A 72,089-nucleotide genomic window follows, 5' to 3' on the forward strand; every position below is an offset into this window, starting at 1 on the left:
ATTTTAAAATCGTTCTCTTTAATCAACGTTTTGATCATCCATGAAGCACCTTAGGAGGTTTGCCATTGTGAAAGATTCCATACAATGCAAATGGTTGTTATTGCTGTACATTAGGAGAAACAGGAATGATGCATTCAAAATTCTAACAAGAAAGTCACTGACAGGTGTAGTGTGCAGGCCACCAAATAATATCACATTGGGATGGGCAATAAACAAAGAAATAACTATTGCCTGTAAAAATGGTACGGCTATTACCATGGGTGATTTTAATCTACATGTAGATTGATCAAACCAGCTCAGTCAGGGTAGCCTTGAGTTTATTAAGTGTATCCATGATAGTTTTCTTAAACAGTATGAAATGGAACTGACAAGAGAGCAATCTATCCAGGATCTGGCCCTGTGCAATGAGACAGGAATAATTAATGACCTCAGAGTTAGGGATCCTCTGGAAAGAAGTGATCACTGTATGGTTGAATTTAGAATACATATGGAGAGTGTGAAGATAAAATCTTCTACCTGGGTCCTGTGCTTCAACACAGGGAACTACAATAGAATGAGGGAGAACCTGGGTAAAGTAGACTGGAAACAAAGATTTTATGGTGGGACAATTGATGAGCAGTGGAAAATTTTCAAAGGCACTTTACAAAGTGCTCAGCAATGCTATATTCCAGTGAAAAGGAAGGACTGTAAGAAAAGGCATACTCTGCGAAGGGTATCGAAGGAAAGCGATCAAATTGAAAGAGAAGGCATGCAAAGTGGCCAAAACCAGCCTGACACTAGAACTGGGAAAACTTTAAAGGTCAACAGAAAGCCACAGAAGAGCTATAAAGAAACGTAAGATAGAACATGAGAAAAATAAACTAGCACAGACTATAAAGACAGATAGCAACATTTTATATTGAATGAGAAAAGAGTGGCTAAAGTAAATGTTGATCCTTTGGAAAATGAGAAGGAACATTTAATTATGGGATATCACAGTGGAGGAAACAAATGTCTTGCCAATAATTAGCAAAGAGACAAAGATAGGTGAGGATTTGGAAACTATCATTATTACGGAACAGCTAGTGTTGGACTGTTGGAGTTGATTGAGCTAATGACAGAAAAGTCTTCTGACCCTGATGGAATGCATCCCAGGGTACTAAAGGAGATGCCAGGAGAAATAGCAAATGCACTGGCAGTAATTTTCCGAAATTCACTGGACTCTGTGGCAGTCCCAGCAGATTGGAAAGCAGCAAAAGTGATGCCACGTTTTTAAAAAGGAGGTGGACAAAAGGTGGGGAATTATACACAAGTTATCTTATTCTCTGTAGTGGGAAAGATGCTTGGGTCTATTATCAAGGAAGAAATAGCAGGGAATCTTAATAGAAATTGTCCCATTGGACAGACAGAGCATGGGTTCATGTAGGGCAGGTCATGCTTCACAAATCTTTTGGAATTCTATGAAGACATTTCGAGCAAGGTGGACAACGGGGACCCAGTGTACCCGGATTTCCAAAAGGCCTTCAACAATTGCTGTGCAAGAGGCTGTTGCATAATATAAAGGTGCATGGCATTAGGAGTAGAGTATTAGCATGGATAGAAGATTGGTTGACTAACGGGAAGCAAAGTGTGGGGATAAGTGAGTACTATTCTGTCTGGCAATCAGTGACTAATAGTGTACCTCAGGGATCAGTGTTGGGACTGCGATTATTTAGAATTGATACAGATGATTTGGAGTTGGTGACCACATGTAGGGTGTCAAAGTTTGCATATGACACTAAGATGAGTAGCAGAACAAAGTGTGCGGAGGACTGTGAAACTTTGCAGAGGAACATAAATATATTGAGTGAGTAGGCAATGGTCTGGCATTTGGAATAGAATGTTCATAAATGTAAAGTCCTACTGTTTGGTTGGTTGGATTATTACATGATTTTTAAAAAGTTGCATCATTTGCTATGCAGGGGCATCTGAGTAACCTTCTGCATGAAGGTTGGTCACCAGGTACAACAATCAATTCAGAAAGCAAATGGAATTTTGGCCTTCATTGCTGAAGGGATTGTGTTTAAAAGCAGAGGTTATGTTCCAGCTGTATTGGGTGCTGGTGAGGCCACACCTAGAGTACTGCATGCAGTTTCTGTCTCCTTACTTGCTCAAGGATGTACCGGCACTAGAGGGGGTGCAGAGGAGGTTAACTAGGTTGATTCCAGAGTTGAGGGGGTTGGCTTAACAGAGACTGAGTAGATTGGGATTATATTCATTGGAAATCAGAAGAATGGGAAACATACAAAATAATGAATGGAATGGATAAAATAGAAGTAGAGAGAATGTTTCCACTGGCAGATGAAGCCAGGACAAGAGGGCATCACCTCAAGATTACAGGCAGCAAATTTAGGACTGAATTGAGAAGGAACTTCTTGACCTCGATGGAATTCATTGCCCAGGGAAGTAGTTGATGCTAGTTCAGTAAACGTTTTTGAAGCTAAGGTAACTTTTTTTTTAAAGAAATAACTAATTAATTAAGGGATATGGTGAGAACGTTGGTAAATAGTTCTGCGCCCACGAAATGATCAGCCATGATCTTAATGAATGGCAGAGCAGGCTCAAAGGGCAGGACGGCCTTCTCCTGTTCCTAGGTCTTTTGTTGTTATATTTTGCATTCCTCCCACACTCTTGACTTTCAGGTACTGGTGTTGGATTAGGATGGACAAAATTAAAATTCACAGAACACCAGGTTATAGTCCAACAGGTTTATTTGGAAGCACTCGCTTTGCAGCTTCTTCATCAGGTGGTTGTGTGATTTTTAACTTTGTGTCTCACTCTTGTAACTGATAAACAGCAACAAAAGCCACGAAGCAGTGCGCATGCTCCAGGCAACAATGGGCCCCTGGTGGTTGATGTCAGCGGAAGACCAATGGAAAGGCAGGGGCACAGCTGGAGGACCTGGCGGGGCATTTGGTCCTCCGACCAATCAGAGTAAATGAGGGACGGGACTGGACTATACCACGTGATCATCCTCACGGTGGGCGCGGATGTGCGGGACGTGTGGATGGAGAGCTGTTGGTAAGGAAAGAAATAAACAGCAGGAAGTTGGACGGAAATGGTGTTGGTATGGGCTGAGAGGTTTTACAAACATTTGGTGCACATCGGAAAATACAAATTTGAAACTTACAGTCCCGTTTTTGCAGTAAACTGGAAAATAACCTCATCGTGTGATCGCCGCCATCTTTATTCGGGGCAAAGATTCACTGGACACGTGCGCGGCCGCCAGCTTTGTTGGGGGCAAAGTTCAGAGGTGTGTATGTGCAGCCCTCCCTGGTAGAGAGTCATAGGGCAGGATTTACCCAGAGCACATTCAAACCCAGAGAAATTGATTTTTTTTTCTGGATTTGTTTCTTCATCCATTTAAATGATTTGGATGTGAATAGAGCCAGTATGGTTCGTAAGTTTGCAGATGACACCAAAATTGGAGGTATTTTGGACAGTGATAAAGGTTGTCTCAGAATACAATGGGATATTGAACAGATGGGCCAATGGGCTGCGGAGTGGCAGATAGGGTTTAATTTAGATAAATGTGAGGTGCTGCATTTTAGAAAAGCAAATCAGAGCAGGACTCACACTGAATTGTAAGGTCTTGGAGAGTCTTGATGAACAAAGAGACCTTGGAATGCAGGTTCATAGCTCCTTGAAAGTAGAGTCACAGGTAGATAGGATAGTGAAGAAATTGTTTGGGATTCTTCCCTTCGTTGGTTAGAGCATTGAGTAAAGGAGCTGTACAGGACATTGGTTAGGCCACTTTTGGAATATTTTGTGCAATTCTGGTCTCCCTCTTATCAGAAAGAGGCACTGAAACATGGAAGGTTTGAGAATTGTTGCCTGGAGCATTTTAGGGATGTTGCCAGGGTTGGAGGATTTGTGTTGCAGGGTGAGGTATAATAGGCTGGGGCCATTTTCCCTGGAGTGTCATAGGCTGAGTGTGATGTTGAAGAGGTTTATAAAATTGTGAGGGGCATGGATAGCGTAAATAGACAAGGTGTTTACCCTGGGGTTGTGGAGCCCAGAACTAGAGGATATAGGTTTAGGGTGAGAGGGGAAAATTCAAAAGGAGCCTAAAGGGCAACTAACATTTAAAAGGCATTTGAATAGGAAGGGTTCAGAGGGATGTCGGTCAAAGTGCTGGCAAATGGGAATAGTTTAGGTTAGAATATCTGGTTTGCATAGATGGGCTGGACTGAAGAGTCTGTTTTTGTGCTAGACATCTCTGACTGTGGGATCATAAAAGTGAACACTGCTCTGATTCACCTCTGGGCTCCTTGATGTCCACTTGTTCGTTATCTAGCTTCCTCAGTCTCACATGAGTGTATTTTTGCCATGTTTAGTATTTTACTACCATGTTCACAGACCTTTTTGTAAATGGATTGTCCACTGCTGCCTGACTCCTGACCGTATTCTGCTCCATTATCAGGTTATTTTTTCCACAATATCTTTGACAGTCAAGAATTCTTTTTTCCAATAGTGAGTGGATTTTTCTTCCATTTCTGACAGTCAAATTCTGCACCATTTTCATTCCCTATAATTCATATTGCACTCCCTGAAACATCATGTGTATTTCTCCTTCCACAGATACCAGTGATCATTGTCAAAGCCGTTTTGCCTGTGGAGAGGGTGATGTTTGACTTCCTTGTACATCTGCAGTTTGAATGGTGAAGGCGGTCCCACAATGTGGTTGGGTAAGAGACATTACAGATTATTCACTCAGCAGTCGTGAAAAGTAGAAGATATCTGTACAAATCAACATGTTTTTAGTTTCACAAAAATATTGAGAACTTTTGACATAAGGCCACAGCTGGAGAATATTATGTCCGGTGACCAAAACCATTGCCAAATAAGCAATTTTTTCAGGAATGTCTTAAAGGAAGAAAACAGATCTTGGAGGGTGGGAATTCCAAACCGTGTTGCCTTGGAATCTATAGAAACAGTCACACAGCTGAACTAAAAAATAAACACATCATTGGGAGTCGAAACTAAAATGAGTTATTGAGATATTAAAGGGTGTGTAGTGCAGGAAGATAGGAATGATTACAGCCAGGAATTAAGTCAAGGGTGTGAAAGTAAATTATTGTTGCTTATAAATGGGAGCCTTTTGATGGATCAGCAAGTTCTGGTACAAGTGAGCACTTGGGCGGTAGAGTTTTCAATATTCTGGAGATTATAGGGAGGGTGATTGTGGGATGCTGGCCAGGAGTGGGTTTAGATAACGAAATCTAGAGTTAACAAAATGAATGAATGAGAGTTTCAGTAAATGAGCTGAGACTGTGGTGAGGTCAGGTGATATCACTGAGGTCGAAATAGTGGTCTTGGAGTGGGACTGGGCTCTGGAATTCAGCTGTTTGTCAGTTTGTGAATCAAGTCTGTAACAAGATCAGGAACTGAGTGGCCCTGGCAGAACCCAAACTGGGTGTCACAGAAGGTTATTGCTGAGCAGCTGCGTGACAGCACTGTTGATGACACCTTCCATCACTTCACCGCTGAGCGAGTGTCAGCTGATGGAGGGAAATTGGCTGGGTTGGCTCTGTCCTGCGTTTTTGTGTTGAACATCCCTGGGAAATGTTCCACAATGTCAGTAGGTGCCAGTGCTGGACTTGTCTTGGTGGGCAGCAATTTCTGGCGCACAGCCATCAGTATTATTGCCACAATGTTGGTAGAGCCGACAGCCTTTACACTACTTCTCCATTTCTTGATCTGATTTGAAATAAGTTTTCAACCAACTTGATTCACATCTGTGATATCATGGACCAATGTAGAAGGCTCCTCCACTTGGCACTGCTGGCTGTAGATTGCTGCAAATGCTGTCCTCTTATCTGTTGCATGGATGTGTGAGACCCCTCCATCAGTAAGGGTGGGGATATCTGTGATGCTTCCTGCAGTGAGTTGTTTAATTGTCCATCACCATTCCTGACTAGGTGTGGCAGAACTGCAGAAGTCCGATCTGATTCATTGGTTGTTGGATCACATAGTTCTATTTGGTGTTGCTTGCGCTGTTTGGCATGCAGGTTGGGTAACTTCACCAGGTTGGCACCACATTTTTAGGTCTGCCTGGTATTGCTCCTGGCATGCCCTGCGGAACTCTCCATTGAACTAGGGTTGATCCCCTGGCTTGATGTTAATTATTGAATGGGGAATTTCCCAGGCCATGAGATTTCAGATTGGGCTGGAGTACAGTTCTGCTGCTGTTTTGGCCCACAGTGAGACAGAAGTTGCAGGGTCAAGAGGGCTGATTGAGTTGTTGTATTTTCCAGTGCATTGGCAGATGTAATGTGGTCCATCCAGTTTCATTCCTTTGTTGAGACTGTGCAGTGATTAATACAATAAGTGATTTGATGGGCCACTGTCAGGAATGCAACTTTTAAAAAAAGGTTTTGTGATTTACACATGAAAGATGTGAAACTATCATGGTATTCGAACAGATGAAAGACTCAACAGACAATTGAGATATTTTTCAATGGATAATTTCAGTTACATCACACTAAATTTTTGCTATAAATTCCGTGCCTTAGAATTATGCCCTCCACAATCACCTGATGAAGGAGCGGTGCTCTGAAAGCTAGTGTGCTTCCAATGAAACCTGTTGGACTATAACCTGGTGTTGTGTGATTAGTAACTGAGAATATTACAGCACTACTAACAGGGCTGCATGTAAACAGTCTCAGTCCAGTTAATCAATACATTCGGAAGGATTTCCTCCAAGTTTGATGACGCAATATTCGTCAAAACCGTCAACTTCAACCTGCAATGTTGTTGTTAACAAAAACTTCAGGCTGACACAAAGTTCCCCACCCCACTGCAATGTGGTAACTGGGCCCTGCCCAGGAATTGGAACTGGGACATTTGTGGACTGTGATCTCAAAGGAAGGGAGCAAACACAATTCTGACAGATTAGTCCTCAAAGATGAGTAGCAAGTTTGAGACAAGGCAGGTGGTATGCCATCTTGCACTTAGCTTAATTGCATTTCTTATTTACAGTCGTGTTTTGCAAAGTGTAAAGAACTATGTGTTTTTTTTCATGGTTGGGGAGTTTTATTCTAGTTGATCACAGTTGCCCCCTCTCGCTCCCCAAGTCAAATCATAGGATTGATAACAAAACAATAAACTGCAGGTGCTGGAGATCTGAACCCCAGAAACAAAGTGCTGGAGAAACTCAGCAGTTCTGAGGGCATCGGTGAAGAGAAAAATAATGTTACATTTCAATTTCAGTGACTCTTCGTCTGAACGGACAAATGGTCATGAGACTTGGAGCTTACAATGTTTTATTTCCCTCAGAGATGCTGCTGGACCTGCGGTTCTCCAGCACTGTGCTTTCTATATTGAACTTTAGTATTTTTCCGATCTGTTTTGTAAATAATCTCCAAAAGTGAAAGGTAAACATGAGCATAGTTTCCACACTTGAGTTACACAGCACGTCTCAGTTAAAAACAAGATTTAACTCAAAATAATATTCCATTTCAAAATTAGAGGAGAAAGTGAGGACTGCAGATGCTGGAGATCAGAGCTGAAAATGTGTTGCTGAAAAAGCGCAGCAGGTCAGGCAGCATCCAAGGAACAGGAGAATCGACGTTTCGGGCAGCGAAAAATTCATTTACAAAGGGTCTATAAAAGTAATAATACAGTAATAAACAGACCAAAAATACACCCATGGTTCGAGACTGAGGAAGCTAGATCTTGACAAAGTGGTATTTTCCTTCCATTTCTGACTCTCAAATTCTGCACCATTTTCATTCCCTCTAATCCATTTTGCACTCCCTGAAACATCAACTGTGTTTCTCCTTCCACAGATACCAGTGATTAATGCCAAAGCCCTGTTGCCCGGGGAGAGGGCGATGTTTGACTTTCTTGTACAGCTGCAGTTTGTGTGGTGAAGGTGCTCTCAATGTGGTTGGGTAAGAGACATTACAGAGTATTCATTACAGCAACAGTAAAGATCTGAAGATAATGTCCAAATCAAGAACAGTTTGTAGTTTTATTGTCCTGCTTATAATTTCACAAAAATACTATTGAGAACTTTAGACATAAGGCCAGAGATGGAGATATTAGGTCAGGTGACCAAAAGCATTGCCAAAAAGCAGGTTTTGAGGGATGTCTTAAAGGTGGAAAGCAGACCTGTGAGGTTTTGGCTGCGAATTTCAGACCATGCTGCTTCAGCAACTGGAGAAACAGCCACAAAGGTGAAGTAATGAATTAATAAATGGTTGGGAGTCTTGAAGAAAATGGATTGTCGAGGTCTCAAAGTGTGTGTGGTGCAGGGAGCTAGGGATTATCACAACCAGGAATTAAATCAAGTGTGAGAATTTTAAATTGAGGGATATTGGCCAGGTGCTGGCAGGTGAGACTAGATTGGGTTGGGGTATCTGGTCGGCATGGACGGGTTGGACCGAGGGTTTCTTTCCTTGCTGACATCCCTATGGCTGTATGCTGTTGATTATAATTAGGAGCCTTTTGATGAATCAACAAGCAGAGATTCAGACTTTCTTGAGATTACAGGGAGGTTGAATGTGCGAAGCTAGCCCTGAGTGTGTTTGGAAAATGAAGTCTGGAGATAACACAAGGTGGATGAAAGTATATGAGCTGAGACTAGAGTGGAATCAGCTAGAAATAGTGGTCTTGGAGTGGGACTGAGTTATCACACTCACCTCACCTCTGGGATTCAGCTGGTTGCCAGATTGTGAATCAGGGCGGTAACACAATCGGGAACTGAGTTGCCCTGGTGGTGCCTAAAATGAGTGTCACTCAGCTGACTGTTGCTGAGCAGCTGCTGCTTGGTAGCCCTTTTGATGACATCTTCCATCACTTTACTGCTGATCGAGTGTGGACTGATAGATGGAAATTGCTTGGGTTGGATTGCCCTGTGTTTTTGTGTTGAACATCCCTGGGCAATGTTCCACATTGTCGGTAGATGCCAGTGCTGGAGCAGTACGTGGCTTGGTGGGTGGCAAGTTCTGGAGCACAAGCCATCAGTTTTATTGCCAGAATATTGGCAGGGCCCGTAGCCTTTGCACTACTTAACCATTTCTTGATGTTATTCAAACTCAACTGAACTGGCTTAAAACTCGCTTCTGTGATGTTAGAGACCACTGGAGAAGGCTGAGATGGATCATCCCACTTTGCACTTCTGGCTGAAGATTGCTGCAAATGCTGTCATCTTGTCTGGTGCATGGGTGTGTGAGGCCCCTCCATCTGTAAGGGTGGGGTTATCTGTGATGCTTCCTCCGGTGAGTTGTTTCATTGTCCATCACCGTTCAAAACCGGGTGTGGCAGAACTGCAGAGCTCCGATCTGTTCCATTGGATGTAGGATCACTTAGCTCTGTTGCTTGCTGCTGATGCTGTTTGATGCAGGTAGTTCTGTTTGATAGCTTCACCAGGTTGGCACTTCATTTTTAAGTCTGCCTGGTGCTGCTCATGGCATGCCCTCCTTTACTGTCCATTGTGATGGGTGAGTGCGGGATGTACAAACCCATGAGATTACAGATTGTGCTGGAGTACAGTTCTGTTGCTGTTGATGTCCCACAGTGCCTCAGAGATACCCAGTTTGAGATCCTACATCTCTTCGAAGTCTGTCCCATTTAGAATGGTGATAATGGAGGTTTTTCTCAACTTTAACTTTTCTCAACTTTGTCTCCAAAAGGAATGTTTGATGGTCGCTCATACTGATACTGTCATGGCCAGATGTATCTGCAGCTGGTCAATTCATAACAATGAGATCAAGTATGTTTTTACACTCTTGTTGGTTCCCTCACCACCCGCTGCAGACTCAGTTGAGCAGCTATATCCTTTTAGGATCTGGCCAGCTCAGTCAGTAATTCTGTTGCAGAGTTAGTCTCGATTGTGGACATTGAAATCCTGTACCCAGAGTATGTTTGACACCATTTTATTGCCTCAGTGCTTCCTCCAAATGTTGTTGAACGTGAAGGAGAAGTGATTCATCAGCCAAGGGAGGATGGGACGTGGTAATCAGCAGGAGCCATGAGACTTCCTGGTCTCCGGAGCCAATGCTGTGTACTCCCAGGGCAAATCCTCCCTGTCTGTACACCACTGTGCCACCACCTCTGCCTGGTCTGTCCTGCCGGTGGGACAGGACATATCCAGAGATTTCAGGAGAAAGTGAAGACTGCAGATGCTGGAGATCAGAGTCTGGTGCTGGAAAAGCACAGCAGGTCAGGCTGATGAAGGGCTTAGGCTCGAAACATCGATTCTCCTGCTCCTCGGATACTGCCTGATTTTGTGCTTTTCCAGCACCACACTCTCGATATCTAGGGATGGTGATGGTAGTGTCTGGTCATTGTCTGTAAGGGATGATTCTGTGAGTATGACTATGTCAGGCTGTTCCTTGACTAGTCTGTGAGACAGCTCTCCACATTTTGGCACCAAAAACCATATGTTAGTGAGGAGGACGTTGCACCATCGAGAGGGCTGATTCTGTGGTTGTAATTTCTGGTGTCTTGTTAGTTGCCAACTGGTCCATCCAGTTTCATTCCTTTGTTGAGACTTTGCAGTGATTAATACAGTGAGTAGCTGGCTGGGCCGCTGTCAAGTTGGCAGGATTTTTTTCGCCATTGACAATGGTTTCATGGAGATCAGAAGATTCCTAATACGTTATTTTTTTCTTGAATTCAGATTCCACCATCTGCCAAGATGGGATTCGAACCAGGACTTCAGTCTTTTTTTTAAATATTCTGGATAAAAGCTAAATACATCAGGTTTGTTCACCCTTTTTAAATATCACTAACCCTGGTTTTGTTTCTTTGTAAAACGCTGTCCATCATCCTGTCTCCTCCATCCTCCCCTCCAACAACGAGTGAGGAGCAATGGAGTTTCTCTGTCACTAAGACTGAGATAATCCAATCAGCTGCCTCTGCTGCTTCTCTCCCTCCCACTAGCCCACTGAGCCAAACTACCTCACATGGTGTTCCTGGTTTTTGTCCTAAACTTACATCTTTCTCCAGTCTCTTGTCAAGCCTTATCAGAGCTCACCTTGACCCTTTACCCTAATCTCACTAAACTCACTTTCCAACTCTCTTTCCTCCGCTGCCGCCTCATTCCCCCCCCCCCTCGCCAATTTATAGATATTGTTCCTTGTTTTGTCTGTTGGTCTTTTTTGGTTATGTCCTTCTCTCCCATTCTGTGAAAAACTAATATTTGACCTCACCGTTGTTGGAAAATCCTGCTCCATCTCCACTCTCCCTTTCCTTTCTGAATTCCTTGCATTTGGTGTCCCTCAACGACCTATCCTTGGTCTCTCCTGTATCTCACGTACATCGTGCCAGGAGGTGATATCATCCAAAAACACTGTTAGGTTTGACATGTACACTGACGATGCCCAGCTCTCCCTCCCCATCATCCCTCTCCATTGCTCCACTGTTACTCAGTTATCAAACAGCTTATCACATTCCCACTACTCGATTAGCTGCAATTTCCTCCAATGAAACATTGTCACGGTTAAACCCATTGCCTTACCTTTACCTTTGCTGAGCCCCTCCCTCCCCCTGGGAACTGTCTGAGGCAGAACAACACTCTTCACAATATTGCTGTTATTATCTGACCCCAAGGTGACCTTCTTATCAGACATCCACACAATCACAACACCAGGAATTCCAATCTCTTAAACGTTGCTTTTCTCCACCTCACCCCAGCTCCATTGCCACTGAAACCCCTTACCCGCGTCTGTGTCACCGTAAACTTGAATCCAAAACAGAAACCTTGATTCCGTGACTCAGAATCTGGTTTCAGACTCCCCTCTCAGTATTTACCCTCAGACACATCCTCTCAGTATTTATCCTGTCAAACCCCTTAAGAATCCCATCTGTCTCAATGAGATCACCTCTCTTTCTCCAAAATCCAGTGAGTAGAGTCCCAACCTTTTCAGCCTTCATTTAAAAGATAATCCCTCCAAACCAGGGATCATCTCATTGAATCTTCCCTGAAATGTCTCCAATAAAGTGACACATTTCCTTATCTAAAGGGACCAAAACTGCACTCATTACTGCAGATATGGTGGTCTCACCAGCACTTCCACACGTTACTCTCAGGTATATACTCCAAACTCTAATACTGAAAACTTTTGAAACAAAACATTCAATTCCCCTTCCTGGTTCCCTGTTGTAACTGTGTGGTAGCTTTCTGTGTTTCCTGAACAATTACCCCTGGTCCCTTTGTTGTGCAGCTTTCTACAGTGTCCACCATTTAAATAGCACTTTGTTCTTTTATTATCTCTTCCAAAATGAGCAACTTCCCACTTTTCCAAGTTACGCCCCATCTGGCAACTTGTTGCCCCCTTCTCCTGTGCATCTCTCTCTTTTCATAATCCTCTTAGACCTTTACAGTTATGCCTTTTCTAGGAGCTATCCCCCCTTCCCATTCTTCCAAACATTTACTGGGAGCACTGGGCAGTGGGAAGCAGGCAGAGTTGCTATCTTTTTAGGGATACGCTTTGGAGTGATTGAGAGGATCTTCCTACCCATTGGTCAGGGTGGAGACAACTTGCCCGTCGTTAGGCATTAGCCTTTCACACCCATGTCTTATTGATGAGGCAGAGCAACAGCACGGAATGAAAGAAAAGAAAGTAATTCTTGTTCCCCATATCTCACTGACACTTGGATCATTTTCTCCAATGTGTCAAAGAACTGCTGTGTTCAGTCACATGAGATCTCAAGTTGGAATCTCCTAGACACCCACAGATTTCCCCCTGAGTTGACTGCTGATGTCCTCGAGGGTAATATGTACAGTCATCCTGGGCCACGAGGAGGGGATGGTGTGAGTTTCTAACTTGAACTGATAGTGACAGATTTTATAAACTTGTATTACAGGATATTACAGGTGGACATTCAGATGGTAATCTCAGTAAATATTCTGCTAAACTCTGATTGAATTACTCAGTATATCAGGATCTGGATATTCACATTGTGTGTGAGAGTATTGTGTTCCAGATCAATCCCATTTGCTGCTTAAAAATTCTCCTTTGAATCATCGCATTCTCTCAAAAGGTCTCCCCAAACCTTCAATGTGTCATGTAATCCTTTTATGATGACCTGATGAGTGTAAGGTTTATTATTCAAATGTGTAATTTTTGTATAAGGATGTCTCAGAGAGGGAGCAGAATATTCTTAAAGGGGAGAATAACCATTTTGAGGGGAGGCTGTTGTTTATTGGTATCAATGACATAGGAATAGAAGAGTTCACATTATTGGATCATTGGAATCTCTTGTAGGGTAGAATTGACCTCCATCAGAAGGATGGATTGTATTGGCACAGGAAGGGAACAGTTGCTAATGCTATTCAGGAGGCATTAAACCAGTGAAGGAATGTGGGTAAACCCAGAGAGAGAGTGAGGGAAGAGCTAAGTCTGACGCTGGTACAGTTCAGACATCAAACAGTCAAGGCAGACAAGGGCAAGGCACAGAATGAGCAGTTACACTGCATTTATTTCAATGCAGGAGGCCCGATAGGTCAGGCAGAGGAGCTCAAGGTATGGTTTTGAACATCACACTGGGATATTATAGCAATTACAGAGGCATGACTTAATGATGGATAGGACCAGCAGCTTAATGTTCCAGTGTATAGATGCTGTAGCAAAGATAGAAAGGGGGCAACAGAGCAGGGGGAGAGGTATTTTTGATTAGGGATAACATTACAGCTGGGCTTCAAGAGGGTATTCCTGGGAGTACATCCAGGCAGGCTATACAGGTGGAACTGAGAAATAAGAAAGGGGTGGCACAGTGGTTAGCACTGCTGCCTCACAGCGCCAGAGACCCGGGTTCAATTCCCGCCTCAGGCGACTGACTGTGTGGAGTTTGCACGTTCTCCCCGTGTCTGCGTGGGTTTCCTCTGGGTGCTCCGGTTTCCTCCCACAGTCACAAAGATGTGCAGGGTCAGGTGAATTGGCCAAACTAAATTGCCCGTAGTGTTAGATAAGGGGTAAATGTAGGGGTATGGGTGGGTTTCGCTTCGGCGGGTCGGTGTGGACTTGTTGGGCCGAAGGGCCTGTTTCCACACTGTAATGTAATCTAATGTAATCTAATCTAATCTAATCTAAATGGATGATCTCCTTATTGGGATGGTATTATTGACCCCCCCCTTCCCCAATAGTCAGCAGGGAGTTGAGAAGCAAATTTACTAAGAGATGACTTCTCTGTAAGAACAGTATGGTTGTGTACAAGACTTGACTTTCTTTGTTATTCATTCACAGGATGAGGGTGTCACTGGCTGGGCCCAAAGGGCAGTAAAGAGTCAACCACATTGCTGTGGGTCTGGAGTCACATGTAGGCCAGACCAGGTAAGGATGGCAGATTCCTTCCCTGAAGGATATTAGCGAACCTGATGAGGTTTTTTTTTCGCAATAATCAACAATGATTCATGGTCTTTAATAGATTCTTAATTCCAAATTTTTATTGAATTCACATTCCACTGTCTGCCGTGACGGGATCCAGACCCTGGGCCCAGAACGTTATCTGGGTGTCTGGATTATCCATCTAGTGATAATCTCACTAGGCCATTTGGCAGGGTGAGTGACTGAGGTATCCGTGGGGCAGCAAATTAGTACCAAAGATCCCATGGTCTCTGCGGAAGATAGAAAGGGCTGGGGAGGGAGATATATCCCTGGTGGTGGGGTCTGACTGTAGGTAGCGGACATAGCAGAGGTTAATGGAGATTAGTGGGTGGCAGGTGAGGACTGGGAGATTATATTCTTATTGTGGTTGGAGGGGTGGGGGGAAGGCGGAGGTACAGGAAGTGGAGGATATGCGTTGGAGTGCATTGTTGATCAAGTGGGAGGGAAATGCGGTCCTTGAAAGAGGAAACCTTTCTGGGATGTCCTGGAGTGGAATTGCTTCTCCTGGGAACAGATATGGCAGAGGCGGAGGAATTGGGAGTACAGGATCACGTTTTTACAGGAATATACTCGAGGGTAATCAGGAGAGCAAAAAGGGGACTTGAACTATCTCTAGGAAATAGTTTAAGGAGAATCGAATGAGGTTCTACACATACCTTAAGGATAAAATAATAACCAGACAGAGAATAGTACCTCTTAAAGATCAACAAGGCCATCTATGGAACAACAGGAGGTGGGAGAAATACTGTGCTATTCTATTCTAGAGAGTTTGGAGAAATAAATAGTGATAACTTGTGTGTATATTACAGAGGATGTCTTAAACAGTAGCAAGGTGGATAAATCCCTGGGACCTGATCAGGTGTATCGCAGAAATTTGTGGAAAGCTAAGAAGGTGATGGCAGTGCCCCTCCCTGAGGTATTTATATAATTGTTTGTGACAGGTGAGATGCTGGAAGATGGGTGCCATTATTTAAAAAAGGTGGTAAGGAAAGGCCAGGGAACAAGAGAACAGTCAACCTAACGTCAGTGGTAGGTAAGTTGTTGGAAGGAATTCTGAGGGACAGGATTTACATGTATTTGGAAAGACGAGGATTCATTAGGGATAGTTAACATGGCTTTGTGTGTGGGAAATTCTCTCTCTCTAACTTGATTGAGTTTTTTTGAAGATGTGACAAAGATGACTGATGAAGGTAGACTGTGGACGTTGTCTATATGGACACTGAACGATGTTCCACAAAGCAGACTGGTTAGCAAGGTTAGATAACATGAAATGTTGGGAGAACCAGCCATTTGGATACAAAACTGGCTTGAAGGTAGGAGGCAGAGGGTGGTGATGGAGGGTTGCTTTGCGGACTGGAGGCCTGTGAGCAGCATTGTCCTGCAGGAATGGATATTGGGTCCTTAAATAAATGACTTGGATGTGAATATATGAGATATGGTCAGTGGGTTTACAGAAGACACCAAAATTGGAGGTGTAGTGGACAATGAAGAAGGTTAGTTCAGAATGCAACAGTATCTTGACCAGATGGGCCATTGGAGCGAGGAATGGCAGACTGGGTTCAATTTAGATAAATGCGAGCTGTTGTATTTTGGAAAGGCAAATCAGGGCAGGACTTGTACACTTAATGGTAAAGTCCTTGGGAATGTTGCTGAACATAGAGACCATGGAGTGCAGGTTCATTGTTCCTTGAAAGTAGAGTCACAGGTAGGCAGACTAGTGAAGGTGGTGTTTGGTATGCTTATATTTATTGGTCAAAGCATTGAGTACAGAAGCTGGGACGTCAAATTGTGGTTGGACAGGATATTGATTAAGCCATTTCAGGAATTATGTTTTAAGTTCGAAATTCCCTGTTTTGGAAAGGATGTTGTGAATCTTGAAAGAGTTCAGACAAGATTTACAAAGACTTTGCTAGGGTTGGAGGATTTGGGCTACAGGGAGAGGCTGAATAGGCCAGGGTTAATTTCCCTGGAGAGTCAAAGACTGAGAGGTGACTTCATGGAGATTTATAAAATCATGAAGGGCATGGATAAGGTGAACAGCCAGGGTCTTTTCCCCCCAGTTAGGTGGGTTCAAAATAAGATCACATGGGCTTAAGTTGAGAGGGCAAAGATTAAAAACGGATCTAAGGGGCAAAGTTTTCAAGCTGTGTGTGGTGTATGTGTGGAATGAGCTGCCAGGTGAAGTAGTGGAGGCTGATACAATTACAACATTTGAAAGGCATCCGATTGGGTACATGAATAGGAAGAGTTTCCAATGATATGGACCAATAGCTGGCAAATGGGGCTCCATTTGTTGAGGATTCCTAGTTGGCATGGACAAATTGGACCAAAGGTCTGTTTCTGTGCTGTACATCTCAATGACACTAATAAATGAAAATAAGATGTGTTCCTCTTTTGTGGAGAGCTAGCAGAAGCACAGATAATTGCCCTTGGAGCTGAGAAGGTTAAGCAGTGATTTTGACCAGGTGCAAATTTGTTTCTAGGATATTTAATCTGCAGAGAGAGTGGAATTGTTAACAATGTCACAATTTTAGTAACTATTTTCAGGTAATTGGCAAATAATGTGAATATGTGAACATTATTGTATTCAGTAAGTTCTGAGTATCTGGAACAGTCTGAAAGGCAGCTGGACACAGACTCAGCAGTTATTCATAAACAGATTTGGAATTTTACTTTTTAAGGGAAGATTTGGGGGGGCTATGGGCAAATGGGAAGGGTATTGGGACAGATTTGCAGCATCTCCAGAGGGAGAGTGTACATCCCAAATGGGCTGAATAGCCCCAGACCCTGTGCTCTGTGATACTGCCCCATTGACTGTGAATATTGTAGCTCATCCCAGGGCAGAGAGAGGGAGGATCCCACCACTCACCTCACAATGGGCCCTGATGATCCATGTCAGCGCAGGCCAATAGGGGGCAGAGGGCAGTACTGGAGGACCAGGTCGTACCAGTTTGTCCTCCAACCAGAGTGAATGAGGGCATCCTCAAGGCTGGAACTAAAGAAAGGCACATATCGCAAAGATTTGAGAAACTGGAGGACATGAGATAGGGAGTGTTCTGTGGCTGGTGAGGAATTATATAAATAAGGAAGAGTTGTGAGGCTGGATGAGGCGACAGTGATCGGGAGAGTTGAGGATGGAGGAATTTAGAGTTAGTGAGGATTAGAGTCATAATGTTATACAGCAAGGAAACAGGCCCTGTGGTCCAATCAGTCCATGCCAACCATAATTCCAAACTGAACTAATTGTACCTGCCTCCGCTTGGTCCACATCTATCCAAATATTTCCTATTTATGTACTTATCTGAATGTCTGTTAAATATTGTAATTGTATTCACAGCTACCACTTCCTCTGGAAGTTCATTTCACACGTATAAATTTTTTTTTAAAATCCTCATGTCTTTTCTTAAATCTTTCTAATTTCTTCTCAAAATGAATGCACCCGAGTTTTGAATCCCCCTCTCCCCTGGCTATTCACCTTATCTACACTCTTTCTGATTTTGTAAACCTCCAATAAGGTCACCCCTCAACCTTGTGCACGCCAGTGAAAAAAATTCCCAACCTATCCAGCCTCTCCTTAGAACACAATCCCTCCATTCATGGCAACATGCTGGTAAATCTCTTCTGAACCTGCTCCAATTTAATAATATCCTTCCTATAACAGCAAAACCAGAACTGGACAGAGTATTCCAGAAGAGGCCTCCCCAATGTCCTGTACATCCTCAACATAACGTCCCAACTCCTGTACTCAAAGGTCTGAACAATGAAGGTAAGTGTGCTAAGCACCTTCTTAACCACCCTGTCTACATGTAACACAAACTTCAAAGACATGAAGCCCTCGGTTTCTTTGTTCCCATATCACTACTCAAGGCCCTACTTTTATTGAGTGTAAGTCCTACCCTCGCTTGTTTTGTTAGGATGTTATATTTTGCATTTATTCCAATCCAAAACATTTTTGAGTATAAAGGCAGTAGGAGTATAATTAAGAGGGAAATCAGGAGGCAAAAAAGGGACATGAGATAGCTTTGGCGAATAGGGTTAAGGATAATCCAAAGGGCTTTTGTAAATACATGAAGAACAAAAGGCTAACTAGGGAGAAAATAGAGACCCTCAAAGATCAGCAAGGCAGCTGTGGAGCTGCAGGTGATGGGCGAGATAGGAAACAAGTATTTTGTATTAGTGTTTACTGTGAAGAAGTACATGGGAGATATAGAATGTGGGGAAATAAATGGTGACATCTTGAAAAATGTCCATATTACAGAGGAGGAGGAGGTGCTCAATGAGTGGCTAAGGAGCTGGTGCAGGGGAAAAGGATTCACGTTTTTTGGATCGTTGTGATCTCCTCTGGAGTAGAGTTGACCTGCGTAAGAAGGATGGATTGTACCTGAATTGGAAGGTGTCTAATATCTAGGCAGGGAGACTTGCTGGTGATACTCGGGAGGCATTAAACCAGTGAGGGAGTGGGTGTAAACCCAAGAAGATAGTGAGGAAAGAGATATGTCTGAGGCTGGTACAGTTCAGAAGTCAAATAGTCAAGGCAGGCAAGGGCAAGGCACAGAATGAAGTCGGACTGAGCAGTTGCACTGCATTTACTTCAATGCAAGAGGCCTGACAGGGAAGGCAGATGAGCTCAGGGTATGGTCTTGAACATGGCACTGGGATATTATAGCAATTACAGAGACATCACTCAGGGATGGATAGGACTGGCAGCTTAATGTTCCAGGGTATAGATGTATAGGAAGAATTGAAAGGGGGTCAAGAGAGGAGGGGGTGTGGCATTTTTGATTCGGGATAGCATTATGTTTTTGCTTAGGGAGGATATTCCTGGGAGTATGCCCAGTGAAGTTATTTAGGTGGAACTGGGAAATAAGAAAGGGATGATCACCTTATTGGGGTTTTCTGCATGGATTTCGTCCGGGTGCTCTGGTTTTCTCCCACAGTCCAAAGATGTGCAGGTTGGGTGGATTGTCCAGGTTGAATTGCCCACAGTGTTCAGGGATGTGCAGGTTGGCTAGCCCTGGGAAATGCAATGTTACAGGGGGAGTTTAGGAAGCTCTTCAGGTCAGTATCAGTGTGATGGGCTGAATGACCTGTTTCCACACTGTTGGGAGTCTCTGATAATTCTACTAGTTTTAAAATAGTTACAGAAAATAATATACCAGATCTAAAAGTTAAGGTTCTGAATTGGACAAAGGCCAATTTTGATGGCACAAGGCAAGAACTTTCATCTGGCCCCTCAAGCCTACTCTACCATTCAATAAGGTCAGGGCTGATCTTTTCATGGCCTCCGCTCCACTTTCCTGATCTCTCACCATAACCCTGAATTCTTTTCCTGTTCACAAATCTACCTTTTGCCTTAAAGGCATTCAAGTTGATAACGTCAAATGCTGCACTCGGCAGGGAATTCCACAGACTCACAACCCTTTAGCTGAAGAACCTCCTCCTGAACTCAGTCCTAAATCTGCTCCCCTTTATTTTGAGGTAATGCTCTGTAGTTTGACCCGCCCCCAGTGGAAATAACCTCTCTGCTTTTGTCTTATCTACTCCCTTCATAATTTTATTGTTTCCTATCCAACCTCAATCTCTCCACATACACCAACTCTCAACTCCTGACTCAAACTAGTGACCCTCCTCTGTACTCCCTCCAGTGCCAGTACATCCTTCCTGAAGTAAGGAGACCAAACCTGTACACAGTACTCCAGGTGTGGCCTCACCAGCACCCTGTACTGCTGCAGCATAACCATCCCTCTAGCAATGAAGGACAATATTCCCTTCACTGCCTTAATTACCTGCTGCACCTGCAAACCAACTTCCTGTGATTCATGCACAAGGACACCCAGCTCCCTCTGTACAGCAGCATGGTGCATGTTTTCACCATTTCATCATCCAGTTTGCTGTTAGTCCGACCAAAATGGATGACCTCACATGTCCCAACATTGAACTCCATCTGCCAGATCCTTACCCACTCACGTAACTGATCAGTATCCCTGTGCAGACTTACAGTAGCCTCTGCACACATTGCTCTACCTCATCTTTGTATCAAATGTGAACTCTGACACCGTACACTTGGTCCTCAACTCCAAAACATTTGTGTAAATTGCAAACAGTTGTAGTGCCAACACTAATCCAAACACCCATTTATCCCCATTCTTTATTTTTTGTTGGCTAACCGATCCTGTATCAATGATAATTACCCATAATGCCATGCATCTTTACCTTATTCAGCAGCCTTTTATGTGGCAACTTATCGAATGCCTTCTGGAAATCCAGGTACACCACATCCACCGAGTCCGCCTTGTCCAACGCACTCGTATCCTCAAATAATTCCAGTAAATGCGTTAAATGTGACCTGCCTTTCATGAATCCATGCTTTGTCTGCTCAATGAGACAATTTCTACCCAGATATCTCACCACTACTTCCTTGAGAGGTTCAAGCATTTTCTCCACTACAGAAGTTAAGCTTACGGGTCCTTTTTGAAAAATAGCGGCACCACATTTGCAGCTTCCAGTCTGTCAAAACCATCCCAGAATCCAACAAATTTTAGTGGATTATCACGAGGTCTATTTGTTATTTCCCCCCCCCCCCCCACTCTCTTCTCCCTCTCCCCCCCCCCCCCCCGCCCCAACCATCTCTTTTAGTCTCTGGAATGCATTCCATCAGGGCCAGGAGACCCATCTACCTTTAGGGTGTTATCTTTCCCAACATTACCTCTTTACTGAGAATGATTGCTTCTGTATCCTCATCTGCCATTGCCTCCATAGGTCTGCGACAATGAGAGTATGTAGGCAGTATGTTCCTGTTAAGGCCAAGGCTGGTAGGTGTAAATAATGCTGCCTGACGAAAGAAATTGTGGGCCTGGTCAAGAAAATGAAGGAGGCAAATGGCAGGTACAGAGAGCTGTGTTTGTGTGAATCCCTGGAGGAGTGTAGTGGCAGTAGGAGTATACTCGAGGTAAACCAGGAGGGCGAAAAGGGGACATGAGATAGCTTTAGGAAATAGGTTTAAGGAGAATCCAAAGTGATTGTACAAATACACTAAGGACAAACGAGTAACCAGGCAGAGAATAGGTACCTGCAAAAATCATCAAGGCTGTCTGTGGAACTGCAGGAGGTGAGAGCGATTCTGTATGAGCGGAGAGGTTTTACAAACAAAATGTGCACATCGGAAATACAAATTTGAACGTCCCAGTCTCGTGTTTTCAGTAAACGGGGAATTGCCTCAGTGTGGCTGCAGGCATGAGTGCGCGCCGCCATCTTTATTCGGGGCAAGAATTCACTGGACACGTGCGGAGCCACCAGCTTTGTAGGGAGCAAGGTGCAGCCAGGCGCATGTGCAGCCTGTCTCTGGTACAGAGTAATTGGGCAGGATTTACACAGAGCACATTCAAACTCAGAGAAATGGATGTTTATTTCTGGATTTGTTTCGCCATTCATTTAAATGATTTGGTATCGTAAATGAGTTTGCAGGTCATACAAAATTGGAGGTATTTTCTTTTTAGATTAGATTAGATTAGATTAGATTACAGTGTGGAAACAGGCCCTTCGGCCCAACAAGTCCACACCGACCCGCCGAAGCGAAACCCACCCATACCCCTACATTTACCCCTTACCTAACTCTACGGGCAATTTAGTATGGCCAATTCACCTGACCTGCACATCTTTGGACTGTGGGAGGAAACCGGAGCACCCGGAGGAAACCCACGCAGACACGGGGAGAACGTGCAAACTCCACACAGTCAGTCGCCTGAGGCGGGAATTGAACCCAGGTCTCTGGCGCTGTGAGGCAGCAGTGCTAACCACTGTGCCACCGTGCCGCCCTATTGTGGATAATGAAGAAGGTTACCTCAGATTACAATAAGATATTGATCAGATGGGGTTTAATTTAGATAAATGTGAAGTGCTGCATTTTGGAAAAGGAAATCAGGGCAGGACTTGTACACTGAATGGCAAGGCCCTGGAGACGTTTGCAGAACAAAGAGACCTTGGACTGCAGGTTCATAGTCCTTGCAAGTCAAGTTGCAGGCAGATAGGATGATGAAGAAGGTGTTCAGTATATTTTCCTTTATTGGTTCGAGCATTGAGTATAGGATGTGGGAGGTCATGTTACTGTACAGGACATTTGTAAGGCCACTTTTGGAATAGTGTGTGCAATTCTGGCCTGCCTCCTATCAAAAGGGTGCTGTGCAACTTGAAAGGTTTCAAAAAAGACTTACAAGGATGTTGTTAGGGTTGGAGGATTTGAGCTGTAGGGTAAGGCATAAAAGGCTGGGGCTGTTTTCCCTGGAGTGCCATAGGCTGAGTGGTGATGTTATGGAGATTTATACAATCATGAGGGGCATGAATAGAGTAAATGAACAAGGTGTTTTCCCTGGAGTGGTGGTGTCCAGATGTGGAGGGCATTGCTTTAGGGTGAATGGATAAAATTTCAAAGGGGCCTAAAGGACAACTCTTTCATGCAGTGAGTGGAATGAGCTGCCAGAGGAAGTGGTGGAGACTAGTACAATTAAAACATGTTAAAGACATCTAAATAGACACATGATATGATTAGGAAGCATTTACAGGGATATGGGCCAAGTCCTGGCAAATGGGAATAGATCAGGTTTGGATACCTGGTTGGCATGGATGAGTTAGACCGAAGGGTCTGTGTCGGTGCTATACATCTCTATGACTGTGGGATCATAACAGCTTACACTGTTCTGCTTCATCTCTGGGCTCCCTCATGACCACTTTGTCGATATCTAGCTTCCTCAATCTCGAACAATGGGTGTAATTTTGGTCTGTATAGTATTTTACTATTACTTTTACAGACATTTTTGTAAGTTAATTTTTCACTGCCGCCCAGCCCCTGACCATGTGCTGCTTATTAACTTTTTTTTTGAAAAATCTTTGACAGTCAAGAATTCTTTTTTCCAATAAGCAAGTGTATTTTCCTTCCATTTCTAACTATCAAATTCTGCACCATTTTCATTCCCTGTAATCCGTTTTGCACTCCCTGAAACATCAACTGTGTTTCTCCTTCCACAGATACCAGTGATTAATGCCAAAGCCCTGTTGCCTGTGGAGAGGGTGATGTTTGACTTTCTTGTACAGCTGCAGTTTGTGTGGTGAAGGTGCTCTCAATGTGGTTGGGTAAGAGACATTACAGAGTATTCATTACAGCAACAGTAAAGATCTGAAGATAATGTCCAAATCAAGAACAGTTTGTAGTTTTATTGTCCTGCTTATAATTTCACAAAAATATTATTGAGAACTTTAGACATAAGGCCAGAGAAGGATGATATTAGATTAGATTACTTACGGTGAGGAAACAGGCCCTTCGGCCCAACAAGTCCACACTGACCCGCCGAAGCGCAACCCACCCATACCCCTACATTTACCCCTTACCTAACACTACGGGCAATTTAGCATGGCCAATTCACATGACCTGCACATCTTTGGACTGTGGGAGGAAACCGGAGCACCCGGAGGAAACCCACACAGACACGGGGAGAATGTGCAAACTCCACACAGTCAGTCACCGTGGGTGGCACGGTGGCACAGTTGTGGGTGGCACGGTGGCACAGTGGTTAGCACTGCTGCCTCACAGCGCCAGAGACCCGGGTTCAATTCCCGCCTCAGGCGACTGACTGTGTGGAGTTTGCACGTTCTCCCCGTGTCTGCGTGTGTTTCCTCCGGGTGATCCGGTTTCCTCCCACCATCCAAAAAGATGTGCAGGGTCAGGTGAATTGGCCATACTAAATTGCCTGTAGTGTTAGGTAAGGGGTAAATGTAGGGGTATGGGTTGGTTTCGCTTCGGCGGGTCGGGTGTGGACTTGTTTGGCCGAAGGGCCTGTTTCTACACTGTAATCTACTCTAATCTAATCTAATCTAATCTAAAATCTAAAAAACCATGCCTTCTTTTGTGGAAGAGGCAGAGCAAGCGACTGAGGTAAATGAGGGAATATTTTGGGTACTGAAATCATAACTCTATTAGTTTCATAATGGTTATGGAAAAGAATAAGGCTTTTTTTTTAATTGGAGTACCATGAATGTTAATGGCATGGGACAAGGACTTATCAAGTTTGGTTGGAGTAGACTGTTAGCAGGTAAAACGATGTCTGACAAGTGGGAGGCGTTCAACAGTGTGACGACGGGAGTTGAGAGGCATTAAGTTCCTGTTGGAGTGAAGGGTAATGCTGGTAAGATTAAGGAGCAATGGTCAAGTACAGTTATTGAGCTTTTATTCAAGAATCAAAGAAAAGCTTACTTTAGATCTGGTCAACTTTATTCAATTAATCTCGTAGTCAATATAAAGAGTGTGGGGCATTATTTCGAGAGAAATCAGGAAAGCAAGAAGGAGATATGACAGAGCATGGGCAGATAACGTTAAGGATAATCCAAAGACATTGTGAAACTACATTAACAGCAAGAGAGTAAGGCCTCTCAAAGACCATGAAGGATATCGATGTTTTGATACCAGGAGATTGGTATTAAAATCATCCCATTCCTGGTGCATCAGACAGCAGTAAACACACACTATTGCCTGCACCTCACACTGAACTCTATCTGATTTTTGTCAGTCTACTGACCCATTTCATTAAGATCCTTTTGTATTCGTAGAAGCCCTTCTTCACTGTCCACTATGCCACCAGTTTTGGTGTCTCCACAAACTTACAATCCCTGCCTTTGATAGTTTCACGTAAGTCATTTACATAAGTGACAAACAATGAAAACCCATAACCAACCTCTATGAAACACTGCTGGGCACAAGCATCCAGTCCAAAAAGCAACTGCCCACCATTACTCTCTATCTCCCGCCATTGCAACAATTGAAAGTGCTGGAGAGACACCCAGCAGTTCAGGCAGTATCGGAGCAGAGAAAAATGACATTAACTCTTTTTGAGTCCAACATAACTTGTTCAGAAAAGGTTCATCAAGACTTGATACGTTAACTCTGTATCTCTGCCCAGATCCTGCGTCATCTGTTGCATTTCTCCATCATTTTGCATTTGTATTTCAGATTTCCACTATCTCTTATATTTTGCTTTTTCTTGATTGGTCTGGATGTTGACCCCAGTTATATTTGGACATTATGCTCCATTCCTGTTCCAATTAGCTGTACTTGTGCCAGTGACACATGTATTACACTGTAGTCTGTTTCTTCTTTAAGCTCTGAAAATAAATGCGCGGATCTCATCAGTGATTTTGATGTAAAAGGCCTTTTAGAGACAGCTACACTTGATGTAACAATAGGAATAGTTTGTTAATTATGACATTGTCTGTGCGTTTTATGTCTAAACATGTCTCCTCAGTCTCTGAACATTTTCAATACATTTCTCTGAATAATTTCAGCAAAGATGGTTGCCATGCAGCCCATCATCTCTGTACCCGCTCGGTATGAGCTGTATCCTTACTCTTACTCTGCTGTAACTCACTGCGACCCAACACATTTTGTTATCTGTGTCTGTTTTTATTTCTGAATATCCCGTTCCGATATAAACAATCTTAACAACCTGTATAACCTGTGATTAAACAGTTGTGGTTCTGTTCACCGAGCTGGGAATTTGTGTTGCAGATGTTTCGTCCCCTGTCTAGTTGACATCATCAGTGCTTGGGAGCCTCCTGTGAAGCGCTTCTGTGATCTTTCCTCTGGCATTTATTGTGTTTTTTTTCCACTATAAATGCCGGAGGAAGCATCACAGAAGCGCTTCACAGGAAGCTCCCAAGCAAGGCAGGGACGAAACATCTGCAACACAAATTCCCAGCTCAGCGAACAGAAACACAACAACGAGCACCCGAGCTACAAATCTTCTCTCAAACATTGAACAGTCTGTATATAAGATATAATTCTGCACATCACGTTTAAAATTGTCCTGTTCTATTCACATTGTTGTTCAGCATTCCATGTAACAAAGGTCATCTGTTATCTTGCTCTGCATTGCATTTCATCCCATTTGTCATATTCAGTGATGGCTGAATACTCGTGACTGGGAAATATTACTGTACTCCCCTCAGGTCTCCTCAGTCACTGGCCGCAGCCCTTTCTGTCTCATAGCCATTATCATATTCATTCTGTCACTGACTCATTAAATCATGACTGTTAATTATCAAGGTTATTGTACATTGTTATGGACCAGGCCCGACCCCTCAAAATATTCCTAAGCACGTTGCCCAGACCATAATGTTGCCATTTGTTGAAGTTAAGTGTATAGTGGATATTAGCTGGTTCGACTGCCGACTTTTAAATAAACAGAATTTGTTTACAAAAATAGGGAATGAAACACAACGAACTGAAAATACTATAGTGAATAATTCATCCTATCCAAAATAGACAGGCAATCTCCAATTAATGATGCTGATCCAAATTACTTACAACAATCCCAATAAACAAACCCCTGAGCACAAAGAGTAAAACTTACACAAAAATGAAGCTTACGAAGTCAGAGGGCTGAAGGAGGAGGAGAATGTCCAGTTTCAAGTGAGCCTGACTCAACTAACCCTCGAACTGAAGTGACCCATGCAGCCGGAGACCCTTTGACTACACCAGTTTTCTTTAAAGACTTGAAAACCTTCTTTCTGAAGCATTATCTGTTAGGTAAATAAACAAAAGACCCCAATGAAGCATTCAAAATTGAGACATGTTGGAACCTTGGATCATGTAGAACCTCTCCGAAAACAATTCAAAGACAACATAACCTTGTGTGACAGCTCCACAGACATATAATTGAATCATGAATATCCAAAGATGGCTTCGGTTTTCAAAACTCCCAAAATAGTGGTTTGTACTTTAAAATGCTCATGTACATTTATTTACCATAAACATGCAAATGTGCACAACTACATCCGGATTCAGCGTGTGATACTCCCATTATTGAGTGCCTCCATTTGATACTCAAGTCTCAACAATTCATTGGCAATCATATTTTGAAGACCTGCCCCGTGCACAGTTTTCTAATTGAATGGCTTGAACAACAGGCTCCAGCTTAACAGTTCAGCATTTTTATCCTTAAATTTATCCAAAAGAATTCTCAGATACGTTGCTGGTAATATAAACACTGAAATATTGTATTGTCAGCACAAAGTTTACAGTCTCTTTCTCAACTATTGAATATTTCTGCCAATGAACATTCAACTTCTTGGACAAATAGCCAATAGGTCTTTCTGTCTTGTCATCATCTTCCTGCAAGAGCCCAGCACCAATACCCACATCATTCGCATTTAAAGTCACCTTGAATGGTTTTGCATAATCAGGTGTTTCTGATCTTGGGCAGTGGTTACCACATATTTCAAATGCCGTCAAATGCTTTCTGACAGTCCGCTGCCCACTGAAACAACTTGCCTTTCTATAACAATTCAATGAGTGGAGCAGTCACACTGCGAAAATGAGTCACAAACATTCGATAAAATCCATTCAGTCCCAGGAACTGCTCCTTTTGTCGACGGTGTGGGAAATTCCCAAATTACCTGAATGTTTACATCTCATGGCTCTCTTTATCTATGTCTAATAGCACGCCCAAGGAAGATGACTTTTGCTTTGGCAAATTCACTTTTCGCGATGTTTACCACCAAGCCTGCCTTCCGAAGTCGGTCGAACAAGTCTGATATATGCTGTAAGTTTTCCTTCCGTGAGTCACTAAAATTCACCAGGTCATCAATGTACAGCACATGTTGGATAATCTGGCAATTTATTGAAATGTGTCCAGAACGTTTTTCATACCAAATGTAAATTGCTTGTCCCTCATTTTCAACACAGTTTTCTAACCATGGAATTGTGTATATATCAATGTTTTTAACTACATTGACATTATGATAGTCCACACATAATCGTTGGGTACCATTTGGCTTTAGCAACATGTCTATGGGGATTTCCAGTCACTGTAACGCATGCTGATTATGTCATTTTAGAGCATGCATTCAATTGCCTTCTGAACCTGTGCCAACTTTAGAGAATTATCCCTGTAAGGATGTTGCTTAATCGTAACGACATCTCCTATAGCTAAATTATGCGCAATTAGGTTAGTACTTCCAATTTAATATCTGCATATATTCCTATGTGATAGTAATACCTCTTCCTGGTCATTTCAATTTTCCTCAGGAAAGTAACTCTAATTTATCCCAATTTTAGACAAGAACCTCATTGTTCACTCTATATTAAGGAATGTCTGATTCTGAATCCTCTGAGCTTAGTTCTTCGTTCCGTAATCATTGTCCTCTTGCAATTCTTCCCTGTCACAGTACATTTTGAGCCTATTCACATGACATGCACTGTGAGATTTCTTTCTGTCTGGAGTCCTTATCAAATAGTTGCTCTCACTCCACATCCTTTGTATTTGGTAAGGTCCACTAACCCTTGCTTTTCAAGGTTCACCTATCACTGGAACTAACAGTAATATCTTATCCTGGATAGTAAAATTGCAAATTTTTGATTTCCTGTCTGCTTACTGTTTTATTGCATGCTGCATGACTTTTAAATGCTGTCTAGCCAACTCCCCAGCACTGTTAATCGTTCCCTAAAATATCAGACCTATCCCAAATGTGTGGCCTTTGAATTCTGATTTACTATTTTCTCCTTAATAAATTTTAATGGTCCTCTCACTTAATGCCCAGAAACTAATTCGAATGGACTGAATTTGCTGTGGATTAATTTGATGCATCGGTGATCACATAAAGCACAAATGGGATTCCTTTATCATAATCATCAGGATGACCCTGACCATAAACCCTCAACATGGTCTTTTAATGTTTAATGTCACCTTTCTAGTGGTCCCTGCAATTTTGGATGGTACATAGTCGATTTGAATTGCTTTATTCCTATGATATTATAGTGAGTAATTTGGTTGTGAAGTTTGAACCTTAATCTCACTGTATTTCTATTGGTCATTCGTATCTCTTCAAAAAGATTAATTCCTCTGCAATTCCTTTAGCTATGATATTGCATCTTGGGATGGCCTCTGGAAATCTAGTTGATGCATCCATTATTGTTAACAAATATTATGCCCACTTTATTTGTTTTGAGGTCGGGTCCTAGCCAATCAATGAAGACTCTTGTAAAATGTTCCTCAAATGCTGGAATAGTTAAGAAAGGTGCGGGTTTTATTATCGCTTGTGTTTTTCCAATTACCTGACATGTATGACAAGTCTGGCAAAATTCAACTACATCCTGTTGCAGTCCAGGCCAGTAAAAATGTCTCTGTATTTCATCCTGCGTTTTCTTCACTCCTGACTGACCTCCAGGTGGTAGCTCATGTCCCATCTGCATCACCTCCTTTCTGTACCCCATGGGCAATACGATTTGATGAACCTCTGCCCAATTATCATCTCTTTGAACATGTGATCGTATCCATTTCTTCATTTGGATATCATTTTGAAGGTAATAACACTCGGAGATACATTCAAAATTCCTAACTATGTTACAACTGCCTTTACATTTTTGATACAACTGCCTTTACATTTTATCTTTCCAGTGTAATCAATTAGCTTAGCTGAACTAAAAATATTTGCATTATCACCTATTTGCTCCTGTTTTTTTTCTCAACAATCTGATGGACCAAGTCTCTGTTAATGCCACATAAGTTTCCTTATCTTTACTCTTTGGATCTCTACTGTTTCAACTGGTGACATTGGAAACTTGTTACTCCACAATCAGGAAAGCTTCCATGATAAGACTCTTGCATTGCTTTAGTTGCCTGTATCTCCACTGGCTTTTCAACTAGAGTAGGCAGCACTCCTACTGGTGAATCAGCTATATTTTTCGCAAGGACAAAGTGCATTCCTGGAGCTGAGAGTTTGTCCAATTTTTCTGCGACAATTTCTCCACACCTTTCTGGGCACTCTATCTTCGCTTTACATAATTTTGCACTTTTTGTCTCACGGTGAATTCCCTTTAGCGGTACCTTTTCTGTAAATAGTCCTTTAGGAGCACATATCTCCTTATCCTTCATCATCACAGTCTGAAAGAATACTGTGTCTCTTAATATTGCATTCTCTTTACCTGCCCTATGTGTACAAACTTTCCAATCAGCTGATACACTCTGATGCAGCTTTCTAGCTTCCACTGTGCCTTCTGTTACCACTCCAACAAAACTCCTAGGCCTGCCCTCTTTTCCTGCATCTGTGTTTTTTTTTCCTGAACCGACCAACACATTGATTTCATTTGACCTAATTTGTTGCAGTGAAAACACCAGAGCTTTTTAACTTCTTTGTCTCCTTCAAGTATTTCCTTTTTACCCTGTGATAAGTTATCATTATGATCTTCAACGAGATCTACCTTTCCGTTTCCAAGTGAAGATTTCTCTTTGCCCCAATTTCTATCCCACATGGACTGAAATTGATTCTAGAAGCCAAATCAAGTTTTACAATCATTAATCACTAGACATGCTCACATTCATAAGCAACTTCATGTACATGTATTGCCGTTTTAACTCTCTGCTCTTCCGAATGAGTTTGCACTATGTCAGGCAGGGAAGTTTAGAACTCCTCCACATTCATTGTCTCTCGAAGTGCATAATAACTTTGCTCTCTTTTTAAAGCTCTAATCCATCTATCAAAATTACTTTTTTGATCCTTTCAAACTCAATACGGGGTTGAACAAATTCGGCCTTAGATTTGTCTGTAGGCTTCTGGCACAAGCTCATATGCACTTTTCCCCCTCCTCATACTCCCCATATCCCCCGACTAATAGTGTTGCGAATGCCTCACAAGCTCTACCCACAAATTCTGTTTGGATCAATACAACCCATATGCTCACGGGCCACTGCATTTGTTTAGCTACTTTTTCAAATGAAATAAAAATGTTTTCCATGAATACACCATGCATTTTTTGTTTTTTGTATATCCTGCTCTGTCTCCAGTGGTGCTTTTCCGTGAATATGCCTAAAATGTTTCTGACCAGGCTTTAGACCACCATGGGTTTGCTCATTCTCACGCTGTTCCTCACTAAGCTTGCCTTCAGCTGTCATTGCCATCCTTTTAAGCTGACTTCCATTCTAAGAGTCCATCTCTGAAGCTCAAATGCTGCCTCTTTTTCTTTTTCTCCTGCTAAAGCTATTTGTTTCTTTTCTCTTTTCTCTGCTAAGCCTATTCATTCTCTTTCTTTCTCTTCTGATATTAGTCATTACGCAAACTGCTTCATTTGCGATTGAAGTTTAGTCATCTCTCGATCCTGATAGAGTTTCCAGCAAATTGGAATGGTGAGCTACTGCTGCAAGCATCTCATCTTTCCTCACATTAGGAGATTGCTTCAACTCCAGCTCGTCCACTAATTCCCACAGCTTGGACTTCATGTGCATTTTGTAAAAAAAATCCCAAAGTTAACTCTTCCACCTCCAAAACATACTTGGTGACTGCAAGAGGCATTGCTATCAGAAGCACTGTTTACTCAACCAAATCAACACCCGAAGTAAGAGACACTAACACCTGCCACTCGCCGACTAAATCCCACAAATGGCTCCCAATCTGTTAAGTACCAGGCCCGACCACCCAAAACATTTTTAAGCAGGTAGCCCAGACAAAGACATTGCTATTGGTTGAAGGTTAGTGTACTGTGGATATTCCCGGAGTGAATTAACTGGTTAGAATGCCGAGATTTAAACAAACAAAATGTATTTCCCAAATTACCTAATGAACACAAGGAGCCGAAAATAGAATATCTGAATAACTTATCCTATCCAAACTCGATAAGGTCTCCCGATTTAAGGATGCTGTTACAAATACTTACAAAATCACAAATAAACAAGCCCCTTAGCACAATCAGTAAATCTGATGCAGAAATCTTACAGATTATGAGGTCAGAAGTGCAAAAGAAGGGGGTAGACCATCCAGTTTCAATAGTGACCCTGACTCAACCAAACCCCAACTGTACCAACCTGCCCAGCGAGAGAGCTGACCACATCCTCTTGATTATATAAGTCTTTTTTTAAGTCTTGAAAGCTTTCTGCCTGAGGCATTACCTGCTAAGTATAAATAAAAGGGACCAATGAACATTTCAAAATTCAGGCATATTCTAATCCTGTATCGTTTAAAACCTCTCTGACAAAAAAAAAATCAAGGACAACATAACCTTGTAAAGGGACCAGCTTTGTGACAACATGCCACATTTAGCTTTGGACTGAATTAAAAAAAAATGTTAGTCTAACTGCTTTGAATACAATAAAGTGTATTAAAGTGTCTGAGTTGATATGAAATAGAGCTGACGCGCATTCTGTGTTGAATTTACAAAATTGCCTTATTAGAGCAATGAGAGGAAAGACCAGATAGACCCACACTCGCTGTGTATGGTCAGGGCAAGTATGTCCACTGTAAATCTACTGGCTGGCAACTGGTCTAATCGAAGAGGGATCAGCACGGTAACTACAACTAGATTGTGTTTTTTGGGGGTGGTGGTGGTGGGAGGTTCAGGTGATTATAGCATTGCAAACAGACAACACAGCAGATTCATCTTGCCTGCGATAAGAAAACATCTATAATTCTCCCTCACAACTAACTTCATGAGAATAATTGGTGATGGGAGATGTGACGATTAGCTAGCGATTCCAACATTCAATCCAGTCCACTTGTCACTGTGATCTGAAGATACCACACTGAAAAGAGTTAACTGGATCTGTTTGTTCAGTGACTGTGATTGATGTCAATCTCCATGGACCCTGATCGTGACACTGGATGGTTTCCCTCTTCTATTAGTAATGGGCTTCTTGTAAGGCTTTGTCCCATTGTAGCAGCAGATGCATCACCTCCACATTAACAGGGATGAACAGCTGCAGAGACAGGAAGATAAACATCTAAGAATAGTCTGGAATGTTCCATTAATGGATCAGAATCTGAGAACAGTAGACTGGAATGCTAAAACAATGGACAGGAGTTTATCCGTTGGTCTTTTGTACCTTTCCTGGTCTTGGCTGACATTACCAGATCGGATATTCGGTGTACTGTTGATTATCCAGGCAGGTTACTATCCCTTCCTCGCTATTTTTGGTGTACCTGGTAAGTCTCTCCATCTCTATCCATTTATTAAGCCCATATGTCATGGTAAAACTCATTGCTATTTCTGTTATCTATATCTGGCAAAGACGAAAACTATTGTCTTCAGTTTCAAATGTAACTTCTATTCATTACCCACAAATTTCAGAATCATCCACAACTCCGGCCTGACAAACATCTGAGAATAAGACTGTTCACAATCCAGATGTATCTTTTTGCCCTGAATTCATTTATGTCTGGTATTCTGTCCATCACTAAACCTATCCACGACCTGCTTGATTATACTCCCAGTCCCCATCTTAGCGTCAATGCTGATGTTTGATAAACCATTATCTATGCCTTGGTAAAATTCTGACTTTATGGTTCCAACTCTCCTGTGAGCACTCTTTCAGTTGCAAATATTTCGATAACAACCTTGTTCTTGTCTCTGATGTAACTTCATGACAGGGACACTCTGTCAGAGTAGTAATGTCGCAAGAAATGTAATTCAGAGGCACAGGTTATTACACATAACCTGCCACTGTTTCACATGCTAACACAGATGATGTCAGAACATACATTCGAACACAGGAATTGGAAATAAAAGAGAGTTTAACTCATAACAACCATAACATCACCAGCATTTTAACTATAATTTTATCTATTTCACTGATATGCTTTGGTAAAGAAATCTAGCATTATTACCTGGTCTGACTCAGACCCATAGCAATTTGCTTGGCTCTATACTGCCTGAAAGAATGACATCACAGTAAAGGGCATTTGGTGATGGTCAACAAATGCTGCCCTTGCCAGTGATGTAGGCATCCCATATAATAACAACATTAAATAAAACAAAGAATGATGCTAGAGATCAGAAGCAAAAATAACGAGAAATTGCCAGAGAAACTGAGCAGCACTGGCAGCTTTGGGTCGAGAGAAAAACAGAATTGGCACTTCGAGTCCAATGACCATACATCAAAACTGAACATCGCTGGGAAATAGTGTAATTGATGTTGGTGACAGGGACGCCTGTTGTGAAGGGGAGAAGGAGTGAATTGAATAGATGGAGAATGAGAGAGATAGACAGAATGAAGCAAACAAAGGAGATGTTGATGATCAGCTGGAATGGAAATATAAACGAGATTAACCTTATCTATTTTTCTCCTGTTCCCATATTACTGAAAATCATGCCCATTTCGGGTATACATCAAAGTCCCTGTTTTAAAGTGAGTTATGTCCCTTTGTCTCTCTTCCTTAAGTGTGATCATCTACTTTGATTCATTAATGGGATGCTGGGTCAGTATTTAATTCCCTTTCCTCATTGTCCTTGAGAAGGTGTTGGTGAGCTGCCTTCCTGACCAATGCAGTGCTTGGGCTGTAAGTAGTCGGTGCTGAGGTCCATATAGTTTCATTTCTGTGAGACTTTGTATTGAGTGATATAAATGAGTGGCTGGCATGGCCATTTAAAACTTCAACTGAGAGTTAACCACATTGCTGTGGGTCTGGAGTTACATGTCAGCCCGACCAGGTGAAGATGGTAGATTTCTGAAGGGCATAAAGGTGCCAGGTAGGACAATCAATAATGGCTTCATTGGTTTGTTTGATTCTTAATTCCTGATATTTTATTGAATTTAAATTCCAACATTTGCTGAGCTGGAATTCAAATTTGAGGTCTGGGTCATCGCTTCGTCCCTGGGTTAATATTCCGGAGATAATACAGCCATTGCCTCCTCAGCATCTCCAACGGCAATAGTGATGTTGCTGTTGGTCTGGCTTTGCTTCATAAGGCAACGTAATGATGTGGTAAAACATATCATCCTTCTCATTTTGTATTTATGAGAAGGCGAAATCGTGCGAAGTGCTCTTGGTGAAAAAGAGCTGGATGTCCTTGGTCAGGAGTCACTGACAGAATTCATATGGAGCAGTAATTAATCAGCACAGTAAATGAATGGTGTCCTTCATTACTAAATGATTAAGTCAAAGATTGAAGACACCTCCCTGCAGTTGTAGAGTGTTGTTGAGACAGTAATTGGGGCACTCTGAACAGATTTTCTCTCCTTTATAATGAATGATCTCCTTGCTACAAAAAAACAGTGTAATGGAGTTTCACCAGTCTATTCCTACAGTGGTGGTACCATGAGAAGAGAGTGAAGGGGATGAGTGCTTAATCTGTATCGCTACAAAATAATACAAACTAATTGCATTAAAACTTGAGTTTTATGGACTAACATTCAGTATTTCCAAAACAAAACGTTGATACCGCGTTTTCTGTGATACACGTCTTCACGTTTGTACAAATATATCGACAGGAAACGTTGAGAAGGATATTGGCCAAGTGCAGACATGATATATGGAAGCAGCTGAAACTTGCGGCCAAAGTGGTCATGCTTTAGACATGATATATGGAAGCAGCTGAAACTTGCGGCCAAAGTGGTCATGCTTTAGACATGATATATGGAAGCAGCTGAAACTTCCGGCCAAAGTGGTCATGCTTTAGAATGCACCTGTATAATGAAAGGCGAGCGTCAGCTCTTGTAGCTGCACTAGCTGAGCTGAGCGGAGCAGTTTTCAGTTGAGTCTTGAACTGGGAAGTTCAACAGGGAGCTGTGGGGGCACTCTCTCTCTTTTCTGCCCTTCAACTTCAACCTGCAAACATGTGTTCCATTTATCCTGTTTTTAAAAGGGAGTTTGCTTATTGGGACAGTTGTGTTTATTTGGAACAGCATGATTAAATCTAGCTGGATAGGTTGAGTTCTGTAGGGGTTCCTTATTCTGTTCTTTGTGTTTCATTGTGCAATTTTGTGAATAAAGTTTTTGTCTGTTTTAAAATCTAGTTCACAATCTCCCTATCTTACTCCGGCTAATTGTACACTTACCGAAAAAAATTGCAAAGATATGCTTTGGGCTGCCTGATTAAGAACATTTTAAGTAGTCTAGCCTAGTCCATAACAGATTGGGGGCTCTTTGCAGGATTTTAAGCAGCGAGCGTGAGGTGCTCATATCTTTATTTCGGGTTTTGGTTTGGTTGGGTAAACAAAGCTTGGGATAGCAATGGCTCTTTCCGTCGCCAAGAGTTTTCTGCAAGTGGATGCAGTGATTGGAAGTTTTGAAGAAAATGACTGAGACCAAGTTGAAGCATTAGCAGAGAAGCTGGAATCAGAACTGCCTGCTTCTGAGAGGAAAGGAGAGTTAGTTGCAGCATTAGGTCATCAATTAAACTTGCTGGAGAAACCATCAGAATCCATACAAATGGTAAGAATTCAATTGCAAATGAAGCAGCTTGACTTAGGGGCGAGATGTAGGGAAAGGGCAGCAGAAATGAAAGTTTCAGTTACGATTAAAAGCAGAAGAGAGGAAAAAATAGAGAGCAGCAGCAGAGGAGAAAGAAAGAGATTTTGAAAAGCAAAAACTGACACTTAAAAAGGAGAGTCAGTGTAAAAGGCGGGAGATAAAGACTGGGGGTAGGATTAGCGAGGAAGACAGTGAGCATGAGCAAGCCCAATGTAGTCAGGAGCCTAGCCGAGTTCAAGCATTGCCTAAATTTGATGAGAAGGATGTGGAAGTATTTTTCAACGCTATTGAAAAGGTGGCTAAACAAATGCAGTGGCCAGTGGCAATGTGGGTTTTGTTGATCCAAATGAAATTTGTAAGTAAGGCTGTGAGATATTCTCATCCCTATCAGAGGTGGTATCTGCGGAATATGAGGAGCTGAAAGAAGCCATTTTAACTGAATATGATATTGTACCAGAAGCCTATAGACAATGTTTCAGGTCTCTAACAGGTACCCTGGTCAAACTTACATTGAGTTTGAAAGGATCAAACAGAGTAATTTCGATAGATGGATAAGAGCTTTAAAAATCAAGCAACTTATGTTGCCCTTAGAGAGGTAATTATTTTGGAGGAAGTTGTGTGATCTTATGTGGAAGAGCAGAGAGTGATAACATCAAGGTTAGCAGCTGACGTGGCTAATGATTATGAGCTGGTCCATAAACTCGGTTTGGCTTCCAGAATCAATTTCAGTCCATCAGTAATAGAAATTGAAACAAAGAGGTGTCCTCACATGCAAAGGGAAAAGTAGGTAGCAGTGAAGACCATGAGACTAATTTGCCACAGGGTCCAAAAAGAAACCCTTGAGGGGAACTAAGAAGTTAAAAGACTCCAGCGTTTTCATTCTAATAATGAGCCACACAAAATAAGAGTTGCTGTGCGAGGGAAAAAAAACAGATGTAGGAAAACCAGAGAAGACAGGAAGTTTTTTTGTAACAGTAACAAAAAGCACAAGGGAAGTTAGACAACTGCGTCAGAGTGTACAAGATGGTCAGAGATTGATCAAGGAGGACGTGCCAGATCTGCTTAAAACATCTAAATGCAAGGGTGAAGATTATTCACATAGGCCAGGCGTAATAGGTATGGAGGTTCCAAAATTAAGGGAGACATGATCTTCTCAGTCTGTAATAGTGAGGGATGAGGAGATATGTACTCCTGAGGGACTATTGTCAGAAAACGTGCGGGTAGCAGGAATTCATGGCGAGGCAAAACGTGCTCAGTTATGTAAAGTGAGGCTAGAAAGTCCAGAGAAGAGTGGAGATTGTGTAATAGTAGTACTGGACAAACTCCCAGCTCCAGGAATAAAATTTGTCCTTGCAAAAGCTATAGCTGATTCACCAGTAGGCGTGCTGCCTACTCTAATTCGAAAGCCAGTGGAGAACTGGAGAACGGCTATCCAGGAAGTTTACCTGATTGTGTGATCACAAGATCACAGATGCACAGTTTGAAGCAGGAGAGATCAAAAAGCACAGATCAGGAATCTGACGGAGAGTTATCCGAAACTTTTTTTTGACCAGAAAAGTGGAACAAAGAAGGAGCAAGTAGGAAAACATGCAAGTATTTTTTAGCTCTGCTAAGCTGATCGATTTGCAGCAGAACGATGGGGAATTAAAACAGTCAAAAGGCATTTAGCAAGACAGAGGGTGAATGCATTCCTGTGTTATTACTAAACAAATAATGTCTTCATGCAGATATGGTGATCAGCACACATTGAAGCAGATCAAACGTGGGCAGAAATTCATCAAATTGTTTCGCCTGTTGGGTATAGAAAGGAGGATCTGCGAGTGGCATATGAGCTACCACTTGGAGATCATTTCGGGGTGAGAACAATACTGACGTAGAAATATATTTTCACTGGCCTGGACTACACAAACATGTAGTTGAATTTTGCCAGACGTCTCAAACATGTCACACAGGCAGTAATAAACCCTGGAACTTTATTACCTATTCCAGCATTTGAGAAACCTTTCACAAGAATCTTGATAGATTGCTTAGGTCCCCTACCTCAAGCAAAAAGTTGGAATAACAATTTATTAATGATAATGGATGTGTCGACTAGATGTCCAGAGGCAATCCCATTATGCAGCATCACAGCTAAAAGAGTTGCAGAAAAAATGCAGTTTTTTTTTTACTAGTTACGGACTACCAATAGAGATCCAGACAGATCAAGGATCAAACCTCACATCTGAACTATTCAAGGCGGTGATGGATAACTTGGGAATAAAGCAATTCAAATCTACTGCGTACTATTTGGAATCACAGGGAGCATGAGAGAGATGGCAGCAAACACTGAAGACCATGTTGAGGTTTTATGGTCAGGATTATCCAAAATATTGCGATAAGGTAATTCCTTTTGAACTATTTGTAATCAGAGACGCGTAGAATGAATCGACCAAATTCAGACTATTTGAATTAAGTTTTAGGCATTAAGTAAAAGGACGATTAACATTGGTTAAGGAGAAATTAATAAGTCAGAATTCAAAGACCACCCATTTGGACGATGTGTCAAATTTTAGGGAATGATGCTGTTGTTCTGTTCGCCGAGCTGGAAGTTTTTGTTGCAAACATTCGTCCCCTGTCTAGGTGACATCATCAGTGCTTGGGAGCCTCCTGTGAAGCGCTTCTGTGGTGTTTCCTCCAGCATTTATAGTGGCCTGTCCCTGCCGCTTCCGGTTGTCAGTTTCAGCCGTCCGCTGTAGTGGCCGATATATTGGGTCCAGGTCGATGTGTTTGTTGATGGAGTTTGTGGATGAGTGCCATGCTTCTAGGAATTCCCTGGCTGTCCTTTGTTTGGCTTGCCCTATAATGGTAGTGTTGTTCCAGTCAAATTCATGTTGCTTGTCGTCTGCGTGTGTGGCTACTAGGGATAGCTGGTTGTGTCGTTTCGTGGCTAGTTGATGTTCGTGGATGGGGATCGTTAGCTGTCTTCCTGTTTGTCCTATATAGTGTTTTGTGCAGTCCTTGCATGGGATTTTGTACACTACATTAGTTTTGCTCATGCTGCGTATCGGGTCCTTCGTTCTGGTGAGTTGTTGTCTGAGTGTGGCTGTTGGTTTGTGTGCTTTTATAAGTTCTAGTGGTCGCAGTACTCTGGCTATCATTTCAGAGATGTTCTTGATGTATGGTAGTGTGGATAGTCCTTTGGGTTGCGGCATGTCCTCGTTCCGTTGTCTTTCCCTTAGGCATCTGTTGATCAAATTGCGAGGATATCCATTTTTGGCTAATACCTTGTATAGGTGTTCCTCTTCCTCTTTTTGCAGTTCTGGTGTGCTGCAGTGTGTTGTGGCCCTTTTGAATTGTGTCTTGATGCAACTTCGTTTGTGTGTATTGGGGTGGTTGCTTTCATAGTTCAGGACTTGGTCTGTGTGTGTGGCTTTCCTTAGTGGTGAATTCTCCGTTTGGTGTCTAGGAATGGGAGTTGGTTGTCCTTTTCTTCCTCTCTCGTGAATCGGATTCCTGTGAGTGTGGAGTTGATGATCCGGTGTGTTTTCTCTATTTCCGTGTTTTTAATGATTACAAATGTGTCATCAACGTATCTGACCCAGAGTTTGGGTTGAATTTGTGGTAAGACTGTTTGTTCTAACCTTTGCATTATTGCTTCTGCTATGAGTCCCGAGATCGGTGAGCCCATGGGTGTTCCGTTGATTTGTTCCTATATCTGGTTGTTGAATGTGAAGTGTGTTGTGAGGCACAAGTCCAGTAGTTTAAGTATGCCGTCTTTGTTGATGGGTTCATCGTCCTGTTGTCTGTTATGTCTGTTCAGCAATCATAAGTGGATCAGAAATCATAAATTCGCAATTTTGCAATTGGGAATAAGATATTGGTGTTACTTCCAGTAACACTGAAGCCTTTAAATGCAAGTTTCAGTGTACCTTATCAAATTAGGAAGAAATTGAATGAGGTGAACTACTTGATACGGACTCCAGACTGGAAGAAATCTCACAGAGTGGTGCCATGTGAATATGCTCAAAGGTATTTTGATAGGAAAGGAAAGCAAGAGGAGCAGGTGTTAATGATTACCGTACAGAAGGAAGAACCAAGTTCAGAGGATTCTGAATTGGACATTCCTCAAATCAAAGTGGACAATGAGAAAGTTGTCAAAAATTGGGATAAATTATTCAGTTACCTTCCACATGAGAAGCAAAGTGACCTGAAAGAGTTATTACTATCTCGTGGAGAGATATGTGGAAATAAACTGGGAAGTACGAACATAATTGTGCATGATGTAGATACAGGAGATGCTGTTCTGATTAAGCAACATCCTTATAGGCATGACCCTCCAAAACTGGCACAGGTTCAGATGGAGATAGAGCGCATGCTCCAAGATGGCATAATTGAAGTGAATTACAGTGACTGGAGCTCACGTTTAGTCATGGTGCCAAAGCCAGATGGTACCCAACGGTCATATGTGGACAATCACAAAGTCAACGCTGTTACAAAGACTGATGCATAACCAATTCCATGTTTGTGAGAACTGTGTCGAAAAAGTTGGAGAAGCTACATGAATTTCTAATTTGGACTTGCTCAGAGGCTACTGGCAAGGACCTCTGTCAGAGAGAAAGCAAAGGCAATTTCAGCTTTCGTAATGCCAAATGGACTATGTCAGTTCAAAGTCGTGGCATTTGGCATGAAAAACGATCCAGCCACATTTCAGAGAGTGATAATAATGTCATTGCCGGATTACCCAACTATGTGGTGTACATTGATGACCTGGTGATTTTTAGTCAGTCATGAAAGGAACATTTACAGCCTTTATCAGACTTGTTCAATTGACTTCAGAAGGCAGGCTTAGTGGTAAACCTAGTTAAAAGTGAATTTGTGAAAGCGCAAGTCACGTTCCTGGGTCAATGGCATTTGCCAGCCTAAAAGCTGTGTTAACCACTGCCCCCAGTACTAGCTACACTGTATTATATGAAGCCTTTCAAGGTGGCTATCGATGCCAGTGATGTGGGTGTTGGCCTGGTGTTCCAGAAGGAGGATGACGAGGGAATAGAAAGACCCTTTGGGTATTTTTCTAGGAAGTCGAACAGAAATGTTCAAAAGTGGAGAAAGAGACATTAAGCTTGGTGTTGGCATTACAACATTTCAGTGTTTATGTTACCAACAATGTATCCGAGACACTGGTCACAACCCATTGACGTTTGTGGAAAGATTTAAGGACAGAAATTCCAGACTGTTTAGATGGAGCTTCTTGTTGCAGCCATTCAATTTGACAATTGTGCATGTGACAGATCACAAAAACGTGAAAGCTGACGAGTTATTGAGACTCCAATGAGATATGGAGGCGTTCGGTGGCGGGTATGCGTCGGCCTGAATTTGCATGGGATTGTGCATGTTTGCATGTTAGTATAATGTATATATCTGGGTTTGAAGGGTTAAAAATGCAACCATCTGTTTGTATTGATGTTTTTTTGAGGGGAGGAGATGTCACAAAATACGTCGCTTTTTTCTCTCAAGGCTGTTTCTAGGCTCAGGGAGACTCTGCACTTGATTTTTTTCAGAGAAACAATAAAACGGGGCCAGGCTATAATCAGTCTGGTTTGGTGCAGAGATGAAAATGATTTTCAGAGGCTTTTTGTTTATATGGAAACATGTGAGACTTCAGGCCAAAGTGGTCATTCTTTATAAGTGACCTGTATAATGAACGGGGAGCGGTGAGTTCTTTAGCTGAACTAGCTGTGCTGAGCTGAGCTGAGTAGTTTTCAGTTGAGTCTTGAATTGGGAAGTTTAACAGAGTGCAGTGGGAAAACTCTGTCTCTTTTCTGAACTTAAACTTCAACCTGGAAGCATGTATTCCATTTATACTGTTTTTTTATTGGGAGAGCTGTGTATATTCGGAACAGCATAATTAAGTCGAGCTGAATAGATTGAATTCTGTCAGGACTCTTTATTCTGTTCTTTGTGTTTCATTGTATAATTTTATGAATAAAGTTTTTGTCGATTTTAAAATCTAGTAGTCAACCTAGCTAAATTACTCTGGGTAATTTTCATTATACACTTACAAAAACAAATTGTGAAGTTATGCTCTGGGCTGCCTGCTTTAGAATATTTTGAGTGGTCTAGCCTAGTCCATAACATCTCGGAGATGGAAGATGCCTCCTTGGGACTTTGTACAAACTAAACACTTTCTCTCCGTAACATGTGTGTACCAATAGCAGTGGGACCAGGAAGAACATCATGGAGCAGTCTATCTGTGCAGTCTCTGCTTCATTGGTTTGTCTTGTTGCAGCATTCAATGACATCCTCCTATTTCAGTGTAACAGTTTGGATGGGCTGAATGGTCTCTTCTGTTCATGTGTCTGTGTCTTGACGGACGGAATTACTTCCTCCTGGTCCGAGGGCAGAGGTTCAAGGACTTCAATGGGCAACCCGTAGTGCCTGCCTACTAGCACGTTGTGTTGACTAGATTCTATCTTCCTAAGTTATAGGAGACAAACAGGAGGCTGGAAGAACAAAACAACCCAGGAAGCATCATGTGGTGGGAAAGTCAACATTTCAGGACTGTTCTTCACCTGTTCTTCAGGACTGCGGGTGGGTTGAGGGAGAGCTGCAAATAAAGGGAAGGGAGTGGTTGGAGTCGGGAGAGCAGCGGGATGGTGAGGTAAGGATACGTGGACACAAGGGGTGGGTGCAACCTGGTTGGGCGATTGGAGGGATTAATCCAGGTGGGAGCCGGATGGCATGGTCGTCAGGTGGAATGGAAGGGTGGGGAATGGGCTGGCAACGAAGAAGGGGCATGGGTAGGGAGGTTATTTCAAATTGGAGAACACGATGCTGTGTCCTCCCGGCTGTAGCCCTGCCAGAAGAAGATAAAGTCTAGATTAGAGTGATGGTGGAAAAGCACAGCAGGTCAGGAAGCACCCGAGGAGCAGGAAAATCGACGTTTCGGGTAAAGGCCGAATTTCTACGCCTTTCTTAAGGCTGCCATTCAAAAGATGTGGATGCAAATCTCATCAGAGTCGTGTTTTAGTTTATGGTTTGAAAGGTGTTCAGACCAGACTCGGCTGCTCATCTGCAAAACCTATAACATTCATGCAGAAACCCAACTGTCTCAAAATGCAACATTTTCCTCTCAGCGATGAATAACTTCGATGTCTATTTATGGTAGAGATCGATAAATATGTGTTAGCCACTTGGCAACACGATGATATGGATACGCTGGAAAAAGACATAAAAGTGCTGTGTGAGCTATGATGGTACCGAATGGCGTGTCGGGGCAGGAGCGGTGTTTAGAATGGCCTACTTCTGCTCCTTTCTGCTTGAGTCTTTTCTGGCCCAGGTTTGTAAACAATCACAACAAGAACAATGTGAATCTACACCAATTAATATTTTCTGTCTCACCTCCACTTCGCTACCCTCCAACCTGGAATAGATAGCTCCTGTTTCAGCTTTAGGTCAGACAGTGGAGGATTCTCACAAGTTCTCTGTCAGGCTGAACATCCCTTCACATAGGTTTCCAAGTGGACACATGGAGCAAGCGATTACATGGATGCTGGAGATTGAGGGACAGATTTCCCTCTTGCTGGGCTGGAATTCTGGCCAAGGTAATGAACGTGAATTTCTGACATTTTGAAACTTACTCTGGATTCTTGCGACTTTACTAATTAAACTAAAATTCAATTTGCCCTTGCATAACATGATTCAATTTTCACTATTTATGAAAATTCATGCCACGTGCCCTTGGCTGTAGTAATGCAGAAGATTGTTGACGTTGTGTACAGTGAGGGTAATTGTGCCGTATGAACATTCCAAAGGATGCTGGTGAAGTACCAGTGAATCGAATTCTCTGACGAATTGATACCGATAGAAGGAAAATCCCAGTGCAGTGGCGACATAACATTGCCTGTGATCAACGCAGGAAGCCACGGTAAACGAACACAGAATTCAATTATGCCTATTTTCACCACATTTTACTATGTCATTTTCCTGAACCTGATGCTCCATAATCGATGATCCATCATCAGTATAACCTCCTCTGCGCTGTGTTTCATTTCAGACCTTCAGCAAAAAAGGAGTAATTGGTTTGAGGGGCCCAGTGGTAAGATCAGTAGCCATTGGTCATCAGTACACGGCAGCTCCAGTGGTGCAATTCGTCAGTTTGATGTAATTGCACGACAGACTGGAAGTGCGTAAGGTGCCAAAGTTGCACATTCGGTTCTCGCCAGGTCTTGGTTTTACTGAGAGTGACCAGAGATGATTGCAACTTCAAGCTGAAGAACAGTTCCAACACCGAATATTACACCACAATAAAGTTCATTTTGGACCTAACGTTACACCGACCCGTGATACCACACTGACTAGTATTTTACCATCATAATCCGCAAGTTTATACAATGACCATTTCATTGCCCTGCAAGTTGCTGAGTCTACGAGTGTTGAAGGCAAGGCGTTTATGAATGTCAATTTTGTTTATTCTAATAGGTTGCATCTCAATATTCACTTCGACAACATTGTCTTTTTCATTTTTGATATGATAAAAAAAATCCATTCAGCGTCTCTGCTATCCTTGGACCCCGCTGACAACTTCGTACTTCTGTTCTTGACAGGCCATAATCATATCCTAGACATTCTTTTATTCTTGAACTATCAATTGAAAGCTTCAGGATTCTCCCTGCCAGACCAAGACTTCTCATGCATCCTCTTCGCTCAAAGTAGCTCTCTCTTTAGGCCCTGCCTGGTTAGCTTTTAATTCCCAAGCGTCCTACCTCAGCCTTCATATCTCATGTTTACATATGCCTCCTTCTCCTTCTTCTCAAGAGATTCAACTTTTTCAGTAAACCCAGCTCCCTGTGTCGACCTCATATTCCCTGCATGACGCATACATACTTACCAAGGACATGCAGTAGCTTTTCCCCAAACAAGCTCCATATTTCAGGTGTGCACAACCCTTGAAGTTACTTTCCACATGCGGTGCATCTTAAATCTTGCCTCATCGAATCATAATGGTCTTTCTCCCCGCGATACCTCATGCTCTGCAATAAATACCTATTCCTATCCATCACTAAATAGACATAACCGAATTGTGGTCACTATCAACAAAGTGCTCACTTACCTCCAAAGAGAATAGCTGGCTGAGTTCATTACCCATAAGCAAATCCAATGTGGCTTTGCTTCTTGTTGGCCTGTCTACATGCTGCGTCAGGAAACCCTCCTGCATACATTGGACAAAAACTGACCGGTCCGAGGTGCTGAACCGATAACATTTCCAATCAATATTTGGAAAGTTAAAGATCCCCATAACAACTACCCTGTCACTTTTGTTCCTATCCAGAATCATCTTTGCAATCTTTTCCTCCATATATCTAGAACATTTTTGTGGTGACCTCTACATTCCTGATTCTAATCTCAGTGCATTCTACCTCAGCAGATTCAGTCGCGTCCTCACCAATATCCTTTTTGCTACCAAAACACTGTCCTTGTCGAATAATGCCACATCTCCCCCTCTGAAACGACCCTCCTGTTCTGACTGAAAAATCGAAACTGAGGTACCAGGAACAACCATTCTCTTCAGTCCTCCGTTCATGTCTCTGAAATGGTCACAACATCGAAGTCCCAGGTAACAACACATGGCACCTACCCTATCCCAGATGCTTCCGGCGTTGAAGCAAACACACTTCAAGCCACCTTTATCCTTGCCAGTACACTCTTGTAAACCTGAAACCCTATTTATGACAAAACCACTCAAAACCACCTGCAAACTAGAGCTACAATTCAGCTTCCCACTCCGCGGCTGAATTCGTTCAAACCGTCATGAAGAGCTTTGGCAAATTATCCCCTCAGGGTATTGGTACTCTTCTAGTTCGGGTGAAGACCATCCTGTTTGTAAAGGTTCATCGACTCCAGTATGAGCCCCAACTATCCAGGTATCGGAATCTCTCCTTCCTGCACCATCCTTGCAACGACATTTTCAAATACTCTCTCCCAACACTTCACCTCACTACGACGTAGAATGGGCAACAAATCAGAGAGAACTCTGTTCTAGATTTAAGATGTCACCCTCGATCCCTGAAATTCTGCCATACATCCACATCACTTTTATTACCGATGTTGTTGGTGCATATGTGGACAATGACTTGGGATTGCCCACCCTCTCCCTTAAGGATCCTGAAAACACGATGGGAGACATCACAAACCCTGGTAGCTGGGAGACAACACAGCAATCATGAGTCTGCCCTATATCCACAGAATCTCAATCTGTTCCCATCGATATGGAGTCCCCAATAACAAATGCTCTCCTCCTCTCTCCCACGCCTTTCTGAGAAAAAGGGGCAAACTCTGTGCCAAAGACCTATAACCAATGTCTTTCCCCTCGTAAGTCATCCCGCCCAAAAATAACAAATATGGCATGCATGTTACTGAGGGGCATGGCCACAGCAGATGCCTGCACTGTCTGCCTGTTAGCGTTTCGGCTCCCGACTGTATCCCATCTATCTATTTCTTGTACCTGAAGTGTTACTGCCTCACTATAACTTCGCTCAATTCCACTCAGACTCCAAATGATCTGACATCAAGCCACAGTTCCCGAAAGCAGTTGCCGAGGAGCTGGAGTTGGGTGCACGTCCCGCAGATGTGGATATCTGGGACATTATTGAAGACCCTTACCTCTCACATTCTACAGAAAGAAATTTCAAATGTCCGGCAATCCATTCCTAATATTGTCTACATACACACTCTCACATATATATATATGTGTGTGTGTGTATATATATATATACATATATATGCGAACATATATACATGTATATAATAAAAATGTGTGTGCACTTGCATGTATGCGTGTGCGCATATATATTTAAAAGTTGCAAAAGAAAGTTGATTGAAACGGCATTTATTTTTTTAAATGATTTTGTGGAATATTCTGTCGTTGGGAAATACCTCAGTTACTTCCAACCAGCAGAAATACTCCCTGAGGAAATATCCATCTCTCAATAGAGATACAGAGGACACGTTTGAAGATGTTGACGTTTCTCATATCGCTGATCCTGTACTGTGTTAAATTCTGGAAAGGATGTTTAGTTCGTTTCATGTTACTTATTTTGTTGCAACCTCGCACAGGCCATTAAAACAATCCAAAAATTATCAGATTTATCTCATTGGACAATGTTGTCAGCAAAACTGGAACTGAAATGATGAAGATGTTTGAAGTACTGCTTTAAAGATTATAGGATTCAAACAGGAACATTTTTCGAGTCTTGTCACTGGATATTCTGGGAGGAGAGGGTGAGACGCAAATGGTCTCACTCCCTTCTCTGTGATTGCAGCCAAATTACCAAGGCAAAAGATGAAAAGAAAATGGTGCATTCCATCGACAGGTCAGTTCCCACTCACTATAGTGCAATTTCGCTTTGATTGTCGCCATGTATAAAGGGTTAGGTGAGTGGGGAGATCGGGATTCTGGTGGTAAACTGAGACATTGCGATAATTAATCCCACACTGTTGGCATCACTTTATATCTTAAACCAATTATACAGCGGACTGAGCTTACCGACTTCTCTTTAATGCTGAGCTAACAGAAACAGCTCAGTTCTTTTACAATTTATGGAAGTTTACGTAGAACAAGCTGCTAAACATTTCTTCACAACCAGCACTTTCTACACTTAGCCGTACTCAGTTGGAGATGATATGTGGTCTATTTCCAATTAACGTTAACCAATTAGAAATTGTGTACCTAACGCTTACCCGGCCCGGCCGACCAGACTCCAGGTCTTGGTGAAATTCACTCATTATGTTTCTGCACGCATTTTTACAAATACTTTAGAATCAGCTTCTGTCACATTTTTCCTGAAAAATAATCATTTTCGATTTCAATTACTGTAGAATGAAAAAAAGTGCTCCAAACTTTTCCTTATCATTCATCGCTGGTTTTGAAGTTCCAAAGTCCAGTTATAGATCCATCTGAATGAAGGATTTTCCCTCCTGTTTACTCTCAGCAAATTCACATCATCAGGGAAACTTCCATATGGACGCAACTCAGTTTTACCTGGTTTCACGCCACATGATCTATTCATCTGTTCCACCATCCCATGAAACCCCGCCTTGTCTTTTCTAATGGCGTTATGCCCAGTACTTCGTTGGCTTCCTTTCCATTCTTCCTGACGTCTTTTGATTCCAGTCATCGTCATCCATGTCTTTTATCATCTCTTTTATATCCCAGGGAAGTCCAACTTGAGAAAGAATGCTGTTCCAATGCAACACATGAAAACCCGCTCGAATGGTGTATACTGTCATTACCAGTATAGGGAAGATGGGAGCTAGTGCAGTCACAGGTGTATCGGTTGTTTGTCACACAATGGATCAACCACTGACTGGGAAATGACTGTTTTTCTTCACTTTTCTCCCCTCTCTGAACATGTTCCAAAACAACACAGTAAGGTATCATAGAATGCCGACAGTTAAGAAACTGGAATTTGATGCAACAAATTCACACCGATCCTCCAGGGATTAACCCTCACAGAACAATTCCTTACCCTATTACTCTTCATTTGTTCCTGAATAAGGCACCTTACTGACAGTCGACCCATTTGGATTCATGCCATATCTCAGGCTCTGTGAGGCAGCAGTGCTAACCAGTGAGCCACCTTGCGGCCCTGCAGCAATATTTCAAGGCACATGCGGGCGCGTGTAAAATGCGTTTCCTGTCAAATATGCTCCGATTTTGTTGTCCTTATTAGGAACAATAATCCTGCTTCCCTGACCAGGCATTGAAACCAAACCACAGCGGTGATAGTGCTGAATTGTAACCACTAGCTGACATTTAGGACGGCAGGTGCAATTGCATCTTCTCTTAACAGCATAGTATTTTTTCCAGCGATGAGACGTTTCTTCCAAAATACTATTCGTGTCACCGAGCTTTTACAGCACAGAGTAATGCATTATGTCAATGCCAGTCCATCAAACATCCATCCATTCTCATTTCCAGCTTCCAGTAGCCCGCAGCCTGAATTCTGAAGTGTTCATCTCAAAGAGACGTTCCCTGCAAAGGTTTAATCTTAAATGAAGAAGCGAATGAGACTGAAGTCAGATTCCATTAAATTTGATCATGAGCTGCGGGAGAACTGAACCGCATTTTCAACCAAAGAGGGAAATATACAGACACATCTTGTGAGAATGACAAAGGCCTTAGGAGAGGCCAACATTCAGAAAATGGGGAATTGAACTGTTTGCCTCTTCTTTCTTCACTTCGGGCTTTAAAACCCGATTCTGTTTGCATAAGCAAAGGGGTAAACCGGCAGGCGACTGTCCTTCGAGGACTGGCACAGTCGGGAATAATTGGTACATGCTAATTGTTGAATTCTCCACCTGTTGAGGTAGCCTGGCTAGCTGTGCTCTTCCAGCCTCCTACCTGTTTCATTTGGATTCCAGCAGATTCCTGCCTCGACGTAAGGAATGGAAGCATTCAGCCGCTTCGCTGTACGTTTTCCTCCCCCACTATTTCACTGTTGCTTTACTGCTTCGACTGTATCACGTTGTTCTTCCGGCTAAACTAGGGCATTCTTGGCATCAGATGTTTGTCGTCCTTATGTTCCTCGAAGTAGAAACACAGATGGGGATTTCAAAAGTCAAGCAGATGAGGGAAAATCACTTCACGATGTTCCCTCAGAAATAATTCCAAGCAACACGGAAAATGCTTCTGTGAATGTTTGTTGTAACAGTTGTAAACACATTTAGCAAGGCGCAAGTAAGATTCGAATACACGACCAAAGATTGATAAGACCAATGGTCTAGCCTCTGAGCTATGGAGCCACCGGCAAAGAAAGCGTTTTTTTCTAACAGAAAATGATGAACTCTAGCACAGCAAATTCCGTCGTCCGAGGTTCGTGATGCAAGCTTCGTTTTCTGTTTTAAAATACGACTTGAAACCCATTTCTTTGATCACTTGTTTGACATGACACTTTGTCAGCTTCCCAATATCTCATAATGTGACTGGGATCAAAATTTGTTTAAACTCCCTCCAGAGGAACAGCTTTGAAGTTTCCATTATGTGAAAGGCACGATGTAGTATTGATATCAATTAATTACCCTTAATTTCAACAAAGATTACAGCTTTTCTTCTTCCGTTGTTGACTAATTCGTTTCCTATAGCATTGTGCAATTTACGTAGTGAAGAGATTTCACAATTTATGACCTTGGTAGATGAAGTTTAGGCACCAAACGTGGAACAGTTCAAATCGAACATACTCCGGAGATTGGAATTCCAGGCTATGCAGGTATCTGAGAGTGCGTTTTAAAACAAAATCTTGGGTATCGTGTTCACTGGCTGGGTTGGCATTTATTGAACAACACTAATTGTTCTTGAGTGGGCTGGAGGACATGACAGTGATAGACAGAGCGAAGACAGTCAAGAGATTTGCAGAAATGTTAAAAAAAGGTTGAATTCAGCTGCCCGGTAATGGGTGAACAACCCTTGTTGTTAATACTCCCACGTGCAGCAGAGTTGTTGAAAGATCTCAGGACTACATCTTTGGGTGAATAACCCGCAATCCCTGCCCTTCCAGCATGTGGGAGCCCGTGTGGAAAGATAAAGCTGCGAAGGCCGCAGTGCACGTTTGGGAAAATGTGCAGTGGTAAAAGTATCATTCAGGTCAGGAACAATGGAACACTGAACAGAACGCAAGTGCACCCTTGAATAGTGGCAGAGGGAGTTAGGCCAGAGCAGAGGGGGAATTTGAGAGGACGGATGGAAGTGTGTTACCACCATTTAATCCAAACGAATGGATGAGAGTTTGAGCTGCAGAAGAGCGGAGACGTGGAAGAGTTAATGATGTTAATGAGGTGCGAGTAGGCTGACATGGTGACGATGGCGATATGTGGTTGAAAGCACAAAACGCGGTGAAGGATGTCACTATGGTTACGACGTGACTCGTTCAGACTCAGACAGTTGCGAGGGAGAAGGTTGAGTCAGTGGCGAGGCATTTTCTCTTCGCACATGGTCAATGATGCTTTCCAGCTCATCTCATCCATTTGCCGCAACTCCACTCTCAAAACCCATCCCTCAGACAAGGACAGAGCTCCCTTATTCATCACTTTAAATTCCAGCAACCTCCGCAGACATCATGCCATTCTCCGACATTTCCACCACCTGAAAATGAACCCCACCACCTAAGATGTGTTTCCCTCCCCACCCCTATCCGCTTTCTATAAAGATCATTCCCTCTGCGACTCCCTTGTCAAGTGCACCCCCCTCACCAAACCACCCTCCCCTCCCGCCCCATTCTCATTCCAACACGGGATTTGCAAAACCTCCACCCACACCTCCACTCTGTCGCAGGCCCCAAAGGAGCCTTCCACATCCATTAGAGTTTTACCTGCACTTCCACACATGTCATTGAATGTATCCGTTGCTCCTGATGCAGTCTACCTATTCAAAGTTTGTGCGAAGATTTGTAGCTCGGGTGCTCGTTGTTGTGGCTCTGTTCGCCTAGCTGGAAGTTTTTGTTGCAAACGTTTCGTCCCCTGGCTAGGCGACATCATCAGTGCTTGAGATCCTCCTGCGAAGCGCTTCTTTGATGTTTCCTCCGGTGTTTATAGTGGTCTGTCCCTGCCGCTTCCGGTTGTCAGTTTCAGCTGTCCGCTGTAGTGGTTGGTATATTGGGTCCAGGTCGATAGTAGTGTTGTCCCAGTCGAATTCATGAGCAAAACTAATGTAGTGTACAAAATACCATGCAAGGACTGCACAAAACACTACATAGGACAAACAGGAAGACAGCTAACAATCCGCATACATGAACATCAACTAGCCACGAAACGACACGACCAGCTATCCTTAGTAGCCACACACGCAGACAACAAGCAACATGAATTCGACTGGGACAACACTACTATCATAGGGCAAGCCAGACAGAGAACAGCCAGGGAATTCCTAGAGGCATGGCATTCATCCACAAACTCCATCAACAAACACATCGACCTGGACCCAATATATCAACCACTACAGCGGACAGCTGAAACTGACAACCGGAAGCAGCAGGGACAGACCACTATAAACACCGGAGGAAACATCAAAGAAGCGCTTCGCAGGAGGCTCCCAAGCACTGATGATGTCGCCTAGCCAGGGGACGAAACGTTTGATACAAAAACTTCCAGCTCGGCGAACAGAACCACAACAACAGTCTACCTATATTGTGGAAACAGAAGACCTAATTACAGTTCGCTTCAGAAAACACCCCCGGACACCCGTAACAAACAACATCACTGACCCGTGGCCGAACACTGCAACTGTCCCTCCCAATCAGCCAAGTTCATGCAGGTCCTGGGCTTCCATCGCTCTCATGAACTGTCCTATGTATCAATCTTCCTTCCCACCTATCCGCTCCGCACTGCTCTGCGACCAATCACCACCACCCACCTCCATCCACCTATCACACTCTCAGCTACCTTGTCCCAGCACCATCCACACCAATTTGTCTCTCTACCCCCTCGGTTTACAAGTTTATTTCCTGATGATGGCTCTTGCCCGAAACGTCGATTCTCCTACTCCTTGAATGCTGCCTGCCCTGCTGTGCTTTTCCAGCAGCACACTTTCGACTCAGGAGCGACGCAGAGGATTTTGATTTCGGGACTGAAGACAGAGATCTCAGCTTTGCCATGATGCAATTGTGAGAAATGTCTGCTCCAACAGAACTGCATGTCAGACAAGGCAGGACAGCGTTTGACCTGGAAGGAACAGGGAGGTGATCGTGTTTATATCCACCTGCAGATCTATTTTTTCTCTGTGGTGGATGCAGTGTGCATGAACGATTCTTACGAAATTCTGGTCACATTCTAAGTGTCGAAAATCCCTCACCCGCAGACCATATCTTAGAAAGTATCCAGAGTCTTGTGAACGTTGCTTTCCCACTCTCATTTTTGGATAACACCAATTTCGCAGGATATTAGAAGGGGAAGATTTACAAACCAATCTCTCCGCCGGGATCTGGTAAAGTCGCACATTTTATCACAAGTAGAACTTGATCAGATAGAGAACATGAAAGGAAAAAAAACCCTCTGGTTACAGTGAGAGAGAAATCGTTCTCTTATTGTGTGTGTGGACAATGGTTCTACCCATCCTCAGAGCTCACAAACCACAAATGCAGTCATACTAAGGAAAGTCTATGGAAATGTGCGTATTCATTTCCTTGTCTGAGCTGAATTCCCATGGAGGCAACGATTCCAGGAAAAAGCGATTCACCTGCTCAGAGTGTGGAAAGGGATTCACTCTGTCTCTGACCTGCTGCAGCACCTGCTCGTTCAAAATGAGGAGAAACCATTTTAATGTCTGGACTGCCGAAAATGCTTCAAAACGTCCAGCACAACGCTCATACTAATTAGAAACCTTTCATCTCGCCAGACATTGGAAAATGTTATCAAAACTCTGTGTGCTTCATCTCTGAGAAATATGCTCACATGAATGAGAGACCTTTAAGAGTTCTGGAGACGTGACGTCTGATCTACGTGCTCACCCGGAAGGAAAGACATCTTTGTTTCCAAATCGATGTGACCTGCAGTAAAAGTCCGAGTGACCGGATGGGTCATCACGTTTCTCACAATATTAACGTGTCTTTCTAAATGCCCTGACTGCAGGAAGTGCTGCACAAGTTCCTGGAGACGAACGTGTCATCAACGTGTTCACACTGTGGAAAGACATTATTCACTCTAAAAGTTTCCCGGGGCAGTTTATCATTAACATCTTCACATTGAAGAGAGACCTGTCAAATGTATAGTCTGTGGGATGTGCTTAACAGTCTCTGTAGACCTGATGTCCCTTCCACATTTTCACAATGTGAGAGACGTTTCAAGTGTAGTTATTCTAGGAATCTAAGGTTATTCTAGTTATTCTAGGAATTTAAAATCTTAGAATTGTAAGGGATAGGATTTATGAACATCTGGATATGAATAATGTGATCAAAGATAGTCAGCATGGTTTTGTGAAGGGCAGGTCGTGCCTCACAAACCTTATTGAATTCTTTGAGAAGGTGACTAAGGAGGTGGACGAGGGAAAAACGGTAGATGTGGTGTATATGGATTTTAGTAAGGCGTTTGATAAGGTTCCCCATGGTAGACTACTGCAAAAAATACGGAGGTATGGCATTGAGGGTGAGTTGGAGGTTTGGATTAGGAGTTGGCTGGCTGGAAGAAGGCAGAGGGTAGTAGTTGATGGCAAAGGTTCATCTTGGAATGCCATCACTAGCAGTGTTCCACAAGGATCTGTTTTGGGACCATTGCTGTTTGTCATTTTTATAAATGACCTGGAGGAGGGGTTAGAAGGTTGGGTGAGCAAGTTTGCGGATGATACGAAAGTTGGAGGAGTTGTAGACAGTGAGGAAGGATGTGGCAGGTTACAGCGGGATATAAATAAGCTGCAGAACTGGGCAGAAAGGTGGCAAATGGAGTTCAATGTAGCTAAGTGTGAGGTGATTCACTTTGGTAAGAGTAACAAAAAGATGGGGTACTGGGCTAATGGTCGGATACTTGGTAGTGTGGATGAGCAGAGGGATCTTGGTGTCCATGTACACAGATCTTTGAAAGTTGCCACCCAGGTAAATAGTGCGGTGAAGAAAGCATATGGCGTACTGGCTTTTATTGGTAGAGGAATTGAGTTCTGGAGTACTGAGGTCATGTTGCAGTTGTATAAGACTCTGGTGCGGCCGCATCTGGAGTATTGTGTGCAGTTTTGGTCGCCATACTATAGGAAGGATGTGGAGGCACTGGAACGGGTGCAGAGAAGGTTTACCAGGATGTTGCCTGGTATGGTAGAACGATCGTATGAGGAAAGGCTGAGGCACTTGGGGTTGTTTTCATTGGAGAAAAGAAGGTTTAGGGGTGACTTGATAGAGGTGTACAAGATGATTAGGGGTATAGATAGGGTCGACAGTGAGAATCTTTTTCCACGTATGGCGTCAGCTATTACAAGGGGGCATAGCTTTAAATTAAGGGGGGGGGGGGGTAGGTATAGGACAGATGTTAGGGGTAGGTACTTTACTCAGCGAGTCGTGAGTTCATGGAATGCCCTGCCAGTAGCAGTGGTAGACTCTCCCTCATTATGGGCATTTAAGCCGGCATTGGATAGGCATATGGAGGATAGTGGGCTAATGTAGGTTAGGTGGGCTTGGATCGGCGCAACATCGAGGGCCGAAGGGCCTGTACTGTGCTGTATTCTTCTATGTTCTATGAATAGGTTCAAGCGTTCATCTCAACTCTCAGTACACCAGCAAGTTTGCAGTGGGCAGAAAGCATTTACTTGCTCCATGTGAGAAACACAGTTAGCTCACTCATCGACCCTGCTAAGACAAAAGAGGGATCCCACTAAGGGAAAGAATTCACTCACTCATCGACCCTGCTGAGACAGTGCAGAGCTTACATATCTCAACAGCGATTTAACCTTGTTGTTCATCATATTCAGATCTGAAAGCAAAGTTTTGATATTCTGGATAAAAATCAAATAAATCAGCTTTGTATTAAATTCATTGTCAGATGTCATTGGAAGGATGGGTTTACCGAGTACTTGAAGCATCAGCACAGGTTCTCAAGGGGATATAATGTCTGACATGTATATTAGACATCTGTGAGGAGGTAATGAGCAAGTAAGACGAAGTCTACCCTGTAGAGGTGACCAGCTGGAATTTCCAAAAGGCTTTTGGCGAGGTGCAGTATGAAAAACTGTTCAATAATGGGCAACTTCTACTTTAGACGATGGTGTGTTTGGAGTTTCCACATCCTCTCCGTTTCTGCCTGGATTTCCTCCCCAGACGAAAGATGCGTCGGTGACCTTCTTTGGCCATGGGGAATGCAGAGTTACAGGAATTGGGTAGAGGTGTGAGTTTGGGTGTAATGTCCGTTGCAGGATTAGTGGGGTCTTCCTGGGCCGAATGGCCTGTTTCCACATTGTAGGTATTATATTAGGACAAGGTTGTTCGCAGGGATTAAGGCTTTTGTCATATGAATTTCTTTTTTTTAAAAGGTCACAATTTCCATATAAACATATGATTTCAATTGAATCTGTTGAATGATATAAGGAGGGGATGGGCATTCTTAAAGAGGACATCATAAAGGTCAAGCGAGAATGTCAGATCGCCTGAGCACGTAAAGTTAAGGATATAATCTAAAGAGATTCCACAAGTACATTAAGAACTAGAGACAAATAGGACCACTTTAAGATGAAAGAGCTCATTTTTGTTTTTAACCTCAGCAGATGGAGAGATATATAATGTTCACTTCGTGGAGAACGAAATGGACCCTACAACTAAATATTGATGTTTATAAAGTCGTTTCCATTGTAAAGGGCAAGTGCTGGAGGACTTGGAAAATATGAAGATGGATATTTCTCTGGGATTTGATCTCATGTATCCCAGAACTTTGTGGCAAGTTAGGGAATGAAACTGTTGGGCCTTTCGTAGAAATAATTGTGTAAGCTATTACTATGAGTGAGGCTCCGAAAAAACGGGGAGTGGCTAATTTTGTGCTTTTGTTAAGAAAGGGTTATATGGTGAATCCTGGAAAGGATAGACCTGTGTTTCTGACCGTGGTCTTAAGTAAGTTGTTGGATGAAATTATAAACGATCGGATTTCAATGCATTTGGAGATACAAGGAATAAATGGGAATAACCAGAATGTTTTTGCGCGAGGGAAGTTGTATCTCACAAACATGACTGAGTTTTCGAGGGCAAAACTAATATGATTGATCCGGACAAAGTGGTAGATATTGATCACTTGAACTTTAATAAAACCTTTTTCAAGGTTCCACATGTTTGCCTGATTCAAAAAAGTGAGATCACAGAGAGTTCGGTGAGATTTCCAATTCGATATAAAATTAGATTAACAGCAGGAGGCTGGGAATAGCAGTGGAAAGTAGCTTTCGGATTGGAGGACTATTACCGATGGTGTCCCACGAGGATCGATGCTTAGCCCACATTCATTTTTTCATTTAAATAAATGATTTAGGTGAGAAGATAAAAAGCGTGGTAAGTAATTTGCAAAATTTGTCGGAAAAGGGACAATAAAAAGGTGATGGAAGATTGTGAAGAGATTTTCTCGTCAGGTCAATTCCTCTTTCTGTCCTCGAGATTTAAAGCGTGGGGGAGTGGGGTTGGGACGGGACAGTGAATGGCCATCCGTCCATCGTACAGACCAGGTTATCAAACGTCCATCTATTCTCGTCCCAGTTTGCAGCATTTGCGCCATAACTTTGAGTGTTCTGACTTTCCAGGGAAAATGTCAATGAGATTCGCTCTGTGAGCTTAAATGACACAACGATGGTACTGACGGTTGACTGGGTTGCAACACCTTTGAGAAAAGTATTCTCATGTTCACACACAGAGGCAGACACGCAGGCACATTCCCTGACAGTGACAAAGTCCTCATAATTCTACGCACTCCATGTGCTTTACGTCCGCAAGTTTCTCTGGTGAAAGGCGGCTTTAAGTGGAATACAAGCCACTTCTCCAAAAAATGTGAACCGTTGCTGTGAGCTGCGATATGAAGTGGATACTGAGCTGAAATAGTCTCTCACGCTTCGCAAGTGTAACTTTCAGTAACACAAATCCCACCAAATCAAGGCATCTTGTTCCTGGGATCTGACAGGATAGCGCCCAGCAAACATTCCTCACTAAAATTACTGACACACGGCAAACTCTAGACACTTTCACGTCTCGTCTCGCCTCGTTCTGTTTCTGTCCCTGTCACACCTCCAGATTCCTCTTCATGTCTAGTCCCGAGATCAATGAGCTGTTTGCTACAAATGCAGACACATTGAGAAAGTGATCTTTATTTCAAAAACAGAATCAGGGAATGTAAGCTGCGAGGGCTTGCTCACGGCAGGGCAATAAGGCACCACGGTTTCATGTCCTGATTATCGTATAGACTGATTCCACCAATGGGCACCGTACCAGTTATTACCAATTAAAATCTTCCAATGAATACCGTGACTAACAGAAAGTAGCTTCGACCCCTTCCTCGCCGAGGGGCATTTTGCAAACAATGTCCTGTTCCTTCACAAACTGAGTTTTTCTCAGTTGGCCATGGATGCGTCGAGCACAGAAAATGCCCTTTGGCCCACTAAGTCTGCACATTCCAATACAATCCCCTGAACTGTTCTTACCTCATTTGGCAGCACTTTGCTCAAAGGCTCAAACGAATTCAACACTGTAAGTATTCGACTATATGGGTCTTTTATGCTTTGGAGGTTTCTGCCTTTTCAATCATGACAGGTGGTTGGTTGCAGTTTCCCAAGCTTCCTTATCTGGGTTATATGCATTTTACTTCATCCTGCGATTTGAATTTCAAACAAAAAAGCAGAGAACAAACACACTTCAAGTTCACTCTCGACTCTCAATCACAGTCAGCAAAGTGCGAAACTGCATGAGGAACTCACAGTGGAATTAACGTCCATCGCCTCAATCACTTGGCCACACCTGCAGAAGTACGCTACTAAACTGGTTTCAAGTTCTCCCTCCCTGTGGAGCTGAGGGACAGGCAATCATTGTTAGGTTTGTTTGAATTGAATCACCACAGCTTCGACAGGGTAAAATATCAGGATACGTTGAGTAATCAATCTCGATATTTCAAATTATCATTCATTTAGAAGCAAAGACAGATATTGCAAGATAAACTAAGCATGTTTGGCAGCATCTGGAGATAGAGGAACAGAGACAACGATTCAGAGATTCGTCAGGAGTTTCTCAGAACTCTGTTTTTCTCACAGGGTCTTCCATTCCTTCCGAGTTCCTTGAGCAGTATTTGTTTTTGTCAGAGATTCCCAACATCCGCAACACTTTACTAGCCACTAAACAATAAAGAAACACATTTGTCGTTCCTCACTGGATAGGTTTTCCGATTGGGAGCATATTCCCGAACCTACTAAAAACACGAAACTGCACAGCAAAGGAGTGGGATGGATAAGAACAGCGACCGCTCCATGCGTGGGAACACCCTATCGGTTAACAGCCAAACGAGAGAATTAATTGCTCCACAGAAACTGGGGAGTTCCTTGTAGCAAGCCCCTTGCAGGATCTCATAAAGAAGACTGTTAGCGAATTCAAGAATTCGCCTACCCTTCGTAGAATGACAATTGCCCTCGATTGGTTTGACGTTTCCAAAATGAATCCTGGGGCATTCGTTGTGGAAAATGGGAACAGTCTGATCCCACGCCTTGCCGACACAGTCATGTCACCGGGAACCTACTCTCCTAAAACCGGGACCTACTCCCTTCGTGCCTCATGACGAACATATTCCTGACCACTGTAAAACCCCGGAACTGTGCAGCTGAAGAAAAAAGGATGGTGTGATTGTCACTCCCTTCCTGGGTGGTGGGAGAACAGCACCTGTTAGTGAAGAGCCGAACACACTGACTAACACCACCACACAGACTGATGAGCCAACGGCGTCAATGATCTCCGAATGCAAGCTTTAGCCTGCTCCTCCCCCATGGAAAATACTCCTTAATTAGCTATACCTTTCGAAAGTAAATCCTTGGAAATTCATTCTGAAGACAGGGGAATACTCTGCTCCCACCCTCTAAAGACACAACCATGACACCAGGAACCAGTTCTCCTCCAACCGGGACCGTGTTTCTTCCAGCCTTTCAGTGTCTTGTCTGTGACCGTGTTTTCTCCTTGTCCCGGAGCTGAAATGAGATTTGACGTCCTGACGTGCTGGAACGAGAATCTTTTCAATGTCACAGATAAGTTCATGTCCGGAGAGCATCAGAGTCAAAGCACTGGCCTCCACAAGCACGGAAAGATTTCTAACCTGTCTCTGCTCAGTCGAACAGTTCATCATTCATTCGCCTCTGGATCCGCTTCCCAAGGAATATATAAAGATCCAAAAAACTCGAGACGCGGATTTCTGCTTTGCTTCTTGACAGTTTCCCCACCTGCCAATTGGCAAATTTTTCCAAGAATCTCTTCACAACCCTTTGCTTTGCACTATGTCCAGAGATAAATAAATCTCACTTTGTGGAGAGATTCCTGACTCTGGGAATGTTTTGTTTGGAGCAAAGAAGTTTAATGGGAGATTTCTTGGGAATGTTTACAATGATGTAGGCGAAAGCGGTGTGGATGGGCGCGTTGATGGTCAGGAGGAACTGCTGCCCCTAACCAGGGCAATTGAAAACACAACTTGTATCAAATAAACTCAGTGAAACCTACATATACACCATGTGTTTGTTATTATCTGTGAATAGAGGAACAGAGCTAACGTTTTGAGTCAGATCCGTTTCTCGTTCAGAACACAAGTTTCCTGCGTGTCAACAATTGAGCAGACCTGAGAAAATATCGAGTTGTTGAGACGGGTTTTCTGGAGTTGCAGGGATAACTCATCCAACAGGAAATCATTTAAAATCAACAGTGAGGGGAACATGTTCTGTATTGATGAGAGATAGAGTGGATGGGAAGGATCCATTTCCATGAGCAGAGAGATTAACAATACGGCAATGGTCGAGTAATAAAGATGTTCTTGTATTTTTACAACGCCTTTCAGCACCACTTCAGTCACAGGCACTGAAGTAACTTTGAAGCAGATGTATCATTGTCAAAACTAAAGTGCTAATCTGGGCAGTTTGTTCAACCAGAGGTCAAAAAAGAGCACTGAGAACTGGCCCTGGAGAGGCCAGTGAGATTATGCTTTACCTTAAGCGTTTGTTCCTCTCTGGTCTATATCCAGAATAGTGCAGGACCGGTGGTTCTAATCTCAGGGGAAGGTGTTACACACTAAGACACAGATGAGCTGAATGTTCTCACGTTCAGAGGGTAGCAAGTATGTAGAAGTATTTACAGCAGAGGTCTGGCAAGACTCAGTATATTTAAGCCTTCAATTATCTCTCTATTAATGGCATGGAGCAAGTTGCAGAGTGAAATGTACACAAATGTGCTGACAATTCACACTCGTGGGAGCACATATTATGTTGAGAACGTGGCATTTCGCATAGACATATAGATAGGTTGAATGAATGGGGAATAACTTGTCAGATGCAGTTTCATGTCGGCATTATGAGGTCATGCACTTTGGTCGGAGAAGTCAAAACAAAGAACACTATTAAAACCGAGAGAAAGTAGAAAAAACTGTGGGCGGCACGGTGGCACTGCTGCCTCACAGCGCCAGAGACCCGGGTTCAATTCCCGCCGCAGGCGACTGACTGTGTGGAGTTTGCACGTTCTCCCCGTGTCTGCGTGGGTTTCCTCCGGGTGCTCCGGTTTCCTCCCACAGTCCAAAGATGTGCAGGTCAGGTGAATTGGCCATGCTAAATTGCCCGTAGTGTGTTAGGTAAGGGGTAAATGTATGGGTGAGTTGCGCTTCGGCGGGGCGGTGTGGACTTGTTGGGCCGAAGGGCCTGTTTCCATACTGTAAGTAATCTAAAAAAAACGTGTGAAAAAGAGGAATCTCATGCCTGACACAAACATGTTCAGTATCATATTCTTTCCCTAACAAAAAGGATGGCTTCCTTTCCGAATGCTCACAATGAAAGAGCCTGAAACAAATAGCCTAATCGAAAACAAAGGAAAGAATTGAGTCGTTCCAATGGACAACTTTGATGCTTATGGCTCTCTAAGATTTGTTTATAATGGAGCTGGAAGTGGGAATTGGGGGAGCTGGGGAGTGAAAGTCAGGTCACCCATGATTACTGTCATCCTTCGTGTGTTTTCCTCATTTTATTGTCTGTTTCATTTCGCATTGTGGTTACTGTGAGTGTGCTTGTAAACCACACCGCTGGTGACTTGTTTCCCAGACAGTTCTTCAACACGACTCGTAAGAATTCAACATTCTTTTCTCCTGAATCTAGGTAATCTCTAAACACTGTGCAAATATCACCAGAACCTCGACATTTTCCACGCCTGTCTGCCTTCTTGCAATACCAATTGATCCATCACTGTGCTCCTGCTGCACAAATCAAGAACGACCCAAACCGCATCAATTGCATCGAGGCTGCGAACGCAGATAACTGCAGCCGCTCCCCAGAGTACTGGCAACTGTGTGATCACAGAAGCACACATTGAACAGTCAGGAAACTCAAAATAATTACAGTGCCAGAGGCCGTGGGGCACCTGAGAAACAACAGAAACACTCTTTTGAGCTACGGACCTGGTTATATTTCTCAATCAACAATCGACGTTTACATTGGTTATATCAACTGATCCCTCACTCAAGGAACCAACAACTGCTGCAAACGGAGGAGAAAATGAGGACTTTACATACTGGACATCAGAGTCGAGAGTGCGGTGCTGGAAAACACAGCAGGTCAGACAGCATCTGAGGAGCAGGAGAATCGATGTTTTGGGCATGTGCCTGATGACTGGTCATGCCAGAAACGTCCATTCTCCTGCTTCTTGGATGCTGCCTAACCTGCTGTACTTTTCCAGCAACACCGTCTCCATTGCTGCAGACTGTCATACAATCCAAGCTTCCAGCCGCAGAATCAGCAACACTCAGTGTAATGAGTCAACCTATTGAGGACACCTGACAGTGGTGTTTAGTGTCAAGTAGATCTTCATGAATGCGTGTCGTGAATTGTCTGTCCTGTATAATGTTCCCTGCTCTCACTACGTGCAACATTGTTTGACCATATTTGTTTGTACATGATGGGTATTGGGTCCATTGTTCTGGTGAGTTGTTGTCTAAATGTCGCTTTCGGTTTATATTATCTCATAAATCCGAGTAGTCAAAGGCTGTCCATTCCGATACATTTTTGATTGATGTGTTGGGTCTTGGCATGCCCTCCTAACGTTGTTTGTCTGCAAGGAATTTGCGGGAATATCTATTGTTGCAAAGCATTTCTGGAGGATCCAGTAAACACCACAATCAGTTGTACAGAGTGGCAATGCACAGACATGACGAGGTCAACAAATTCGACCAGAACAACACAACAATAATTGGACAATAGTGGGCAGCCAGAAATTTTCTAGAATGACGAGAATCATTCAATGACTGCATCAAAGAACATGTTGACCTGGACGTAACATACCGGGACCTGCAATGAACGACAAGAAGCAGCAACTGAAAGCAGTGGGAAGGAACTCACACCAATTCGAAACACTACAGGACAGCAGAGCTTCATAAGAGTCTCATCAGCCTTGAGGATGTCACTGAGAAAGGGCAAGAAACTGCTGCAAACCAACTTCCCAACACTAGCGAACATCCACACACCATCTGCAAACTTCACTGGAACTACAAATCTTTACACAAATCTTGAAACCCTGAAACAGTCAGGGCCGCCCCAGCGGGAGAATGAACCCTTGCATCCCACATGACAGCTGAGGATACGAAACGCCATACTCCAGTGGACGTCAGAGCGAACTGCTCTTGCAAGCTACTTGTGCGTGCTCTTGTCAAAATAACTGCTTGATTCTCCTCATCCAATTTTTCATCGTTTGACGTTGTGTGCCTTTAGCATTACAAATTTACATCTGTATATCTCTGAATTTTCTGAGAATTTTTGCCGTTCCAACACTTAGAGACAGTGAGTTCCAGATTCCAACCACTCGTTGTCGGATAAAGTTTTTTATGTGCAGCTACCCAAACCTTTTTACTCTTATCTTCAATCTATGGCTCCTTGGTGATTGATCCCTCCATCAAATGTTTCGTTAAGTGCACATAATCCATACCGCTCATCATTTCCTACATCTCAATACTGTCTCTTCTCAATTTCCCAAGCTTTCAGAAAAACAACGCCAGTCTGTCTAAACTCTTTAATAGTTGAAGTTCTTCAATCCAGATCATATATTGGCAAATCACTTCTGCATCGGTTCCACAGCTGTCATATCACTGCTAAAATGTGAATTACAAAATTGTACACAATACTCTATCGAGAGATGAATGATGACTTGAAATAAATGTGGGTAGACAAGAGATATTGGTCTTTTCCAATAAAGTCATTCGTTCGATACTGTTCTGTGCCCTTTTCATGAACCCAATGCTCCAATGATCTCTGATCCATGCAAATAAAACACTATACGTGAGGATTCAAAACCCAATCACATGGTCTGATAGCATTAAGTGGCTTAATGGACCTGATGGTGATATCGGGGCACGTTCACCTAACAAGAGTGAAAGCTGCAGCACAGACTTAATGATGTCAATGTGAAAGTGAATGTTAATTTTTGCAATGCCCCAGTGAAATGGGAGGAGGGATGGAAAGGCGGAATAGTAATTGTTAAAGGGAGAAAAATCTCCGAGATTGGGTGTTGAGAGTGGCGGCTTGAAGCATTAAAACCAACACCTGAGTGAGTATTTTCATCTTAAAATTGATTGTGTCCTTTCTGCGTTTGTTTTGCACAGGTTATGTGGAGTAACATGGAACAAATGCGCATTACTGATACTCGGATTTGAATGGAGGTTGCTTGACCACAACGCAGAGGACGAACCACTATTTGATGACATGAAAAAGCACAATACAAAAAGCAATTAATTCAATGGCAGAGATAGTCGAGGAACCGCATCACATGCACAACAGGAAAGCCCACTGACTGGATTGAATCGTCTCCTTCGATGTCCCCAGTGGCTGTGGAGATTCCATCATTGAGAATGTTGAAGACTGAATTCGAAAGATTTCAATAAAAGATGAAATGTACAGGCGAGAGTGCACAAATATTATTGAAACATCGGTTTCAATAAACATGAAGTTTCACATCGTAACTTTACCCGTGCCGTGAGACAAGGAAGAAACTATTATTGCACACACACATCGCACCGGTTCCCAGGTCTGGACTCAGTGAAACTGTGTACGCAGTGGAGAAGATCCGATTGGAAATTGAGAGTGGGATGATCGAGTGGATATCTACTTTATCTGCCAGTGACAAAGTCCGTGAGCATGCAGTCCTACTGTGAAGGTAGAGAGGGGCGTGAAACGCCGAGGCTGGGAGCTCCAAACTCGCTCGGAGAAACTTCTGTTGACATGGCCCAGAGGGCTTTGGGTTGTGGGAAAGTATCCTGAGCTATCTAATCTGAATTGAAATTATTAGATTAGATTTCCTGCAGGATGTAAACAGGCCCTTCGGACCAACATGTTCACAGCAACCCTCCGAAGGACAACCCATCCCAACCCTATGTTTACACCTGCCTAATGAACCGAAAATTATGGACAATTTAGCATGGCCAATTCACGTGATGTGCACATCTTTTAGATTGTGGGGGGTTCCGGAGTACACGGAGGAACCACACACAGACGCATAGAGAACGTGTAAGCTCCACACAGACAGTCGCCCGAGGCTGGAATCGGACCTGGGACCCGGGTGCTATGAGGCAGCCGTGTTAACCAATGAGCCATTGTGCCACACACTTGCTCATTGAATCGGCGCCCGCAGCCCTCTATAGCAAATATCTGCAAAGAATCACCATTCTCTGACTGAAGATATTCCTCCAAGTCTCATTTCCATATTGTCATCGCTTCACTTTGTCTCTGTGCCCTTCGGTTCTTGTGTGTCATAGTGGTTGAAACATCTTTGCCACATTGGCTCTGCACAGGCCGCTCAGCACTCTGTAAATTTCAAATAAATCGAGTCACTGACCCAGACATCATTGAAACAGACCGCTGTTCCAAACAGTCCATGCTATCATTTACTGAAACAAATATAGTACCAACTACGTGTACTGGGCCCATATCTCTGTTAACATGTCCTATTCCTGCACTTATCTAAGTGTCTTTTAAATGTTGTAACTTTATCCATTTTCCTCCTTCCTCTAGAACTTTGCACAGGAAATATACCGTGTAAAGTAAAACAAAGTGAACCTCATGTCTTTTTATGACCTTTGTCCTCACAACTTAAAATACGCCCACTAGTCCTGAAATACCCTAAAGAAGGAAAGCACCGTTGCAGTCGAGCTAATCTGTACTCCTCAGGATTTTAAAAATATTTATACAGTAAACGTTAACTTCCTATGCTCCTTTGAAAGAAGTCCCAGCCTATCCAGCCTACAGCTCAATTTCTTCATTCCTAGCAACATACTGGTAAATCTCTTCTTAACTCTGTCCAGCTTAATATTCTTCTTTGTCTGACTTGGAAACCAGAACATAAACACAATGCTACAGAAGATGCCTTGCCAACATCCTGTATAACCTCAGGATAACGTCCCAACTTCAACACTAAAAACTGAGCAACGCATGGAAGTGTTCTAACAGCATTTTAACGAAGCTGACGATATGTGACACGACTTCCAAAGTCCATTCCATGACCTATTCACGTGTCTATTGCGCAGGACTATTCAAAGCAGGACTTGTAAATGTACAAGTGCTACATCCCTTTATAACTCAAACTGCAGTACCTTACATTTATCCAAGGTAATTTCTCTTTACCATCCATTTAATCATATAGCCGAATGATCAATGTCTGTTTAAAATTTCTTCTCTGTCTACTGTACCACCATGGAGAGTTTTTTTTTAGATTAGATTACATTACAGTGTGGAAACAGGCCCTTCGGCCCAACAAGTCCACACCGACCCGCCGAAGCGAAACCCACCCATACCCCTACATTTACCCCTTACCTAACACTACGGGCAATTTAGTATGGCCAATTCACCTGACCCTGCACATCTTTGGACTGTGGGAGGAAACCAGCACCCTGAGGAGAGTCCCTCAGCACAGAAACAGGTCGTTTGGCACAAACTGGTTCATAATGATCATAATGCCGGTCCACATTAACCGCATTTCTCTGTACTTGGACCATATCATTCTAATCCTTTGAAAAACATGTACTTGTCCAAATGTCTTTTAAATGTTCTTCATGTACACTCAAAGACTTCTGCTGTCATCTCATGAAATGGATGTCGCTCATGTTGGTGTCAACCTCAAACTGATTATCCCTGCCTTCCATATTGTCATCTAAAACATTTACATCAGTCACAAACAAAGGAGCCATCGCTGATCCCTGTGGAACACTGCTGGTCACAAGCTTCCAGTCTGACAAACAACACACCAAAGCCTTTCTCTTGTTGTTCATTGAATTTTGTATCCGATTTGCAAACTCACTGTGAACCACACCTGATCTAACTTTACTCGTTAGTCTTCCATGTTGAATCCAGTTAAACACTTTCCTAAAGCCTAAGTAGGAAAGATATTTGTTCCTGCTTCATCACTCCTCTTGCCTACTTGATCAAAACTCTCACAAATTTGTGAGATCCATCTTCCACCTCACTAAACCATGCTGATAACCCCCTCTATTTCCTGGACTCTGAAAATGCTATCTTCCAAAAACACTTCAAAAAACTTGCGAACCACCAATTTCAAACTCACAAGCCTGGAGATTCCAGTTTTTTTTCCCCTGTATCCATTCTTCAATAAGGTTCGTCACTGTCCAGTCATTTTAAATCACACCCAGATTTAGAGATGACACAATTATTTCAGCAAGGAGTCTTGCAATTTCCGCGCTTACCTCCCATAATGCTTTGGGATTCAGTACAAACACAGGGTAAACCTCGATGCTAATTGAAACCAGCAACACAAAAATATTTACCCCGTGCTGCAATCTGTGAAAATTCGATAGTCAAAACGTTTCGCAAAGGTCACGATTTAAAGGGAAAATATCAACTTTTTTCTTTATGTCTAACAGAGAATGAAAACTAACAACTATTTACAACTAGTTTCTCTTAAACCCATCGTTTACCTTCCACTCCACAATAATATTCCGATTCTAAAAGATTCCCAATAATGATTTAAAAATAATCATGGTTCAAAACCACTCAGCTTTTTCAAGTCTCATTTTGTGGATTTTTCTGGGAAGATTCTCTCCAGGTTTTCCTCGATGTTCTGCCATGCAAACACATTTCCAGGAAGGTACATTTGTAGGATCTCTTGAGCTGGACGTCTCTGACGCAGTCCTAGCTGTTGAAAATGTCCTGATTTATACCCCAAAACATCGGATAATTTCATTGGCTTTAATGTTATCAAAACGTGAAGTTCACACCTGATTTTGATTTCGGATCTTGATTCATAATTTAAGTTGATGGCAAATCAGCTCTGCTGGCTGTTTCGAACAAATATCACATTGTTCCCTTGGTCAGATCAGGTTGTTCTGTGTCCTTGCAAGCTTTTCAACTCTTTTTTTCACACCACGTTCATAACAATACACCAGTCCAGGGTCTGGAGTTTTATGCGCCTTTTACATTTTCTGAGATGTCCAGCAATTAATTACCTGTAATATGAAATGTTTATCAGTATGTATTTCCATGATTTCTGTAGCCTCCTTAAGTCTAACATATCCTTGGCGAACAGACTTACCAAACTGAGCTGTTCCACCTTGCTTGAATCCCTCTAAATACTTCCTCTTCATCTAAACGTCCAAATGTCTCATAAAATAATGTAGCAGTACCTCTACGTACCAGTTGCTCTAGCAGTTGATTCCATGTGCAAGCCATCCTCTGTGCGAAAAGGAAGTCTTGTCATTCGGTGTAAATCTTATGAGGTCTGGACTCCCGGATCCAAGGGAAAACGAACTTTGCTGTTCGCCTTATCGAGAGCACTCTTGATTTTATGAATCTCTATAAAGTCATCTTCGACCTCCGATGCTGCAGTACGACAAGGCAAAGCCTGCTCGTTGTATTAAAAATCCAGTCCTGAGAACATGTAGACTCTTTGTTGCATGAGGCCAGACAGAGTCGAATGTAATCCAGCCGCTAGAAACATCACCGAATCTCAAATTATTGATGCTTGGTCAAATAGTTTCGGAAAAGGTATCGTCCTCTTCACATATGGAGAGTGAACATTTGGTCTCGCTGTCTCCACAATAAAAAATGACGTGAAAAATTCTTTTAGTGCCTCTTCCATCTGCTGAGCTCAAAAGCAATGTCAACTTCCTTGATCTTTCAGGTAATATTTCTCGTGTTGTTCTCTTGCCAGATATGTACTTGTAGACCCTCTTTGGATTATCTTCAGCCTTGGCAGATTAAATTATTTCATATCCCCTCTTTCCTTCCTGGTCTGCACTTTATTGAAGTCCCTACAAGAAATTCACTTGAACCCTGTTGTCTGTCTGATATAGGATACTCTTTCGTTTTGATTTGTTCCTCAACACCTTTATTCAACAATGGTCACGCCTTGTGAGTGCCCAGCCTGACAAATTCAGCTCAGGTTGACAGCATATCTGCCACTGGGAAAATGTTAATCTATGATTAAAGTTGGAATAACAGAGTATTAGAAATGCATTACAGAATAAAATGGATTCCGCATAGCTTTGTGCAGACTAAATCAGACCTAACACGTTTACAAGTATTTTCAGATCGTAACAAGCACAATACACAAAGGGGAATGCAGTAAATGGAATATATCTGAATTTCTAAAATTATTCTGAACGGTGTTTTATACGATAGCACTTCACAAGCATAGAAGCATAAACCAACACATTTGGGGGTATGTATTAGTTGAGGATTGGGGAATAAATAGAGAGGCGAGGTAATGAGGGCATTTTCATGATAGTAAATTGTAACTTGCAGATTCCCGGAGCCAACAATATTGGTGCCACAGCTGTTGACAGCATGTACTAATCACCTGTACAACATAAGTCAATGTACTGTTGCTCAGTTTGGAGATGACACAAAATAGATATGGAAGCAAGTAATGAGGGCGGCACAGCAACGTTGTGGACGGACAGAATCAGGATAAACAAGTGGACAAAAACGTAGCAGCATATAATATGCAAAAAAAAGAGGTTTATGCGTTTTGGCAGATATAAATATTAAGTGGGGAAATACACAGCACAAAGCATCAGCATACAGAGCACTTCGCTTCCTTGTACATGAAATATGAAAAGTTAGCATCCAGTTTCAGCAGGTAATCAGGAAGTCAAATAATTTTGTTTCACTTTACTTAAACGGAATGGGGACATATGTTTTTTTTTTCAAAATACACATGGCATTAGTCAGATCAGAGCTGGATTAATGTGAACAAATTTAGTCCCGCTATTTTAGGAATAGCAGGTCAGGGAAATTTAACACAAATCATCCTGGATATGGGAGGATATTCTCGGGAGATGAAACTGAGAATATTGCCCCGTATTGGAATGTAGAATAATGTAACAAGACTTTACTGAGATACATTAGATATGAGGGACATGATAGGATAATTTAGGAGAGAATGATTCGCCTTGTCTGAGAATCGAAGACCAGAGAACATAATCTCAGAGTAAGTAGTAACCTATTTAAGAAAGATGTGGAGAAATTTCTATCTCTTCGAGCCGACTGAATATGTGGAAGTATTTACTGCAGGCCGCTCTAGAAATTGACAGCTCAGTGTATCCAAGATTACACTGAGATTAGAGAGGGTGGTAAAAAAGGAGGGGGTGTGGCGTTGCTAATTAGAAATGGTATAATGGCTGCAGAAAGGCAGTTCGAGGGGGATCTGCCTTTGGAGGTAGTATGGGCTGAAGTCAGAAATAGGAAAAGAACAGTCACCTTGTTGGGTGTTTACTATAGGCCCGCCAATAGCAGCAGAGATGTGGAGAAACAGATTGGGAAACAGAATTTGGAAATGTACAGAAGCCACAGGGTATTAGTCATGGGCGATTTCAACTTCCCAAATATTGATTGGAAGCTGTTTAGATCAAGTAGATTGCACGGGGCGGTGTTTGTGCAGTGCGTCCAGGAAGGTTTTCTAACTCAGTATGTACATTGTCCGACCAGAGGGGAGGCCATATTGGATTTGGTACTCGGTAACGAACCAGGACAAGTGATGGGCTTGTTAGTGGGTGAGCATTTTGGTGATGGTGACCACAATTCTGTGACTTTCACCTTGGTTATGGAGAGAGATAGGTGGATGCAACAGGGTAGGATTTTCAATTGGGGGAAGGGTAAATACGATGCTGCAAGACAAGATCTGAGGAGCATAAGTTGGGAGCATAGGATGTCAGGGAAGGATGTTATTAAAATGTGGAACTTTTTCAAGGATACGTCGTGTCCTTGATATGTATGTACCTGTCAGGCAGGAAAGAAATGGTCGTGTGAGGGAACCTTGGGTGATGAGGGAGGTTGAATATCTAGTAAAGAGGAAGAAGGAGGCTTACATAAGGCTGAGGAAACAAGGTTCAGACAGAGCGTTGGAGGGATACAGGATAGCCATGAGGGAGCTGAAAAAAGGGATTAGGAGAGCAAAGAGAGGGCATGAAAAATCTTTGGCGGGTAGGATCAAGGATAACCCCAGGCCTTTTATGCGTATGTGAGAAACATGAGAATGACAAGAACGAGGGTATGTCCGATCAAGGACAGTAGTGGGAGACTGTGTATTGAGTCAGAAGAGACAGAAGAGGTCTTGAATGAATACTTTTCTTCAGTATTTACAAACGAGAGGGACCGTATTGTTGAAGAGGAGAGTATGAAACGGACTGGTAAGCTAGAGGAGATACTTGTTAGGAAGGAAGATGTGTTGGGCATTTTGAAAAACTTGAGGACAGACAAGTCCCGCGGGCCTGACGGGATATATTCTGGGATTATGTGGGAAGCAAGAGAGGAAATTGCAGAGCCGTTGGCAATTATCTTTTCGTCTTCACTGTCAGTGGGGGTGGTACCAGGGGACTGGAAAGTGGCGAATG

The 72,089-nt window shown here is 42.8% G+C and overlaps 1 long non-coding RNA gene across 1 annotated transcript; it reads left to right on the top strand.

The window, feature by feature from the left end:
* Window positions 1–3,149: 3,149 nt before the first annotated feature.
* Window positions 3,150–28,151, top strand: LOC148138676 (uncharacterized). Its single transcript, XR_015753795.1, has 8 exons — window positions 3,150–3,271; window positions 4,600–4,706; window positions 7,809–7,913; window positions 10,646–10,728; window positions 14,214–14,300; window positions 18,016–18,120; window positions 23,376–23,480; window positions 27,839–28,151. It is a non-coding gene; the product is annotated as an uncharacterized LOC148138676 (long non-coding RNA).
* The last annotated feature ends 43,938 nt before the right edge of the window (window positions 28,152–72,089 follow it).

Source organism: Chiloscyllium plagiosum, unplaced genomic scaffold (genome assembly GCF_037043375.1).
Source record: "Chiloscyllium plagiosum isolate Xiang-an unplaced genomic scaffold, Cpla_swu_hap1 HiC_scaffold_39, whole genome shotgun sequence".
Taxonomy (NCBI): domain Eukaryota; kingdom Metazoa; phylum Chordata; class Chondrichthyes; order Orectolobiformes; family Hemiscylliidae; genus Chiloscyllium; species Chiloscyllium plagiosum.